Genomic DNA, 72089 nt, shown 5'->3' with positions numbered 1-72089 from the left:
GACCTTGGGTGTGTTGAATAACGTTAAACGTAAGAACAGTCCTAGTTAAAGCGTCGTCTCATTGACGTAATACAGGTGGGTTATGAATAAAGTGCGATCACACTGCACCCACATGATTAAATACGTGAACGGGATTCAAATTCAGCCGCTGTTTTATACATCACATCCACATACAGGAACAGTTTTGACTGTGTATTTACGTCTAACTGCGAGAGGCCAAAGTTCACAGGAACTCTGTAAGACTCTCAGCCTGTTATTTTAGTACTCTTTTTTCCGTAGCTGTAACGGAAAGGGTCACTAAGAGCTATAACTGTTACAAACTTTATCACGATTTCGACAGTGACTTTGAAAGTCGCGTCCAGACTCGTACCGTGCATCCGTTCGCAGACACATTATTTTCGTGTATAGCGGAGCTCTCTCGCAAGGAAGAGCCTGTATGACGAATCCACATTGTGTTGGTATCATTGGCCACTAAATCGGGCTAATGTAACAGAGGTCAGGATGGCGTGAGTAAATATTCTCCTCGCTACCGGCTGTGATATCGTTGTTTTGATTAAACCTTTGAGTTTTGATTAACCCTTTGAGTCCCAACAGTATGAAAAAAAATTAATTTGAAGATTTTTTACAAAACTGAGCTTTATCATCATAGGAGCAGCGAATACAAAAAGAAATACCAAAAAAATATATAATCAAATATTTTAAGGTGGTGATTTCAATCTGGAATATAATTTAAAAATTTTACACAGAATTTAACTTTATTATGATAGTAAGCAGCGAATTGAAGAAGAAATTAGCAAAATGTAAATAATGAATTGTTTCTGGTTTCACTTTGGAACCACTGCGATATGCAGCTTTCAACTACTCATTATTTCATTAGCTACACCGATGAGCCAAAACATTATGACCACCTGTTTAATAACGCGTTCCACTTTACAAACACAGTACAACAGAAATTCTGCTTGACATGGATTCTACATTCTGCTTGACAGGATTACAGAGATATGTAGCACGCACAGGTCAAGCAATCCGCGCAAATTACAGGATGGTGGTTCAGCGGCACACAGATGGCGCCCGATATGTCTTCCAGTGGGTACAGATCACGAATGTATGCTGGCCAAGACATCAATGCGAGTTCACTGTAAAGCCCCTCACATCACGGTTGCACGATTCTGACCTTGCAATACAGATACTTATCCTGCTGAAAGATATCATCTGCATAGGGAGAGACCTGAAGCGGGAAGCGGTACAGGTGGTCCGCAACGACGTTTACGTAGTTCACTGCTGTCATGATTCCTTCGATTATCACAGATCCCATGGAAGCCCAGCTCAGTGTATCCCACATCATAATTCTAACCCACTGGCCTGCATCTGTGGCGCTGTGCATGTTTCGTGCACCCATTGGACTATATGACGGCGTAAAAGGACCGAACCATCGACCTGGTGTATCAAGAAATGCGACTCATTCGACAGGCGACTCTATTGATCCACAGTGAAAACTCAGTGCTGCTGTGCCCACTGCAATTGCAGCTGGCTATGTCATTGGGTCAACATGAGAACACTTGGTGGTCATGTGACGTGGAGCTCCATGTTCAAGAATGGCCTTTGAACGGTGTGTTCCATAACATATGTGCCTGCAACAGCATTGTCCCTGTCGTCAGATCTGCCACAGATCGTTGCCTGTCCTGGATTACAGAGTCCTCTAAGTTTTGTGATGAGACGTAGTCGTCCAGTACTACACGGCCTACTGGTTATTTCACCATCCTTCGACAACTTTCCAAAAGTGCTCACGACAGTAGTAAACCAACTGGCAACCAGCATCGCCATTTCAGAGATTCTTGTTTCCAACCGCAGCGTCACAACAATGTGCCCTTTGTCAAAACCCCTTATATCACTGGATTTCCTCATTTTCGGCCCGTATATTCGCTATAATGACTGCCCATTCGTCTCTCTCCCGCTTACATTCTTTCCTTTCTGCGTCACGTGCTCGCAACACCAACAGGAGGCATTCAAACTCGCTTGGGCAGTGGTCCTAGTATTTTGGCTCATCATTGTAAATTTGTAAGCAATTTCACACTTTTCCTGGACACAGTCCCACATCTCGAAACTTCTACGTGAGCCGTAGCGGCTCGAGTTCATTTTATGTCTTCCCGGTGCCTTCTTTCACTGACGCCCCGATAGACGGCGCAAATTTAACAGTTTTCGTACGTGGCCGCAGGCTCAGAGAGTTTGAAACAGACCGTTAGTGGGTCGTGAGGTGAGAAGGCATAAGAGAGGCGCCGATAAGAGTATCACATGTGAGTTTTCCTGCGCAACGGCTCCTTCGACCAGTAGTTCTGTTTGGGCTGAGACCATCTTGTCACTCCTTTGGGTAGTGACAATCAAACTGCTATGTCGATGATGTCCTTCTAGGGCCTTCAGTGGATTTTCACTATGCCGGCCGCTGTGGCCGAGCGGTTGTAGGCGCTTCAGTCCGGAACCGCGCTGCTGCTATGGTCGCAGGTTTGAATCCTGCCTGGGCATGGATGTGTGTGATGTTCTTAGGTTAGTTCAGTTTAAGTAGTTCTAAGTGTAGGGGACTGATGACCTCAGATATTAAGTCCCATAGTGCTTAGAGCCATTTTTCGACTTGTACTACCCCGTTTATCCATGCTGTGCCGACCTGGACGCTTGCAGTTTTTCCCTCGCTATTTCCACCTATGCAGGGGCCGTTACTGGAAAATTTGAAGGCCAGTGTTGCTCCCACTCTAATATCTGTGCCTCATCGGTTGGTGCCTTATGGGTCAGTGAAACATTTTAATTTATGATGATTAATCTTGGCCGCAACCGTCTTGTACTTTTGCATGTATTTTACTGGCAGGAATTTTGGATGTAAATTAGTGACTGTCCCTGTGTTGGCGTTAAAGTGTACCATTGAGTCATTTACTTGCTGTGGATTATCAAGGCCATAAACCGTGCAACACTTTAATATTCAGTGGCTTACTAGTAAAACTCGTGTGCATGGCAGTTTAGTTGTTTGATGTTTAATGTTTAATGAAGTTCTTTACCCAGTTCTATTAACATCGTCAAAAGCTGTGTGGCATAATTCTTGTTCATTTGTTTATATTTTGTAAGGTTTGTGTTTTTATATTTTAATTATTTTAGGGGAAATTCCCTGTATTAATATGTGTGTTTTGAAACTACGTTCTAGAGTACTGTGTCGTCCGAACAAGACGCAGCCAGGGCAAAAGCACCACAGGCGCAAAGATGCGAGCTGGTGCCAGTTCCATAGAGACTCGCTAATTGCGCAAGTTCCACCAGCGCCACGGGCGGCACTGATGATGAAGATATCGACTTGGCCTCGGTCAACTGCCGGCCGAGTACAGTCCAATGACCGAACGACCAATGGACAGAAGTCTACTAGGAAGACAGCAGAAGAGCAACTCTCGCTCACTTGGTTATAGATCATCGTCCAGGGCTGACTTAGATAGGGGACTTCGTTGTGCTCTTAGAAATGAACAGACAGTTGTTGTAAATTGCATTTTCTATGTACTGTGAAGTTTACCTATGATTATTTGCACTTAGCCATTGAGAATCTTTTTTTGTGTTATATTACAAACAGTGTTGCAGACTTCATTATTCAACTAGTCACCAGGGTAAGTAAACCTTATAACTCATTTTTGTGACTTTGTTACTGATTTGTTGGAGTGTTGTCGAACCTTCGCTCTCCTGTCCTGTTATCTGACCCTCGGAAATAGCTATGTAATAGTGGCAGGGAGAAATTGTTTTAGCGGTGTACTGCACCAGAAGCCGTTTCACGAACTCACAAACTCGGGCTAACGTAACAGCAGTGGCAATTCGGCCTTCACAGCAGTAACGACGAAAGCTTTCCAAAACTGGCGACGAGGGTTTACAAAATAGATGGTTGTCAAATTTGAGGACTGATTCAAGGAAATACTTTTTGTAAGGCCTAATCACTAAGTATTCTCTTGGAGGGGTAAGCTTATTCATTTATTTTCCCTGTCTGTTTTCATTCAAGTAAGCACCTAGCCGTGCAATTTTCTTGTAAAGTGTACCTAAATTGTTTGTGGAGAAGTTTATTTTTATAATCCAGTGGTTTAAGACCTATTTCCTTTAGGCAGTTTTTTCGGACTAATATTTTCTATCTTATTTTATGACGGATTTTTTTGGGCTTGCAGCCCTGATCTGTTAAGAAGGTTCTTATTGTTGTTTACGTAATTTGTATTTCTGTAGCCCATATGTCACCTACATGGTGGTGTTCGTTAGCACCGTCTCGTAGCTTTTTGAAGCACGACCCCGACACTTCGGCGGCTGCCGCCCGAGCGTCCCTGTTGCTGTCGTGCTCCTCCACGTGTCTCCCGGCTGTGTTTGAGGCGTGTCCGCTATTGCTATATTGGAACTGTTCGCCTTGGCGGCTTGCCTTCCCTAAGCTAAGTTTCTCCTTTGCTTTCTTAATGCCCGGATGTATTTTCTTCAAGGCTTATGTGTGAACAATGTTGTAATTAAATTCCGTAGTAGTTTCTTTGCCTGTTCAAATACTTGCTTGTATACTTGGTGTGCTGATGAAAATTTTAATGTAATTTCCGTTCTGATTGTCAACTTCTTATATTTCTATTTTTTATTATAACTCACTGTTCTTTGGTTGAGCTTAATTTGTCACTGTATCCGTTCTATGGGCGTAATAAAATTTGTCAGATCTGCGATGTTTGGGTGTTTATTCTGCATTACCCGTTCTTAACTTAATAACTGTGACTCTTTAAGAACATTGTGCAAGAGTTATTTTTACTCATTGTTTAAGAAAGGTTTTATAATGATTTACACTTTTACTTGTTGCTGGCACTGATTTCTTGGGGTGGCAAGAATTGAAATTTTTGCCGTGTCAGTCTGTGGTTGTAATTTTAAAAGGCTTATTGTCATTTAACAACCTTTTATATTCATAGATATTTGGTGATTATTGTCTTTTGTTTGGTGCTATAATATGCACTGTAAATAAATGGGATAATTCAAGGGACAAATGATGCGAGAACTGTGGACCCACTCTTCCATGTGATTCTTTTACTACCCCAACCTCTGAGGCCCCACCATGAGCTCATAATGTCTGAAACAAATTATTGTCCCAAATAAGAAGCAAAAATGGTATTACATTTTAATACCGTCTACGTTCGGCGTCAGTGAGCAATAACCACTCCCAGACGACAAGTGGCACCACTAGCATCGGAGGGATTATAAATCATGTGGGGAGGAGGAGGGGGGGGGGGGCGGAGGGACACGGAAAATACTGCAATCGTCATCGTAGCGTGGAAACGTAGTGATTTATCTGACGTCCAAAAGGACATGATCATTGGCCTGCGGGCCTAGGGTGGAAGCAATTCGGAAATAGCTAAGTTTGTAAGCTGTTCACGTGCCGCCGTGTTTAAACATATACCGTGCATGGCAAAATGGTGTTATCCAAAACCGGCGTCGAGATATCTGGGGTTGACCAAGGGTCATAGATGACAGGAGTGAACGACAGCTTCAGAGATCTGTAGACGAGAATAGATGTGCAACGGTTGAGCAACTGACCGCCCAGATGAACCAAGGGGCTACCAACAGTGTCTACTTAACGGCCGTTCAGCGAACATTGCTGCGTATGAGTTTCCGCAGCAGGGACCTGGTTCATATACTGATGCTTGCAGCTTTTGATGGACGATGAAGGCTAGAATTTGCACGCAGTACCATAACTGGACAGCAGTGAGCGGCGACAGGTAGTCTTTGCTCAATCGGACAGATTGCCTTTGGCATCTACGACCCTTCGACAGTCGTCGGAAGGACCCAGCCGGAGGAGGAACCATTATGGTGGCATTCCCTGGATGATCCATTTCAGGTAGACGACTAACGTGTAGTACCTCTTAAAGCTGGCTCCAACCAGTGACACAGCATAAAAGAAATGGAGGTATTTATGATGGTTCGTTCACCCCTGTTTTGGCATGACATCATTTTTCGTCATGTAGGCCATGGTAGTGCCACGGTGCCGGTTCAATCATGTGATAATAGAAGCCGCCACGCTTGCAGTCTTGCTCCCGTGTCAATACTATTCCAGCCGCTGGATATGTGCTAATTGTTCTAGGACTCCGTCGTGTGATTTCGGCCCCAGAGCGGTTTCTACATCTACATTTATACTCCGCAATCCACCCAACGGTGTGTGGCGGAGGGCACTTTACGTGCCACTGTTATTACCTCCATTTTCTGTTCCAGTCGCGTATGGTTCGCGGGAAGAACAACTGTCTGAAAGCCTCCGTGCGCGCTCGAATCTCTCTAATTTTACATTCGTGATCTCCTCGGGAGGTATAAGTAGGGGGAAGCAATATATTCGATACCTCATCCAGAAACGCACCCTCTCGAAACCTGGCGAGCAAGCTACACCGCGATGCAGAGCGCCTCTCTTGCAGAGTCTGCCACTTGAGTTTGCTAATCATCTCCGCAACGCTATCACGGTTACCAAATAACCCTGTGACGAAACGCGCCGCTCTTCTTTGCATCTTCTCTATCTGCTCCGTCAACCCGATCTGGTACGGACCCCACACTGATGAGCAATACTCAAGTATAGGTCGAAAGAGTGTTTTGTAAGCCACCTCCTTTGTTGATGGACTACATTTTCTAAGGACTCTCCCAATGAATCTCAACCTGGCACCCGCCTTACCAACAATTGATTTTATATGATCATTCCACTTCAAATCGTTCCGCACGCATACTCCCAGATATTTTACAGAAGTAACTGCTACCAGTGTTTGTTCCACTATCATATAATCATACAATAAATGATCCTTCTTTCTATGTATTCGCAATACATTACATATGTGTATGTTAAGGGTCAGTTGCCACTCCCTGCACCAAGTGCCTATCCGCTGCAGATCTTCCTGCATTTCGTTACAATTTTCTAATGCTGCAACTTCTCTGTATACTACAGCATCATCCGCGAAAAACCGCATGGAACTTCCGACACTATCTACTAGGTCATTTATATACATTGTGAAAAGCAGTGGTCCCATTACACTCCCCTGTGGCACGCCAGAGGTTACTTTAACTTCTGTAGACGTCTCTCCATTGATAACAACATGCTGTTGCATGTGGGCTTAATTAAATATGATTGAAAATTATTTTTAGTTTTTAGTAGCTGTATGTCCGATTACGCTATTCTCGTAAACGGTTGGCCCTGACTAGAATTATTACGCAATCTGACTGCATAGAACAACAACACAGAATAAAATGAAAATTTTCGTTAACACAGTTAATTAATTAAGTCCCCAGCAACTATAAAACCTACTAAACCAAGCACAAGTATCACTGTTCTGTATGTGGAAGTATGACTCAACGCACATCTGGCACGGTTCTTCTCCAACAAGACACGAATTTTTAAATACCAATTATACTGACGTGATAAAAGAAAATTAGAAAAACTATAATTACGCAAGAAAACCAGAATTCACTCTAATACAAGAACACAAGCCAGATGCTTTGTTGACTGAACCTGTCATGACGCATTATTTAAAACATGGAAATAATGAAAAAAACACGCAATATTTTACCTTCATATATATTGGCGAAAAGCACTCTGATCGTCACAGTATTTTCATTAGAATAACATCTGCTGTCTCTCCCATCAAACAACTGCATAAAACATGGAACAAGCACTCCTTACTACAACATCTCGACAAGCCTTGCCCACTAGCACATCTCAACACAGACTACCACGAGACCTCGACAGGCACTGACTACTACGAGCTCTCAACAAGCACTGTCTTCTACGAGCTCTGCCCACGCACTGACTACCACGAGCTCTCGACAAGCACTGACTACTACGAGTTCTGGACAAGCACTGTCTTCTACGAGTTCTTAACAGGCACTGTCTTCAACGAGTTCTCTCCAAGCACTGTGGAGGCGGCTTAATAATACTCTTTGGCGCAATCTCTGGCGCAGTGGCTCAGTGTAGCCACCTTTCATATGCCCCTCCTCCACAGGCCAGAATTTGATGGTATTTTTGCCAGCATTGGTGGTGAAAATACCACCATATTCGTCTACAAAAATACAGACAAAACAAAAGATAATATTAATACCTAAATATCACATAATTAGTTAAAATTTTGGCTTTGCACTGACCTTTCAATAACCCAATATGTGAAATACAGTAAGCAATACAAATTTTTTCATACATGTGGCTTTACATAATAGTTTACACAACACACAAAAAATCAGTTTATACAAATGTTCGCATAAAATGCTTTCAATGATTAGTTTATACAAAAAAAAAGACACCAACATGTGACATCATTTCAGTGGAAGCAGTCCATCAGTGGCACCCAGTAAAGTTTAGCAGGTACACCCAGCAACAAGTCACATTAGTTCAGTAGAAGCAAACCATCAGAGGCACCCAGCAATGTTGAGTAGGTGCAGACAGCAACAAGTGACTTCATTTCAGTAGAAACAGTTCATCGGTAGCACCCACCAATGTTGAGCAGGTGCAGACGCCAACAAGTGACATCATTTCAGTAGAAGCAGTCCATCAGTTGCACCCAGCAATGTTGAGCAGGTGCAGACACCAACAAGCGACATCATTTCCAAAGAAGTAGCTTCATCTGTGCACCCAGTAATGTTGAGCAGGTGCAGACAGCAACAAGTGACTTCATTTCCATACAAGTAGTCCATCAGTTGCACCTAGCAATGATGAGCAGGTCCAGAGAGCAGTCCATGATATTCACTATCACTGATCACACAGTTCATCAGCAGAAATTAAACGTTCCTAAGTGTCACACATTATGTTGAAAAAGTGCAGGTAACAGTTCATAATATTTACCATCACTAATCAGACAGTTCAGGCATGAACAATAGTTTGAATGCACATACAAATGCTTTTACACTAAACATACAAATCATAACAAACACTCAAATGATGTCAGATAATTTTCATATTAACTATTACAAATACTCAAATATCAGTAAACCTATAATATTTATGGGTGTCAGTGCAAGCCACAACAAACAAATAAAATAATATTTACGAGATAGGTGGGTAGGATTAGGAAAGGAAAACACACAAAACACACTCATTCATCTTTCATCCACATTAAGTACTACTCTGTAATTGAATGGTGTTAACTGTGTAAATGTAATTCTGTCAAAATCTGATGTGCATCATGTGTGTCAAGTAGTAATGGCAGCAATGTATCACAGTCAATAATAGTTAAGTCAACGTCATAGTCATCATGTCAAGACCAATGTTTGCGAAGCCAGATCAGATGTACTGTTGTTGAACAACTGTCAGTGAGCCAAGATATGCAAATACTTCCTCTCTTCAAAAAAAAGTATATACTGCTTAGTGATTTAACAAAGTGTGTGTATAGATTATCTTCCTTCTACTTTAGTGTTCTAGTCTGCTATCTTCATCCTCCTTGTTCCATAAGACCAACAAAAAGAAATATGCATCTCACTTACTTTACCTCTTATACACCAAAACTCCAATAAGCATCAGCATCTAATAATCTCAATAATACCTCTTCAATACGTCGATACATATAAACCTCATCATTAATAGCATTTACCTTACCTCTTGTCCACAAAAACTCCAATAATCATCAACTTCATATACTCTCAATACCTATAATAATACGTCGATAAATATAAACCTCAGCACCAATATCATTTCACTTCCATAACAACTCTTTCCTCTAGTCAGTCTCCTCGAACAAGTACAGATAAAATCCTAATGCAACTTCAATTCAGCATCCCATACAATCCGAAGACACATTGTCAACACACAACCTCTGTGTAATCCATCTGACCCAAATTTTCTACTCATTATAAATTATAAACAAAGAAATGCATACATGACCTCTAACAGACTTAGTTCGAATAACTCTCAGTAATTAAGTACGATTACGGAGTGTGAATAATCATAATGTTTCACAGTGTGTACACCACTTCAAGAATCATAGCAGAAGCAAACATGTGGAGTATTTTTTGTGTCAAGTGTCACTTCCTATTTCAATTGCTTACGAAAAATGCAGTCTAATAATTGTTAATGGTCTAAACCTAGTTTTGGTCTGTCATGTCGTTAGCTTCCTTCCTATTAGCATAAATTTATACAGCTTCCATAAAACCTCCAGCTCATGTGACTTCTATGACTTTCTTGTACTAATGTCGTTCGTCGAATTATAGCAGTTAATTTTCTTATCTTAAAAATATAAGGCACTGAGCGTAAGCAAGACATGCAATAGCGAGTAAATATACCAGTAGAGAACAGAATGTCAACAAGTGGATGCAGCACAATTCTTACAACGAGGCTCTGCCAAGCGAACAATCTATAATTAATACCATAGTGTGACCTAAACTCTATGTTTGTACACCTTATATCAGCATTTCTATATACCAAATTAAAGAGCAGTTATGGCAACAAAACAGAAATGTGTAAATATGTAATCCATACAAAAAGCAGCAAACATATATCTTACGTAATAAACAAGTCATTCGTTAGCTTCCTTCCTATTAGCATAAATTTATACAGCTTCCATAAAACCTCAGCTCATGTGACTTCTATGACTTTCTTGTACTAATGTCGTTCGTCGAATGATAGCAGTTAATTTTTTTTATCTTAAAAATATAAGGCACTGAGCGTAAGCAAAACATGCAATAGCGAGTAAATATACCAGTAGAGAACAGAATGTCAACAAGTGGATGCAGCACAATTCCTACAACGAGGCTCTGCCAAGCGAACAATCTATAATTAATCCAATAGTGTGACCTAAACTCTATGTTTATACCCAGTATATCAGCATTTCTATACACCAAATTAAAGAGCAGTTATGGCAACAAAACAGAAATGTGTAAATATGTAATCCATACGCATAGCAGTACACATATATCTTACGTAATAAACAGGTCATTAGCATCATATCAGCATAAGCAAATAAATGTTCATATGTCATCTTAATAAGTAAACATGAAGGCGCAAGCAGATAAATCACAAAGTATAACTTACATACCTAAACACATCAGCACAATAAATCAGGTTACAATTATAATTTAAATAAATAAGCACAGCAGGCACATAATTAAACAAAAATATGACATCAGTGAAAAAGCAGTGCAGCCAAGCGATGCATAATATACACAAGTTACAACCCAGTTCATTAATCAATAATTGTCAAAATCAGTAAATGTATACAAGCACGTCGCTTCACAAGTAAATCCATAGAACATGAAATTAGCACAAAGTATGAATCACGTAATCGCGAGCAGCAAATTACGTCTAAAGTACGTACCTAAGTGGAAATATGTTACCTGAAAAATAAACTCAATTAATAGTTACCTTTTTAGTTTATTAGTTTCTTCTTCGAAATTACATTCTTTCTGAAAATTTCTCGATAGCAAGTCCTCTTAACGTCGGAGACACACAGAATTTACCTGAAGTTCTTACATATTTTATAGAACCGTATCCTGAAAAATACTGAATGTTAATAACATAATTCATCAAGTCACTATAGCTTTATACTGAATTTAGTCGGAAAAATTAAACTGTGTATTTGTTTACGGCTGTCAGTGCATTCGCACTGAGCGCTCGATCAGCTGTAGGCGCGTGACGTAGGAAGCAATTGTTCGCGGTCAACGACTGCCTTGTGCGGCGCGCAGACTTGACTGTTGCTTTGAGTATGTGCCGCCGCCAAAACACAGCGCGGTATCCTTGTACTCTCTGCGTGTTTACATGTAGCTGTTGGTTTCTCAAAAGTATGTCATTCCACAAAAATTTTTACGTTAGATGTATGATGTATTCCCTTAGAGCGTCGAGATTTAAGAGTTTCTACTTCGACAGTGTTATCATGAATAATTTTACGAATTCTATATGGACCGTTATAAAGCAGAAAAAATTTGCGACACAAGCCTTTTCCTTTGTGAGATAAACGATGAGACTTAATTAACACTTTCTGACCAACTGACAAGATTTTTGAACGACCAGGACGTTTAGCTGATCTCTCTCTTCTAGCAGCCGCAGATGCAATATTTCGTAGAGCCAGGTTGACAACTTCAGAATGCCGCAGTTTCCGTGTAGGTGGAAAAGGAACGATTTCAGATATGCGATTTGTCGGTGCTTTGTTTTTTAATATCAATATAGGCGGTAAAGAAGTTGAGTCATTAGGAAGTTCATTCAGAATGTTTTGAAAAATATGAAGATACTGATCCCACGTTCTGTGATTCTGATGACAATAAAGACGACACAATTTATTGATTTCCTTCATCCATCTCTCTGAAGCGTTAGATTGAGGGTGAAAAAGTGAAATGAAAATTGGTTTAATTTTACGACGCCGTAGAGTACGAAGCCAAATTTTAGAACGAAACTGTAATCCATTATCTGATATAACCTTATCAACATGACCAACTTCTTTATGAAAATGTTTGATGAAAGCGTTAGATACTGAACGAGCTGTTGCTTTGCGTAAAGGTGTAAAACACACATATTTTGATGTCAATTCCACTGCTACGAAAATGTACGCAAAACCATTAGTAGAACGAACCACTGGACCAAACAAATCGACTGCAGCCATCTCCTTTAATTTCGCTGGAATGATGGGAAACAACGGTGCTCTGTGAGAAATCGTTGGAGGCTTAGCCATTTGACATAATTTGCATTTGGCAAGAACAGATCGAATACGTTTTTCCATATTACTGAAATAGCAATTTTCTCGTAATTTATGAAAGCATTTTCGGGGACCAAAGTGTGCATAACTGAAATGCGCATACCAAATCAATTTATTGACCCACTCATCAGGAATACAAACTAACCAAACGGAGTTGTCGACCGATTTTCGTTTAAAAAGAATGTCATTGCGGACTAAATAATGCTGTCTAATCGCTACGCTTTCCTTTCTCCTCCACTTCTCCTTAATGTCCTTCCAGATAGGATCCTTATTTTGCTCCTTAGCGATGTCCTGGAGCGAAGACGAAATAAAGTTCTCAAACGCAACACCTTGAATATACATCAAACAATAATTGTTTTCCTTGCAGTCCTCTTCAGCACTTTGTTTCAAACCCATAGGTGCACGTGATAAAGCATCGGCAACAATATTTGAAGAACCCTGTATGTAAACAATACTAAAGTCAAATTCCTGTAGGTACAACGCCCATCGTGACAATCTGCCGTGAGTTAATTTTGTCGACATAAGAAATTCCAGAGCTCGATGATCGGTGTAAACCTTAGTATGTCTGCCAAACAAAAATGTGCGAAATTTTGTGAAAGCCCAAACAACCGCCAAAGCTTCAAGTTCCGTAATCGAATAATTCTTTTCGGATTTAGAGAGAACGCGACTTCCAAATGCAATAGTCTTCTGTACTACAACGCCGTTTTCTTCTATCTCTTGAAATAAATGTGCACCTAGGCCTTTGTATGATGAGTCCGTCGCCAAACAAAATTCTTTAGATAAATCCGGATGTGAAAGAAGTGGAGCAGCAACTAAAGCATCACGAAGCTGTTCAAATTCTGACTGAGCTTCCTCATCCCAACACCAATTAGATTTCTTTCCAGATAGTTCACATAAACGAGGTGTGGCCAAATCGTCTAATCTAACAAAACGTCTAAGAAAATTACAAACACCAAGGAAACTACGAACATCACGTTTTGTGGTAGGAACAGCATAATTACGAATAGCGTCTAGTTTCTCTGGATCAGGGAGAATACCTTCTGTAGAAATAATATGACCGAGAAATTTCACCTGAGAACGACCAAATTCAGATTTTTTCCAAATTCACTGTCATGCCAACTCGTGCAAAAATACGTAATAATGAATCCAAAATTTTGTTGCGCTCACTCCAAGAACGTTTCGCAATAAGAATATCGTCAACATAAGAAGTAATGTTGTCACGAAGATAAACAGGTAAAATTTCATTTAAGCTACGAATGAATGCTGCTGAAGATACAGTAAGTCCAAACGGTAATTTCCGAAATTGGTAACAGTTACCAAAAGCTAAAAAGGCGGTGTATTTTCTACAGTCAGGGTGGAGTTCTATTTGCCAAAAACTTGCGCGCATATCAATCGTGGATAAAACTTTAATTCCATGGAAATGTTGAAGAAGTTCATCTAAATTTTGTGGGCGGTCAGTTTCAGGAATGATGATGTTATTTATCTGTCTGGAATCCAGAACCAGACGAATTGATCCATCCTTTTTAAGAACAACGTGTAATGGGCTAGTATAAGGACTGACTGCAGGCTCAATAATGCCCTGATCTAACATGTACTGAAGTTCATTCTTAACCTTGTCTCTGTAAGCCAAAGGAATAGCGTACGTTTTCCCGCGAAATGGTGTGTGTTCTTTCACTTTAAATAAATATTGTAAGCCTTGTATAGTTCCTGTGTGATGACTAAACACTGTAGCATGTGAAGTCAAAATGTGGTGCAGCTCTTCTCTTGCAACGTCATCTGGCACTTCAGCTTTCTTAACCTTTTCATTAATTAATTCTTCGCTATTAATTATATCATCCATCGCGTCCCTGTATCTATTGTCATTATCATGAATAAACACATTGTCGTCATAATGCTCAACGAAAACATCAGAAGTAAGAAACCTTAAACATTTTGTATCTGACTCAGATCTTGTTAAACACTCGAAAAATTTTAAACATTTCGGCATTCCAGCAACAGTCAAATTTACACTTCCTTCTTTAAAGTTCAAAATTGCCTTATGTGCGTTAAGAAACTCCATACCTAATATAATTTGTGTACTGAGTAATGGAACAATAATAAAATTAGCAGAAAATTCGTATCCTTGACAAATGAAATTTAAATTGGTCTGTTGTTTGACTTCCACACTTTTTCCAGAAATAGCACCTCGAATTGTAGTTTTAGAAATAGGTAACACAGGACAGGCAATAGTTCTTTCACATATACGAAAAACTGATTCACTAATGACATTCAATGGGCTCCCAGAATCTAAAACTGCAGTAAACTTATTCTTACCCACACATATTTCAATAACAGGATGTAAAAATGCGTCTACATTATTTTCCTTTTCATCTAACAAAATGTCTCTCATGTCTTCCAGGCGTACGTAGTGTAAAGTCGTAGTGTCATTACTTTCTGAACCGTCTATATTGCTGCCAGAAGCCGAAGCTGCAAGTCATTGTCGATTGTTTGCGTCACGTCTTTGAGTATTCGCGTCATTTCGCGGATCAATTTCTACGATTTGCACTTGTCTCTCTGAAGTTCTGTCACGTGGAGGATGCCAATTAGGTCCCTCCTGTCTGTTGGATGCAAATTCTTGGCTGTGTCTGTTATTAAAATTTCTGTTTTCCTGTCTGTCTGCATAACTACTCCTTGTGTAATTTCGACTGTCACTTCTGAAATTATTGTTGTATCTACTACTCTGGTTATTTCTGTAGTAAGAATTTCTATTACTGTTTGAATAATTTCTGTCTTGATAATACCGATTACTGTTTCCGTATGATTGATCATTCCGATACGAATTACCGTTGTTATAGTTGTCTGTGTAATTTCTGTTAGAACGTCTGTTATTGTCATAGGGCTGGTATCTATTGTCGTGTCTATTACGTCTGTCATTCTCAAAATTACCCATGTAACGCCCGTTCCGATCACTATCTCTTTTCTCTGAAAGTCTATTGTAAATACTGTTACTGAAAAAGTTACAAGAAGTCCCATCGTCGTTGTCATACTCAAGTTCTTGCAACAAAGTCTTAAAACTCTCGATGTCGTCCTTACATCTTCCAGCTAAAGCAATTTGTCTTATGGATTGTGGCAACTTAGTTAAACAAATGCGAATTAATTCAGTCGGGCTATAAGGGTTGGACAGGAACTGATTCTTTCGAATCATGTCTTCAAAGTACTCTGCCGGCGTGCGGAACTCAGACTGTTTAAAATTACGCTGCATAATCAGACTATGTTTGACTCTGTCTTGTGTGTTTTCGGACCAATATGCCGATAGAAATGCATGATAAAAATCATTTAAATTATTGCAATCTCTAATGAGTGCGCGCATCCGCGTCGCCGGTTCGTTTTCTAAATATCCACACATGAATTCTAGTTTGTGACTTAGTGGCCAATTTGGTGGAAGTGCGTACATAAATTGATCTAGCCATGCACATGGATGTGTGTCATTCTTAGAATTGCGGAAGATCTTAAATTTCCGGACAGTCAAAAAGTGTTTATAATCAAAGTTTTCGCCTCGTGGCGACAAAGACCTACCGCGTCTGTCCCGGTCCGAATGTCGATTATTGTAAAGTTCGCGCGCCTGGCGCTCTCTTGTTGCATCCCGTAAATGAAACAAATTATTTTCTTCAAACCCCTCTGCCACCTGTGATTCTAAATTTCTTCTGCTATCTTTTCCTACAATTTCGCCTTCGATCTGCTTGACTTGCTTCCGTAATGCCTCAAATTCCCTTTTCACGCGTTCATTAAATTTTCCCTGATTCTCAACATGCTTATTTATGTTCTGATACTCTTCGGTTTCTGCAAATGGTAATGGGGCTGTATCATCCGAATCTCTGTCCCCATGTAAACTAAGATTTGTCAATTTATCTGAAATTTCCTCAACTCTTTCCGATAAGTCACCTATTTTTTCTTTCTGTTTGTTTACATCTTCCGTAAGTGTCGCGACTCGGGTTTCAGTATTGACACATTTGGTGGTTAACTGTTCATATTGTCGTGTTAGATTATTTATTCTGTCATTTGGTACGGATTCCTCGATTCTTTCAAATATTTCTTCCTTATCCTTTGCACGTTGTAAATTTAACTCTGAAAAATTCTGTACTATCACGCGATCTCTTTCTTCCTGTTCTCTATCCTGTTCCCTTTGTCTGATTTCTACTGCAATTAATCTATTATTGTGAGAATTCAGAATCGGTTGTACTTCTTCCCTGATTTCTTTCTTTAATTCATCTTTCATATTTTTGAAACATGTCCCTATTCGTGAATCTAACCGTGTTTCCAAAGTTCCCATCTCTGTTTTAATTGTTCCTATCTCTGTTTTAAATTCAGATCGAAACTGCTCCATTGTTCCCCTATCTGTTTTTAATTCAGATCGTAAAGTTCCCATTTGTGAGTCTAACCGCGTTTCCATACGTGCTCCCAAATTTAATATAGCACTCATCAACTGCTCCATATTAAATTGTTCAGAATTCTCTTCGCCCCTAACATTTCCCGCAAAACTAACTTCCTTCTGCATAGCCATAAGGCTATCTGTGTTCGATACTATTCCAGACTCTTCTGTCGTTAATCTCGTATTCTGTGAATTTTCTGATTGAGAAAAATTTTGAAATGGTTCCGGACTATTTTCCCGACTTATTACATTGTTTTCAACTCCATTATTCATCATACTGTTGTCCTGTGTTGGCGAGTTCGCCATGTCAACAATTTCGTTATTCTCACTATTCATCATTTTTGCCTTTTTCATTGATCGCGTAATCATTTACAAAATATACAAAAGATTCGTCACTGTACGAAAATTACACACAATGATTCTTTATCTCCAACAATACCATTCAAATGCAATGACTCCCTCAAACACGATCAATCGAACAATTGAAATAATTGCACTAATTTGTCAAACGCGTATACAAGGCAATAAAAATTAAATTTTGAAAAATACCATTAGAAGAATGCCAATTACCAAATCTACACATGCAAAATAGACTACAATTAATAAACTACAAATTACTACAACAATACTACGGTCTACTATTTTCACAATCAGAAGATTCCAGGTTCGAATCCTGGCAGGGTCGCCACGTGCATGTGGGCTTAATTAAATATGATTGAAAATTATTTTTAGTTTTTAGTAGCTGTATGTCCGATTACGCTATTCTCGTAAACGGTTGGCCCTGACTAGAATTATTACGCAATCTGACTGCATAGAACAACAACACAGAATAAAATGAAAATTTTCGTTAACACAGTTAATTAATTAAGTCCCCAGCAACTATAAAACCTACTAAACCAAGCACAAGTATCACTGTTCTGTATGTGGAAGTATGACTCAACGCACATCTGGCACGGTTCTTCTCCAACAAGACAAGAATTTTTAAATACCAATTATACTGACGTGATAAAAGAAAATTAGAAAAACTATAATTACGCAAGAAAACCAGAATTCACTCTAATACAAGAACACAAGCCAGATGCTTTGTTGACTGAACCTGTCATGACGCATTATTTAAAACATGGAAATAATGAAAAAAACACGCAATATTTTACCTTCATATATATTGGCGAAAAGCACTCTGATCGTCACAGTATTTTCATTAGAATAACATCTGCTGTCTCTCCCATCAAACAACTGCATAAAACATGGAACAAGCACTCCTTACTACAACATCTCGACAAGCCTTGCCCACTAGCACATCTCAACACAGACTACCACGAGACCTCGACAGGCACTGACTACTACGAGCTCTCAACAAGCACTGTCTTCTACGAGCTCTGCCCACGCACTGACTACCACGAGCTCTCGACAAGCACTGACTACTACGAGTTCTGGACAAGCACTGTCTTCTACGAGTTCTTAACAGGCACTGTCTTCAACGAGTTCTCTCCAAGCACTGTGGAGGCGGCTTAATAATACTCTTTGGCGCAATCTCTGGCGCAGTGGCTCAGTGTAGCCACCTTTCACTGTGTTCTGTTTGCTAAAAACTCTTCAATCCAGCCACACAGCTGGTCTGATATTCCGTAGGCTCTTACTTTGTTTATCAGGCGACAGTGCGGAACTGTGTCGAACGCCTTCCGGAAGTCAAGGAAAATAGCATCTGCCTGGGAGCCTCTATCTAATATTTTCTGCGTCTCATGAACAAATAAAAAATGGTTCAAATGGCTCTGAGCACTATGGGACTTAACCGATGGTTCAGATGGCTCTGGGCACTATGCGACTTAACTTTGAGGTCATCAGTCGCCTAGAACTTAGAACTAATTAAACCTAACTAACCTAATCACATCACACACATCCATGCCCGAGGCAGGATTCGAACCTGCGACCGTAGCGGTCGCTCGGCTCCAGACTGCAGCGCCTAGAACCGCACGGCCACTCCGGCCGGTGGGACTTAACTTCTGAGGTCATCAGTCCCTAGCACTTAGAACTACTTAAACCTAACTAACCTAAGGACATCACACACATCCATGTCCGAGGCAGGATTCGAACCTGCGACCGTAGCGGTCGCGCGGTTCCAGACTGTAGCGCCTAGAACCGCTCGGCCACCCCGGCCGGCGAACAAATAAAGCGAGTTGGGTCTCACACGATCGCTGATTCCGGAATCCATGTTGATTCCTACAGAGTAGATTCTGGGTTTCCAAAAACGACATGATACTCGAGCAAAAAACATGTTCTAAAATTCTACAACAGATCGACGTCAGAGATATAGGTCTATAGTTTTGCGCATCTGCTCGACGACCCTTCTTAAAGACTGGGACTACCTGTGCTCTTTTCCAATCATTTGGAACCTTCCGTTCCCCTAGAGACTTGCAGTACACGGCTATTAGAAGGGGGCAAGTTCTTTCGCGTACTCCGTGTAGAATCGAATTGGTATCCCGTCAGGTCCAGTGGACTTTCCTCTGTTGAGTGATTCCAGTTGCTTTTCTATTCGTTGGACATTTAATTCGATGTCAGCCATTTTTTCGTTTGTGCGAGGATTTGGAGAAGAAACTGCAGTGCGGTCTTCCTCTGTGAAACAGCTTTGGAAAAAGGTGTTTAGTATTTCAGCTTTACGCGTGTCATCCTCTGTTTCAATGCCATCATCATCCCGGAGTGTCCGGATATGCTGTTTCGAGCCACTTACTGATTTAACGTAAGACCAGAACTTCCTAAGATTTTCTGTCAAGTCGGTACATAGAATTTTACTTTCGAATTCACTGAACGCTTCACCCATAGCCCTCCTTACGCTAACTTTGACATCGTTTAGGTTCTGTTTGTCTGAGAGGTTTTGGCTGCGTTTGAACTTGGAGTGAAGCTCTCTTTGCTTTCGCTGTAGTTTCTTAACTTTGTTGTTGAACCACGGTGGGTTTTTCCCGTCCCTCACAGTTTTACTTGGCACGTACCTGTCTAAAACGCATTTTACGATTGCCTTGAACTTTTTCCATAAACACTCAACATTGTGTCGGAACAGAAATATTCATTTTGATCTGTTAGGTAGTCTGAAATCTGCCTTCTATTACTCTTGCTAAACAGATAAACCTTCCTCCCTTTTTTATATTCCTATTAACTTCTATATTCAGGGATGCTGCAACGGCCTTATGATCACTGATTCCCTGTTCTGCACTTACAGAGTCGAAAAGTTCGGGTCTGTTTGTTATCAGTAGGTCCAAGATGTTATCTCCACGAGTCGGTTCTCTGTTTAATTGCTCGAGGTAATTTTCGGATAGTGCACTCAGTATAATGTCTCTCGATGCTCTGTCCCTACTACCCGTCCTAAACATCTGAGTGTCCCAGTCTATATCTGGTAAATTGAAATCTCCACCTAAGACTATAACATGCTGAGAAAATTTGTGTGAAATGTATTCCAAATTTTCTCTCAGTTGTTCTGCCACTAATGCTGTTGAGTCGGGAGGTCGGTAAAAGGAGCCAATTATTAACTTAGCTCGGTTGTTGAGTGTAACCTCCACCCATAATAATTCACAGGAACTATCCACTTCTACTTCACTACAGGATAAACTACCACTAACAGCGACAAACACTCCACCACCGGTTGCATGCAATCTATCCTTTCTAAACACCGTCTGTGCCTTTGTAAAAATTTCGGCAGAATTTATCTCTGGCTTCAGCCAGCTTTCTGTACCTATAACGATTTCAGCTTCGGTGCTTTCTATCAGCGCTTGAAGTTCCGGTACTTTACCAATGCAGCTTCGACAGTTTACAATTACAATACCGATTGCTGCTTGGTCCCCGCATGTCCTGACTTTGCCCCGCACCCTTTGAGGCTGTTGCCCTTTCTGTACTTGCCCGAGGCCATCTAACATAAAAAACCGCCCAGTCCACGCCACACAGCCCCTGCTACCCGTGTAGCTGCTTGCTGCGTGTAGTGGACTCCAGTGGAATCTGCAGCCCACATGGTCGCAGAACCGTCTCAGCCTCTGATTCAGACCCTCCACTCGGCTCTGTACCAAAGGTCCGCAGTCAGTCCTGTCGACGATGCTGCAGATGGTGAGCTCTGCTTTCATCCCGCTAGCGAGACTGGCAGTCTTCACCAAATCAGATAGCCGCCGGAAGCCAGAGAGGATTTCCTCCGATCCATAGCGACACACATCATTGGTGCCGACATGAGCGACCACCTGCAGATGGGTGCACCCTGTACCCTTCATGGCATCCGGAAGGACCCTTTCCACATCTGGAATGGCTCCCCCCGGTATGCACACGGAGTGCACATTGGTTTTCTTCCCCTCTCTTGCTGCCATATCCCTAAGGGGCCCCATTACGCGCCTGAAGTTGGAGCTCCCAACTACCAGTAAGCCCACCCTCTGCGACCTCCTGGATCTTGCAGACTGATGGACAACCTCTGGAACAGGACAAGCAGCCATGTCCGGCCAAAGATCAGCATCAGCCTGATACAGAGCCTGAAACCGGTTCATCAGACAAACTGGAGAGGCCTTCCGTTCAGCCCTCCAGAATGTCTTTCGCCCCCTGCCACACCTCGAGACGACCTCCCACTCTACCACAGGTGAGGGATCAGCCTCAATGTGGGCAGTATCCCGGGCAGCCACAGTCGGAGTCCGATGGGGGATGCGTGGGACGAGCTGGCCGTCCCCGACAAACCCCCATCCGGACCCCCACAGTGATGCCCATTGGCAACAGCCTCAATCTGTGTGACCGAAGCCAACACTGCCTGAAGCTGGGAGCGAAGGGATGCCAACTCAGCCTGCATCCGAACACAGCAGTTGCAGTCCCTATCCATGCTGAAAACTGTTGTGCAAAGAACGTCTGAACTAATCTACAGAGAGCACAAACAAATCGTCACAAAAATTAAACGGTTATTAAAATACAAGATTGCCTAGTAAATGCAGTAATGCTGCTACTTGCGCACTGCTCACACACTCGTCGGCGGCGGAAGGAGACTACGCGATTTTACACTATTCAGGTACTAAAATGGGATGCTACAACCCTCAAAATTTATGAAATAAACAATGCAAGTACCAAAAACACGCAAAGAAATTAAGAATTAAACTATGGAACAAATAAGTGAGCTAGGAGTATACGACTTTCTGCTGGCAGCTGCTTATCTAACGGCGGCGTGAGGCAGTGGCGTTAGCTTCCTGTTAGCTCTATACGGTAAAAAAGCAGTGGTGCAACATAAGTGTGATTTGGTCACATGATTTGTTCGCTAAAACGTATGGTTCCAATTACACAGCGGCGACGTAAGTCATGGGATAGTGATATGCGGGTGTACCGATGGCGTTAGTATCACAAACGCAAGGAAAAAAATTTGGAAATTTGTAGTAAGCTTCTATGGGACCAAACCGCTGAGGTCGTCGGTCCCTAGACTTACACACTACTTAACCTAACTTAAACTAACTTACGCTAAGGACAACACACACACATACACCATGCCCGACGGAGGACTCGAACCTACGACGGGGATAGTCGCGCGAACCGTTACAAGAAGCCTTAGTCCGCTCGTCTACCCAACGTGACCGTACACAAGGTATAAAAGGGCAGTGCGTATGCGGAGCTGTAATTTCTCTTAGGCGATTCACGTGAAAAGGTTTCCGACGCGATTATGGTCACATGACGGGAATTAATATAGTCTCAACGCGAAATGTAGTGGAAGCTAGACGCATTGGATATTCCATTTCGGAAATCGTTAGGGAATTCAATATTCCGAGATCCACAGTGTCAAGAGTGTGCCGGGAATGCCAAATTACCTCTCACGGGCTCCACTCACCACGGACAACACAATTGACGCCGGCTTTCTCTTAACAAAGGAGGGCAGCGATATTCGCATAGCGCTGTCAGAGCTAAATGTGTGTGTGAAATCCTAAGGGACTCAAATGCTAAGGCTATCAGTCCCTAGCTCTACACACTACTTAATCTAAATTATCCTAAGGACAAACACACACACCCATGCCCGAGGGAGGATTCGAACCTCCGCCGGGACCAGCCGCATAGTGTCAGAGCTAAAAGACATGCTACACTGCTTGAAATACACGCGAAAGTCAACGTAGGACGAACGACGAACGTATCCTTTAGGACAGTGCGGATAGTGTTATAGTTAATGGGCTATGACAGCACTCGACTATCGCTAGCGCCTTTGATAACAGCATGACATCGCCTGCAGTGCCTCTCTTGGGCTCGTGACCATATCGGTTGGACCCTAGACGACTGGAAAATCGTGGCCTGGTCAGATGAGTCCCAATTTCAGTTGGTAACAACGGTTGGTACAGGTCGAGAGTGACGGAGACCCCACGAAGCGACGGACCCACGTTGTCAACAAGGCACTGTACAACCTGGTGGTGGCTACATAATGGTGGGCTGTGTTTACATGGAATGGACTGGGTCCTCTGGATGTTCGGTTACTTGGAAACCATTTCCAGCCATTCATGGACTTAATGTTCCCAAACAGTGATGAAATGTTTGTGGATGACAATGTGCTATGTCACCGGGCTACGATTTTTCGCGTTTGGTCTGAAGAAAATTCTGGACAATTCGAGCGAATGATTTGGCCACATATCGCCCGACATGAACCTCGTCGAACATTTATGGAACATGGAGAGGTCAGTTCGTACGCAAAATCCTGCACCAGTAACATTTTCGCAGTTACGGACGGCCATAGATTCAGCGTGGCTCGGTTTTCTCCAGGGGACTTTAACGACTTGTTGAATCCATGGTACGTCGAGTTGCTGCAGGGTACGCCAGGCGAAACAAGGTCCGACACGGTATTATTAGGTATCCCACGACATTTGTTACCTCAGTGTATTGCGGAAGGCAATATAATTAGGGGCACTGGAGGCCAGCCAGCGAGTGAATTAAATGTCCATCTGCCACGCGTGTTTCGCTGCTGCGGTGTCGGAAGCCGGCAGCTGCAGCCGTCAGAGCAGTCGCGCCCCGTCCGCAGCCAGCGGCCATAACGCGATTTCCGAGCCCGGCGCGCGGCCGTGGCGCAGTGCAGGCCACACGCGCAAAGCCTCTTACCGCGGCGACCCTCACAAAAGGGGATAACTCCGGCCGCTCTCAGGAGTTTGGACAGAGGGGGTGACGGCGTGCTGCACTGCGGAGAAGCAAGACAAGAAAAGAAAAAAGGTGGCCCGGGGCAGGGGGGAGGAGGGCAGACACCGCCGGGCGTAAATTTTGAGTCCCCTCTCGCCGCCGGCGCCTTTTAGGCCGCCCCCGCTGGAAGGCCACGCCAGCTCTGCGGGGGCGGGTGGCTGGCGACCAATTTTTGCCTCGAGCCATCCCGCGGCAACAACGCGATGCGCTTTCCGCTCCTCGCAGGACCAGCGACGCAGCACCTTACGAGATTTCGAAATAAGAAGTCTTGGTTGCAGAGGGAATAATATTTTTATTGACACGTTTCGTCATTCTGGGGCACATCAGAAAACTGCAAACCACTGAATGCTGATTTGTGAGTTATTATATTCGTGTAGAGATTGTGCTACTTGGCTTCAAAACCTGTAAGCGTTTCTCTATGGCAGCACTGTTTTTTCAACTGACCCGAAGTGTTTAAGGTACACATTACGGTCCCCACAGACGTGAAGAATGTAAATTTTGCAGTATACTATAACTTTATGATAACGTCCCATTAGGGCGAAACGCTTCAATAGAGTCCTGCAACCAAGACTGTTTTGCTTTCGAAATACAAGCCGCCTCCCCCCCCCCCCCCCCCCCCCGCCGCCCTCTCCACTCCTCTTGAGTTTGCCATAGCAGATACGCCATGGAATGAGAAGAATTGTTTGAGATTTGTTTGAAAGTACACGCTTACATATTTGCATTAGATTACAGATATATTGAACTAAGGTATTGAGATGGTGCATAAACTCGTAGCTTTTTTTCATAAGCTTGATAAGCACAACGGAGACACATAACAGAGACTTAAGTCATCAATAATATATTCTCCTTCATTATGTACAACAGTCTGCCAACGCTCGGGTAACTTTTGGATTCCGCGACTGTACAATAACATTGTTTTGTTGCGAAGAACTTGTCGAGCCATGTTCGGAGCACATTTTCATCCGGAAAGGAAGTTCCTTGAAGGTTGTTCAGCAGAGAGCGCATTATCAGGTGAATAAGATGGGTGCGGAATGACTTCCTAATTCAAATCCTGTACAGTGTTTTTCGCCAGTCTAGCGGAATTCGGGCGGGCGTTATCGTGGAGTAGCATCACTCCACTCAGTCTTCCTGGTCGTTGTTCTTGGATTGCGTCTGCAAGACTTCTAAGTTGTTGACAACAAATGTCAGCAGTGATGGTTACGCCTTGAGGAAGCAGTTCGCAGCACACCACACCGTCACTGTTCCACCAGATGCATAATATCTTCTCTTGTGGATGCGCGCAGGTCTTTGTACGTAGAGTTGCTGTTTCGTTTGCGCACCTGCTCAACTTTTTCATTTTGGCTTAGAGAATGCAGTACCCATACATCCTATTTTTGAGCCATTCTCACTGCCTGCAGTCCGCCCTTGGTAGCTGAGTGGTCAGCGCAACGGAATGTCATGCCTAACGGCCTGGGTTCGATTCCCGGCTGGGTCGGAGATTTTCTCCTCTCAGGGACTGGGTGTTGTGTTGTCCTTAACATCATCATTTCATCCCCATCGACACGCGAGTCGCCGCGGTGACGTCAACTCGAAAGACTTGCACCAGGCGAACGGTCTACGCGACGGGAGACCCTAGCCACCTGACATTTACATTTTTATTTTCCAATACCCTGACGCGGATCATTATGGATTAATGCGTTTAAAAGAAAAGACCGTCATCAAATCCCGAAGGTCTTCCTGAACGTGGAGAGTCACTAATGAAAAATGATCCTCCTGTAAACGAGAAAACCATTCTCTTGCCATGCTATGTCCAATGGTATTATCCTCATAAAAGGTGGAAGTGTTTCTGGGTACCTCCGCTGCTTTACTGAACTTAAAGAAATGAATATGTCGGAAATGCTTCCACTTGGCACTCCATTTTCTAGCGTTCATAGCTTCACTCACTAATTCCAAATGACAAAATGACAATACGTAAGCTCAAATAGCAACAATGAACTTTTTTTTGTCATCAGTCTTCTGACTGGTTTGATGCGGCCCACCACGAATTCCTCTTCTGTGGTAACCTCTTCAACTCAGAGTAGCACTTGCAACCTACGTCCTCAATTATTTGCTGGATGTATTCCAGTCTCTGTCTTCCTCTACAGTTTTTGCCCTCTACAGCTCCCTATAGTACCATGGAAGTCATTCCCTCATGCCTTACAAGAGGCCCTATCATCCTGTCCCTTCTCCTTATCAGTGTTATCCACACATTCCTCTCCTCTACGATTCTGCACAGAACCTCTTTATTCCTTACCTTATCAGTCCACCTAATTTTCAACATTCGTCTGTACCACAACATCTCAAATGCTTCGATTCTCTTCTGTTCAGGTTTTCCCACAGTCCATGTTTCACTACCATACAATGCTGTACTCCAGACGTACATTCTCAGAAATTTCTTCTTCAAATTAAGGCAGGTATTTGATATTGGTAGACTTCTCTTGGCCAGAAATGCCGTTTTTGCCATTGCTAGTCTGCCTTGGATGTCCTCCTTGCTGCGCCCATCATTGGTTCTTCTACTGCCTAGGTAGCAGAATTCCTTAACTTCATCTACTTCGTCACCGTCAATCCTGATGTTAAGTTTCTCGCTGTTCTCATTTCTACTACCCCTCATTACCTTCGTCTTTTTTTTTTTTTTTTTTTTTTTTTTACTTACTGTTAATCCATACTCTCTACTCATTAGACTGTTCGTTCTGTTCAGCAGATCATGTAATTTTTCTTTTCTTTCACTCAGGATAGCAATGTCATTAGGTACCATTGATATCCTTTCACCTTAAATTTTAATTCCACTCCTGAACCTTCCTTATATTTCCATCATTGCTTCCTCGATGTACAGATTGAACAGTAGGGGTGAAAGGCTACATCCTTATCTTGCACCCTTTTTAATACGAACACGTCGTTCTTGTTCGTCCACTACTATTATTCCCTCTTGGCTGTTGTACATACTGTACATGAACCGTCTCTCCCCATAGTTTACCCCTACGTTTCTCAGAATTTCGAACATCTTACACCATTTTACATTGTCTAACGCTAACCAGGTCGACAAATCCTATGAACGTGTCTTTATTTTCCTTTAATCTTTAGTCTTTGCTTCCATTACTAACCGCAACATCAGAATTGTCTCTCTCGTGCCTTTACCTTTCCTAGAGCGAAACTGATCGGCATCTAGGGCATTCTCAATTTTCTTTTCCATTCTTCTGTATATTATTCTTGTAAGCAACTTTGATGCATGAGCTGCTAAGCTGACTGTGCGGTAATTCTCGCACTTGTCAGCGCTTGCCGTCTTCGGAATTGTGTGGATGATATTTTTCTGAAAGTCAGATGGTATGTCGCCAGACTAATACATTCTGCACCCCAACGTTAACAGTCGTTTCGTTACCACTTCCCCCAATGGTTTTAGAAATTCTGAAGGAATGTTATCAATCTCTTCTGCCTTATTTGATCTTAAGTCCTCCAAAGCTCTTTTAAATTCTGAGTCTAATTCTGGATCCCCTATCTCTTCTAAATCGACTCCTATCACATCAGACAAATTTTCCCCCTCATAGAGGCTTTCAATGTATTGTTTCCACCTATCTGCTCTCTCCCCTGCATTTAACAGTGGAATTCCCGTTGCACTTTATGATATTACCCTTGCTTTTAATGTCACCGAACGTTATTTTGACTGTCCTGTATGCTGAGTCTGTTCTTCCGACAATCATTTCCTTCTCGATGTCTTCACATTTTTCCTGCAGCCATTTCTTCTTTGCTTCCCTGCACTTCCTGTTTATTTCATTCCCCAGCGACTTGTATTTCTGTATTCCTGAGTCTCCCGGAACATTTTTGTACTTCCTCTTTTCGTCAATCAATTGAAGCATTTCTTCTGTTAACCATGGATTCTTCGCAGCTGCGTTCTTTGTACCTATGTTTTCCTTCCCAACTTCTGTGATGGTCCTTTTTAGAGATGTCCATTCCTCTTCAACTGCATTGCCTACTGAGCTGTTCCTTATTGCTGTATCTATAGCGTTAGAGAACTTCAAACGTATCTCGTCATTCCTTAGTACTTCCGTATCCCACTTCCTTGCGTATTGATATTTCCTGACCAATGTCTTGAACTTCAGCCTACTCTTCATCACTAATACACTCCTGGAAATGGAAAAAAGAACACATTGACACCGGTGTGTCAGACCCACCATACTTGCTCCGGACACTGCGAGAGGGCTGTACAAGCAATGATCACACGCACGGCACAGCGGACACACCAGTAACCGCGGTGTTGGCCGTCGAATGGCGCTAGCTGCGCAGCATTTGTGCACCGCCGCCGTCAGTGTCTGCCAGTTTGCCGTGGCATACGGAGCTCCATCGCAGTCTTTAACACTGGTAGCATGCCGCGACAGCGTGGACGTGAACCGTATGTGCAGTTGACGGACTTTGAGCGAGGGCGTATAGTGGGCATGCAGGAGGCCGGGTGGACGTACCGCCGAATTGCTCAACACGTGGGGCGTGAGGTCTCCACAGTACATCGATGTTGTCGCCAGTGGTCGGCGGAAGGTGCACGTGCCCGTCGACCTGGGACCGGACCGCAGCGACGCACGGATGCACGCCAAGACCGTAGGATCCTACGCAGTGCCGTAGGGGACCGCACCGCCACTTCCCAGCAAATTAGGGACACTGTTGCTCCTGGGGTATCGGCGAGGACCATTCGCAACCGTCTCCATGAAGCTGGGCTACGGTCCCGCACACCGTTAGGCCGTCTTCCGCTCACGCCCCAACATCGTGCAGCCCGCCTCCAGTGGTGTCGCGACAGGCGTGAATGGAGGGACGAATGGAGACGTGTCGTCTTCAGCGATGAGAGTCGCTTCTGCCTTGGTGCCAATGATGGTCGTATGCGTGTTTGGCGCCGTGCAGGTGAGCGCCACAATCAGGACTGCATACGACCGAGGCACACAGGACCAACACCCGGCATCATGGTGTGGGGAGCGATCTCCTACACTGGCCGTACACCACTGGTGATCGTCGAGGGGACACAATAGTGCACGGTACATCCAAACCGTCATCGAACCCATCGTTCTACCATTCCTAGACCGGCAAGGGAACTTGCTGTTCCAACAGGACAATGCACGTCCGCATGTATCCCGTGCCACCCAACGTGCTCTAGAAGGTGTAAGTCAACTACCCTGGCCAGTAAGATCTCCGGATCTGTCCCTCATTTAGTATGTTTGGGACTGGATGAAGCGTCGTCTCACGCGGTCTGCACGTCCAGCACGAACGCTGGTCCAACTGAGGCGCCAGGTGGAAATGGCATGGCAAGCCGTTCCACAGGACTACATCCAGCATCTCTACGATCGTCTCCATGGGAGAATAGCAGCCTGCATTGCTGCGAAAGGTGGATATACACTGTACTAGTGCCGACATTGTGCATGCTCTGTTGCCTGTGTCTATGTGCCTGTGGTTCTGTCAGTGTGATCATGTGATGTATCTGTGCGACTGCTACGGTAGCAGGTTCGAATCCTGCCTCGGGCGTGGATGTGTGTGATGTCCTTAGGTTAGTTGGGTTTAAGTAGTTCTAAGTTCTAGGGGACTGATAACCACAGCAGTTGAGTCCCATAGTGCTCAGAGCCATTTTTTTGTGATGTATCTGACCCCAGGAATGTGTCAATAAAGTTTCCCCTTCCTGGGACAATGAATTCAAGGTGTTCTTATTTCAATTTCCAGGAGTGTATATTGTGATATGAGTCTATATCTGCTCCGGGGTACAGCTTACAATCCAGTCTCTGATTTCGGAATCTCTGCCTGATCACCATGTAATCTAACTGAAATCTTTCCCTATCACCCACCGTTTTCCAAGTATACCTCCTCCTCTCGTGATTCTTGAACAGAGTATTCGCTATTACTAGCTGAAACTTGTTACAGAACTCAATTAGTCTTTCTCCTCTCTCATCCCTTGTCCCAAGCCCATATTCTCCTGTAACCTTTTCTTCTACTCCTTGCCCTACAACTGCATTCCAGTCTCCCATGACTATTAGATTTTCATATCCCTTTCAAACTGTATTACCCTTTCAATATCCTCATATACTTTCTCTATCTCTTCATCTTCAGTTTGCGACATCGGCAAGTATACCTGAACTATCGTTTTCGGTGTTGGTTTGCTGTCTATTCTTATAATAAAAATCCTATCACTGAACTGTTCACAGTAACACAATCGCTGCCCTATCTTCGTATTCATAACGAATCCTACTCCTGTTATACCATTTCCTGCTGCTGTTGTTATTACCCTATACTCATCTGACCAGAAATGCTTGTCTTCTTTCCACTTCACTTCCCTGACCCCCACTATATCTAGATTGAGCCTTTGGATTTCCCTTTTCAGATTTTCTAGTTTCCCTAGCATGTTCAGTGAACTACTAATAAAAAATAAGAATCAGTACAGAAATCCATAGCAACCGGAACATCGACATGCAAAACAAAACTGCTACGAACTTATGCACCAATCTAATAATATCAAATGCCATCGGAACAAAGAAGAACTGAGACTAAGACATACCGAAGAAAAAGTTTCCTTGGTCAGTGTAACTGAACATATCTCGGGATCTGTATGAGAGAAATTTTAACAATATTTGGTACTAAGTTGTTATTGTATTATTCAGTCCGAAGATTGCCTCAAGATTTGTTCTATCAACTGAGCCCTCCTTTTAGTGAAGCTGTGATATACATTTCTTTGCTCCTCAATTCTATTCAAAGTATCTTCGTCACGTATGCAATCTGCCCTTCTAATCGACGGCGTCCTGCCGTAGCACCACATTTCATATTGAAAGGGTACAGTATCGCCCGACATTGAAAATAGGTACAACATTCTTCGTTATTCTTGTCAGAACAACATATTTTTTGTAATAATAACTCAATTTCACTTAATACACCGAAGCCGGATACCAGTATAGGAAAGAATGATAATTTATTTATTTAATTGATCACATGTGCACTCCCACAAAATAAATCCCTACATCCAGTTTGGTGAGATCTGCGAAATGAATGAATGTATGGTCGTCTGCTAACAGCAGATAGTGAATGTGCAATATGTGATCATCTTTGAGACAGTCCTTTGGTCACCTTTGGTGGAACCAAAGAGATGAAATTTACTTGAGCTTTGAGCGCCTGAGATGTGGCTGACCAATACGGTAGCATGGTGCTCCCCCACCGCGGCGGAGGTGCGAGATGACCTGAAGAACGGCCATGTTTCAGCACTCTGGCGCTGGATCTTGTGTTGGTAAGACCTGTCTTAAGTGTGCTCTGTAAAGACCAAACAGTGGAGAAAATGGTATGCATGTGAAATACTTAAGAGTTACACTTGTACTCCGTCTTCAGGCCACAAGTGGCCCATCGGGACCATCCGACCGCCGTTTCATCCTCAGTTGAGGATGCGGATAGGAAGGGCGTGTGGTCAGCACACCGCTCTCCCGGTCGTTATGATGGTTTTCTATGACCGGAGCCGCTACTATGCGGTCAAGTAGCTCCTCAATTGGCATCACGAGGCTGAGTGCACCCCAAAAAATGGCAACAGCTCATGGCGGCTGGATGGTCACCCATCCAAGTGCCGGCCACACCCGACGCTGGATTCAAACTCTAATACTCTGAGAGTGAAGCAAGGTGAGTCAGCCGTCTGTCCAGCAACGCCACTTGGCTTGCATTGCACAGGAAGACGTGCATATATCCTCCAGAGTTCGTAGTAGGAAAGAAAAATTACGAAGTGGGGCAGTGTCGTGTGAAACTGGGATGAATACTGATTGAAGTGGGAAAGCTGAAAGTGATGTGATTCTAACGTTGTGACTACTCTTTGTGTTGTTTTGTATGTTGCCAGTGTGATGTATTTCATGTAATATAAGTAAGTGTGGTTTGCATGGGAGAGTAGCAAGATAGGTTCAGAGGCAGTGGGTTATGCATGTTCCTTTTTGTACCGCTCGGTCTGGAGTAAATTTTCGTGATGATGGGTGTGAGAGTCGAAGTGTGAGATATAGGAAAAGATTCACCATCCTATCCAGAAAGTGCACTGTAGCGCTAGATAATTACGAGACCATAAGCTAGAGAATTACCAATGTACAGCCATGCCCACTGGGTGGAGTTCCTCATGTGTAATCATTGTATGAAAACGTAATAATAGAATAATACAATTTATCGGAATTAAAAAAATATAGTGAAAAGAAAAAGAGTGGTGGCCTTCTTCTTCGAATAGTGTGTAGTCATGATATTCAGAATTTATAATGTGTGCGCCATTCACATTCACTGCGATGGCCACGTGTTGATCAAAGCCGTTGAGTAAGAAAGAAAATGTGGTAATGCCAGTGCGTAGTGAACAATCAGAGTTGTGTAAATTACTAATAGTCAGAAGTGCGTTATCCGTTTCCGTTGCGTAATATTCCAACAGGAGAATAATTTGTAGCTTAATTGTGGGTACTTGAGCTTACAAACAGTCATTGATGTTTTGCGATAAATAAGAATAAATCCAATTAACTAACTCCACCCGAACAGACCATGAAGATCTGGCGGTACCGACCGTCCACCGTGTCATCCCCATCCCAAATGCGTCACTGCACTCGGATAAGGAGGGGCGTGCGGTCAGCACACCGCTCTCCCGGCCGTCTGTCAGTTTACGAGACCGGAGCCGCTACTTCTCAGTCAAGTAGCTCCTCAGTTTGTCTCACAAGGGCTGAGTGCACCTCGCTTGCCAACAGCGCTGGTCACCCATCCAAGTGCTAGCCCAGCCCGACAACGCTTAACTTCGGTGATCTGACGGAAACCTGAGTTACCACTACGGCAAGGCCGTACTGTTAACCTAACGGCATCGTCAGTCACGATTTGCAGTGGGCGCGGGATAATCGAGACCAATTGGAAACGCGTCACTGGTCGGATGAATCACGATTCTCGTAACTCCAGGTCGATGGTCGTCCCCAAAGACGCCGTCATCCAGGCGGACGTCTAATCTAAACATGCACCGAATCGCGTACGCATGTCGGTGGGGCAGTATTATGATAAGGAGAACATTTAGCTGGGTTGTCGAGAGATCAAAGGTATCACAGCATCACAGCTGTCGACTACCTGAATGTTACTGTGGACCGCTTGCATCCCTTCATGCCTGGTGTCCTCCTACGACGATGGCGTCTTCAAAGGGGATAACTATTCGTGTCACAAATAGTCCAAGCTTTACAGTAAAGTGATTGCAAAATTATTATCTGAAAACAAAAAAATATGGGTGGATAGGAAATTATATTTTAGATAGAGTTTCTTTTTCGTAAAACTCGATCCAAGATGGCAAATGTTGCCAAAACATACGCAAAGTTGCAGGAGAAAATTTACCTTAAATAAATGAAAAACACACCTCCCATCGAAAAATGTTAAGGGAGAAAGTTGCAGGCTTAGAAAGATCTATCGATGTCTACCTCCCTACAGAAATCAACTGGCTACCCCCATGGAGAATACTTACTCCTGTATATGAATTTATGAATGCAGTGCGGCATTTATTCGAGCAATAAAACAAAACCGAGTTTGTGAGTGGATTACAACGCGAGCTCTGGAGTACAAAGCTTTCCTTTTTTATTTATTTGGAATACTCAACGAGTCTTACATGGTAAGGCTGCAAGTCTCTTTATCGTCACAGACAAAACTGCAACCTTAAGAGATAAAGCCGAGGCATCGTTGGGAAAAACAAAATAAAGCAAGTCTGAATTGTTTCCATTGACATGTAAACGCGCAGTTAATAACAAAATACAAACATCGATTCACGATAATTTAGTGCAACTGAAACATAGGTTGGATGCATGTTTTCCAACACCATATATAAACCAGTACGAGTGGTTAACAAATCCCTTCGCGCTTTCCAGTACCTGTGAACCTCAACTTGTTAAGAGGTAGGCAGTGGCAGATCTGAAGAATAATCGCAATTTAAAACTTAAGTACCAAGATTAAATTTATGCAACTTCTGGCTTTATATTCAAGAAGATTACACTCATCTAAATAAAAGAGAACTCATCGTTTTGCTGCAGTTATTTACAATATATCCGTTCATTTTCTATGATGACCAGTAAAAAGCAGTTAAAAGTGGAAGTTTGAGAAAGTTAGATAAGGAAATGGGTGTGAATTTGTCACAAATCCGAGTTAATATAAGACACTGGTAATGCTCATCAGGCCCACGTGACTCTCTGAATTTATAATGATATTGAAACGTATTGTACCTGTAAAAAGGTGTTTTATGCATAATTATACTGCCCTTTGGAACGAAATATAAGAAGTAACATATTTATCAAAATATCATTTGTTACAATAGGCTCTCCGTTATTAATGTTAGTGAAAGGGTGTCTCGTAAAACTGTATATACGTGGGACCTTAAATAAATAATGCAACATATTTGTCTTTCCAAAAACAGATTGGTTTTATTCATGACTCCAATACACCATACTGTACCCCACTCTTCTGGCTACAAAACGCTATTTTTCAACATAATATCAGTTCAGACCTTTTGCCATCTTAGTGTGAAGACTTTAATGCCTGCATCGTACCACCCTGCTGGTCGACGTCGGAACCACCGTCATACTACGTCGGTAACACAGCTTTCCGCGGAGTGCATCCTCCGTTGGGCTAAACAGATGGGAGTCGGAAGGTGCGCTGTGCTGTACGGTGGATGAGGAGCAACAGTCAAGCGAAGTTTTGTCAGCTTCTCCCGAGTGCACAGACTTGTGTGAGGCCTTGCGTTGCCTTGCAGAAGCTGAAGTTCGTTTACATTTTTATGGTGACGAACACGCTGAAGTCATTTCTTCAATTTCCTGAAGATAGCACAACACACTTCAGAGTTTATCGCTGCACCATGGGGGAAGACATGGAACAGAATAACCCCTCCAGAGTCCCAGAAGACTCGTCATGACTTTACCGGCTGAGGTGGCGGTTTTAAATTTTTTCTTCGGAGGAGAGGTGGTGTTGCGCCACTCTATGGACTGCCGTTTTGTTTCCGGTTCGAAGCGATGAACCCACGTTTCATCGCATGTGACGAGGTTCGACAAAAAACTGTGACGATCAGCCTCGTAACGCGCAAGCAATTCCACAAAGACGGTCCTTCGTTACTCTTTATGGTATTTCGTTAGGCGGCAAGGAACCAAGCGGCACAAACCTTTGAGTGTATCAGCAGTACCAACAGAAACGTCCAGTTGTGCTGCGACGTGTTCGATTTTGATCGGTCGATCGCCTAGAAAGAGAGTATCCGCACGTTCCAACAATGCGGAAGTCACAGCTGTGAGCGGCCGGCCGGGGTGCAGGAGATCGGAGAGGTTTTCGCGACATTATTATCATGATGCCCAACGGCTCGCAGTGTTTTTTATCACTGCCAGGTCTCCGAAGATATTCTGCAAGCGCCTTTGAATATCTGAAATACTATGGTTTTCCTCCGCAAGAAACTCATTGACAGCTCTCTGCTTGGAAAGCGCCTCCGTTACAGACATCGTTTTGAGTCTACGTATAACGCCACCACCTATCAGAACTTCATGAAGCTGTAGGGGCTGAAGCGAGAACAGTCCACGACGTCCCACAACAAATCCAGCATTTTTCGATTGAAATTGTCCGAGGGAAAAAAATATGTTGCATTACTTATTGAATGCCTCTCGTATTTGAAAATGATGAGTATGCCGATGTATTTGTATGTGGGTTTTGAATGGAAACGCTGCTGCAGATTGTAGGGTACACGGTAGATGATTTCCTAAGCACGGAGTACCAGATTCAAGAGAGTTTGCTCGTGTTTTTAGGAAACTGCTTGAGGCTCTTGCAGTGCCCAGCAATCGTATTTCAACAAACGTGCAAATAAATAGACTGTGGATGAATTAGAAGATATTATTCACTCGGTAGAAAGTAGTCCTTCAACAAGTATATCGAGAGTTTCTACAGGTATCTGTGTTCCGTACACAAGAATATGTCGTATATTACATTGCACGGCCCCCGTTCTCATCATTTGTAGCAGACTCAGCACCTTCGTAAGGAAGTGAAAGTGAGTGATTTGAAATTTGTCTTTGGTTAACTGCAAATCTCCGACTAATCCCATTAATACTCTTTACTTATGAAACCGCTGTTATTCGTGACGGTATCAGCAATACATCGCTGCCCGAATCACACTACTTTATAACACTACCGGCTACTACAGTATTATAATAGCAATTCTAGGATAATATTACTTCTATGAAAGGAATTTAAAATGACCGTGGCTGTGTATTAATGGAGGAGGTATCGGACTAGGTTACCTTACTCGAAAAATTACTTTTGAGAGGGAGCAGAAGTTGAATAAACGGGAATTGAATCAGAGTTATTGTAGTTGTAAAGTAAACTGTGATTACGTAAAAGGAAAACGGTCGTCAGTCTAATTAGGCAAAGTGGTACCAAGCGATAACACTGTTCATCAAGAAAATTAGCTAATGCACATGACCTTACTTAGTACTAAATTAGTTTTGCAAATAGAACGCCAGACAGCAGCTCACTCTAGCAAGCGTTAGAAAAGCAGTTGGTCATGAGCAGTACAGAGTAAGCTTCAAATGTTTCGGCAACAGATTGCCTCTCACTAAAATATACTATCTCTATTGAACGTAAGAAACCTAAAGTTCATTATACAAAATCAATTACTGATGGAGGAGAACAAGTAATTTGGACAGTAGGAGCGGTCACCAAGTAACTACTGAAAAACGCTGACATAGAAATGATCTCAAAATTACTGTGCCGACTGGTACTATTACTACACGTTTTTAAAGGGAGCGCACACTTCTTTCCATTCAGTAGACCTAAGTGAAATACACGGGCTCTGCATCTGTTGTAACGTGAACAGCTGTAGCCAGTTAATTTTTAAAGAACACAAAAACTATTCAAATGAATGCCACACTTCATAAGTATTTTTCCTGTAATAATTATTGTAATACTGGCTCATCATTTAGTAAGGGGACTCGGAAACCGTTCTAGTTATTGGCTGAGATCAGAAATTATGAGCTTAACATTTCTGGCAAAACTCAATATGAAAACTCTTTTAAACACAAAGACATGAATAATAACGGTTTTATTAACCTGTGAAGCTGGTGTTCATTGATCTGGCCTTTAAACTGTGATGGTCCATAACCATACTTTATGAGAACTGTTTTAATCAGTTACTTGTAGTACCGAAGAGAAATTTTAGTAATAATGACTTTTAAGTAGTTATTTCTTTTCTTTACATTCACACTTCCGCAAAATTTTAACTATTCACTTATGAAAATTTACGTAGAGTCTTCCGAATGAACACTTGGAGAATTTACTAATGGACAAAAGTAAATGAGCACTACTAAAGCAAAAAATACTTTAAAGTTCAATGAATTTATAATACTCGAATGAATTGCGTTGCTAGAAAAAGGATCTCGTCTAGGTAAATGATTAAGGATTAATTTAAGGTTCTCGACATCCATTTGAACTAAAAATCATTATTATTTGCATATAGAGCAAATAACTGGCCCATACAAACAATTACAGTACTAAACTTGTACTAGAGATGCAGGCGGCCGCGGTGGCGATTTTCTGTAGATAAGGTAAAGGTAGCAAACGTATTCATGAGTCTTCAGATATAAATGTTCTGAAAATTATCTTCTTGACGTCAGATTTTTGTGATTCAGAGCCAACCAACAAATGCCGTCAATAATTAGTCATTACTCCTTCACATCCGAGGCACTACTGCTCAATTTACCGCTTTCCTTCCCTCTTTCAACACACGACATGTGAACAGTTTGCATGTTACACACCGAATGTCTGTGCTGCAAAGACTCCTTGCTGTTCTATCGCCAAATCCACCTTTTCTATTCCCATCATACAGGTTTCGCAGCGGAGGGACTTCCCTCCAGGTTTTACATAAGTACAAATCTACGTTCCCTATGCATGAACTATTCATATAAATACTACTTCAACATATAAGTATTTTTACAGGGTATAGTTTTTAAAATTACATACATGCATTAATTATAGTGATATAAATTATAGTAAATATGATCAAACATTTACATAGAGGTTGAATTAAAGAGCCCAGTGACACAGATGTCATATTAAGCGTAAGCTGGCAAAGAATTTGCGTGAGACATGTAGAGTCGACATTGAATGTAAGCGTTACAGCTCTTCGTAAATATAAGGTGTGGTATGAAAGACAATTAGTTGAGTGCACCTATTGCGTTACTGTATCGCCTTATAGGATCCATTTTATGTGGAGTTCTTGAAAACGAATTTCCATTTTTATTGGAACACTTTCTTTGGCTATGAAGTCTGGGTATGTTCTAGCATGATGCGCCCGCTACACGTTTTAGGCGTCAGGTAACACATCTAAACCTAATATTCCACCGAAAATGAATCTTGGCCACCGAGATCCCCTGACCTCGCCTTATTAGATTTTTGTCTGTGGGAGTAGTTGAAAGTCGAAGTCTACAAACGGAAAGAAAACACAAGAGACGATATGACTGATCAGATTAAGAATAATGCTTCCCTCACAAACGAACGTCAAGACGGCATTAGAATAACTACACCTGGTGTTATCAAAAGATTTAGAAATTCCACTGCAATCGGAGGTGGAATTTTTGAAAATCAACTTTGAACTTATTCGTTTGCCTCTGCTTATTTTTTTGGGTTATATTCCAATAGCTATGTATATGTAACCAATAACAATTGGACACAAAATGTTATATACAACATTTTATTCGAATTAAACTACTACTTCGTAAAATATTTACTAAATCTCCTGAAACAAACTGTATCAACCGCCTGCTATTCTTTCCTTACACTATCTCTTGAAACCATGATTTTAACAAACGATTCAAATCGTAATACGTGACCAGCCATTTTGTATCTTCGATTCAGTATGTTCTTCATTGTGCATTTTTTATCGTTGAGTCGTGACAGGACTTTATTTCTTACTGTATGAAACCATTTCATCTTCTACAACTTCCTGTAAAATCACAAGGCTTTTGGTCGTTTTGTTTCTGTCTTTTCCACTGACCACGTCCAGCACTCGTACAGAACTGCTCCCCAAACATAGCTTTTCATTAATCCTTTTTTCCGTCTCAAGATTTATATTTGCGAATGTTTTATAGAAAATCTTTTGCCATGCTACAATGTCTTTCACGCACCTTCCTTCTTTACCGACTTTACTTCCGAGATAGCAAAATTTTCCCACATTCTCGAAAATCTCTTGTCCAAGATTAGCATTTAGCCGGCCATCGTGACCACCTGGTGCGCACATCATCCTTTAGTTTTCCTCTTACTTATGGACACATTATAGCCATCAGGCAGCACGCTTTCTATGTCGTTAAGCATTCAGCTCAATTCCGTTCACTTTCGGCAGCTATTGATATGTCATCAGTGAACTGTATCACGTTGATTTTCAGTCCATGGCAATAAAACTTTCATGTTCAGGTGGTCCTTTACTTCCCTTAACACCTCTTCGATATTCAGATTAAATACCAACGGTGATCTTTATTGGCTATCCCAGTCCTCTTACAGTAAAGACAATGGCTATGGATTACACTTCAATCCCTATAATTGATAAGGGTCTATGAACAAGTGTTATTCCATTTTAGACATAAACTGCCAGTTCCTAATCGACGAATGCGATTCATGTTTTTTCTCCAAGTTTCCAATCATTGGCAGCTCAGTGTTAAAATTAGTTCCCACCTGACCCGTGTTTCCCAATCTTCTGTTAGCTTTCATTTCCATCTTCGATAAACTACTTCTGTATTTGTAGGATATGATACTACACTGATGGTCTGTTAATTTTTACACATATCTTCTCCTTTTTTTGTCAAACGCGTAATAATTACATATTTAGCGATATCTACTGGAACCTCTCCAGTTTAATAAATTTCGCTCATAGTTCTTTGGCCTCATAAGAGGTGCGATAGTATTCGATCGATACAGGGACATGTGTTCGTTCCGCATTTGGAATTCAGAGATGAGGACTGAACTGCACTGTAGCCGATTTCTCAATTGATCTAGTTTCTCCTAAGGAAAGATTCTCAGTATATTGTTTCCTTCTTCTCCCCTTGCTTTCTGTTACCATTACGCCAGCTCTGTTTTTTCCATATTATATTCATTGTGGTATTTGTTCTGTGTTACCTAAAGAAATTGTTTATTACCCACTCTGTTCCATGACATCATTCCTCGCCCAGTCCCTTCTGGATTTTCTATATTTTCGGTCGATTTCATTTCTGAGTGACCTATATTATTGCTGTTTGTTTTCAACGTTTTTACATTTTCATTCTCTTTTTTATTAGTTTCAGTAAATCATGTGTTATCCAGACAGACCTCTATTAAGGCCTTACCAATATTAGTGCAACTCGATTGAACATTAGCTAGAAAGGTTTGATGCTCTTTAAGCACATCGTAAGTTATAAAATACCGTCTTCAAATCATAATGGAATCTGATAGGCGCACTGTGAATACTTCAAGTTTGAACTGGCATATAATTTAGTTTATCAGTGTGGGTGTCGTACCGAAATCGTTTTATTTTTGTTTATCTCTAGTTTCAAATGTGTTGCTACTATTTTGAAAATGGCTGTTACATAATACGAACTGTTTGACTTGCCTTTCGGAAGGGAAATGGCTTTGAACAGATGGTGTAACTTCGACGAAAATCATTCCGGCTTTTACGATGCGCAGTTACAGCTACAAAAGAAAGGAATTTACGGGAAAAAGAGCTTACGGAACGTTACCACCAAACTGCTGATTACTGATAGGCATTCGCGAGAAAACTTTCCGTCAGGGGCGGATAGAACCGATACGGTTTTCATTTCGCATTCCAATAGCCAGCCGCTCGGCCGGCAATCCTGCTTTAACTCCCCCGAAACTGCGTGGCCGAAACTCGAGTCAAATTGAACTACCCAATTCCGCTGTATTTTAATGAACGAAAGAAAGAAGTCTTTCGGGAGTTTCTTTTTAAACGGCACACGCCGCCGCTCCCCGGAATGGAGCATTGTGCGCGACGGGATTTGCCGGTTACGACTCCTGGCGAATAACTCCGCCAGGCGGCACTTGAGCCAACTGTATCGCGTCGTCTTCTCGCTCGCTAACAGGGGAGCCCTGATACCGAAATTGAGGAGGAAATTACCGTAGTGCCGAACGGAAGATTACCTCTGCAGCTGCGTCAGTCCAGCATAAAATAATTCTTATGGGGGACAAGGTAGTTTCTTCTTTACAGTGCTTTACCGGAGACGGAGTGCTTAGAAGCAATTTTTGTATTGTGATTCCTGAAGCTTTCCTGACGGTTGATGATGCATTGCCGTGGAGCAGAATGATCCCACGGGTGAGACTGTCTGGTCGTTTTGATTTGATCGCTTGGTGAAGGGTGGTCAAGGTTTTCGAGTAACGCTGGGCATTCACTGTTGCCCCGTGCTGCAGGAAGTGAATCAGATGGGGGCAATCTTGGTCAAAGAAGAACGTCAACATAACCTTTCCTGCACTCGTGTGGATGGCCTTGTTTTTTTCTTTTTTTTTCGTGGTGGTGACCCTGGATACGTTCACTGGAGACTTTGTCATTTTGATTCTGGTTCGAAGTGATGACACAATGACTCATCTCCAGCCACCACTCGTGCCAGGAACGCATTCTCTTCCCCAGCATAGCGCTGCTGATGAGCAAGACAGTGGGCCATTTGACATGCTTTCCGGTGTGGTTGGAGACTGTGGGGCACCCATTGGGCACACACTTTGCGCACGTGCAGTCGTTCCTTCATGGTGGTGTGAACACTTCCAACCCTCTACCAGTCACTTAAATGTGATTTGCAGAGTATCCATTTATATGTAGACCATGGTTTGTATTTTTGCAAAATTTTGACTGGTAACAGTCATCGTCTAGCTAGCCAGTGAACTGAGTAAGTGCAGTTCGCACTTACTTATTTCTTGTCGTGATTGCAAAAAGCTTGCTTCTCCTATGATACAGCGGGCTGCGCCACAGAAAAAAAGGAGCTCATCATATAGCTGCTAAATATGATTTCAGGTTTTTCTGGATTTTCATTATTTTGAAACGTTCTCAGGTATTCAGCCGGATGACGTCTTCCAAATGGTGCGATATTTCGACAGACTGACTTCAGGAGAGTTTGATGATTGCTTGTCTCCCGCTGGGAGCTACCACATACACTACGTTATCAAAATGCTCCAGACACTTGTCAGTGGACGTTAATATGTGGTGTGTCCACTCTTCACCTTTATGACGGGCTGTACGGAACTCTTTCAGTGACGTGTCTGAATTTCTGTGGAGGAATGGCAAACCATACTTCCTCAAGAGCTGAAAGCAGAAGATATAATGAGTGGATGCTGGACACTGGGGTTTGGAGCGAAGCCAACGCTCTAACTCATCCCAAACGTGTTCCTTTGGATTAAGGTCAGTTCTCTTAGCAGTACAATGCACAGGCTATTTTCTCAAAAATGCTGCTTTACGACAGGGTGCATTGTCATGCTGACACAAACAGTCACAGTCTCCGAATTGTTCCTCTACTGTACACACTACAGTACAGTATTGTACATTGTACTTAGCGTTTTCTTAAGCCCAATAAAGATCCTTTATTGTATGATTATATGATAGCGGAACAAACACTGGTAGCAGTTACTACTGTAAAATATCTGAGAGTATGCGTGCGGAACGATTTGAAGTGGAATGATCATATAAAATTAATTGTTGGTAAGGCGGGTGCCAGGTTGAGATTCATTGGGAGAGTCCTTAGAAAATGTAGTCCATCAACAAGGGAGGTGGCTTACAAAACACTCGTTCGACCTATACTTGAGTATTGCTCATCAGTGTGGGATCCGTACCAGGTCGGGTTGACAGAGGAGATAGAGAAGATCCAAAGAAGAGCGGCGCGTTTCGGCACATGGTTATTTGGTAATCGTGATAGCGTTACGGAGATGTTTAGCAAACTCAAGTGGCAGACTCTCCAAGAGAGGCGCTCTGCATCGCGGTGTAGCTTGCTGTCCAGGTTTCGAGAGGGTGCGTTTCTGAGTGAGGTATCGAATATATTGCTTCCCCCAACTTATACCTCCCGAGGAGATCACGAATGTAAAATCAGAGAGATTGAGCGCGCACGGGGGCTTTCCGGAAGTCGTTCTTCCCGCGAACCATACGCGGCTGGAACAGGAAAGGGAGGTAATGACAGAGGCACGTAACGTGCCCTCCGCCACACACCGTTGGGTGGCTTGCGGAGTATAAATGTAGATGTAGATGAAGGAGACCATGTCCTAACCGCAAAAACACGCCCATTCTCCAACCATTCACCAAACCCAATCACTTCCATTGGATTTCCACAGGGTAGAGCATCATTCATTATTCCAAATAAATCGTTTCGTCACTCACTGTCCAGCAGCGTCGCTCTTTTCGCCATCTCAAACGTTGCCTTACGAAGAACTGCTCGATCGTTGTAATCCATTGTTTTTAACTCAATACGCATATTTGATGTGCAAGCTTGACTGTTGGTAGCACTTTGAAACTTACGAATGATACGTTCCGCTGATTTCGTGCGATTTTTTACATCACCCTTTGCAATGCTCGACCTGTCCCTGTTCGTCATAACATGAGGTCTGCTGGTCTTAAGTTGGGACATAAAGTCGCGCAGGAGGGCAGCAATCATTATGTAAAAACTGAGAGAAATTCTTATATCTGCGCTAAACGAGTCGCTTGATATAAACTGGTTGCTTGTTCATAAATTTTATACTGATGCGTTTCGGGCTCAGCCCATCTTTGGAATATCAGACATAATTGCCTTCATAAAAAGTATAGACACCCATCCGTCCTTATCATCAGTGCTCAATTGTGCATACACGATACGTGCAATTTCAAGATGGGGAAAGCATATAACGTCAAAAAAAGTATACTTTGTGAAGTCTACACAGACATACAATAGGCAAAGTGCGTAAGTATTCCAAGGGTTGGATAGAGGGAGAGAGAGGAACAGAGCAGATGGGATAGGAGAGGGCTAGAAGTTGCAGTTACCATCAACAGTGACAGAGTGTCTGTGAAGTGGACAAAGTGGGGTGTTCTGGTGGTTAAGATAAAGGGTTTTGGCGGGCAGCAGGATTAAAATGCCGGTCCCACCATCCACATTCACTAAACTCTAAACTCCGTCCGAACAGACCCTGGAAGGCCCAATGGTACTGACCGGCATCCTCACCCCACTGTTGTCACTGGATGCACATATGCAGGGGCATGTGGTCAGCACACCGCTCTCCCGGCCGTTTACGACATCGGAGTCGCTACTTCTCAATCAAGTAGCTCCTCAGTTTGCCTCACACGGGCTGAGTGCACCCCGCTTGCCAACAGCGCTCGGCAGACCGGATGGTCACCCATCCAAGTGTTAGCCCAGCCCGACAGCGCTTAACTTCGGTAATCTGACGGGAACCGGTGATAACACTGCGGCAGGGCCGTTGGCATCCACACTCACGTTTCAAGTGGTATTCCAAAATCGATTAAGGCGAATACCTAGATGTGTTTTGAAAAGGTTCAAAATGGTTCAAATGTCTCTAAGCACTATGGGACTTAACATCTGAGGTCATCAGTCCCCTAGACTTAGAACTACTTAAACCTAACTAACATAAGGACATCACACACACATCTATGCCCAAGGCAGGATTCGAACCTGCGATCGCAGCTTTTGAAAAGGACATCGCCGGTTTCTGTTCATCTCCTTGTCCATTCCTAGCCTGTTCTCCATATCTAACGACACCGTTGTCTACTGGACCTCTTTGCTTTTTGAGGAAACTTCATATCTAATACTACAGAAACTGTACCCTGACGTTCCCATAAGCAAAAGCGACAGAAGTTTCATGAGACTTTCATGGTCGTTATTAATCATGTAACACGACATCATCTACGTAAGAACAGTGATGTAGATTTCAGACAATATAGCTGCGTAGTATTAGTCGTTTTTGCAAAACTTCTTCCGCTCCATTAGGCCGTCTGGTTCAGCAACCGTATGTAGAATTTTTGAACGGAAAACTGTCTTAGTTGCAGCTTATTCTTATATTAACCCCACGTTCCGGTTACTACGGGCATTAATGCATTGTTAATAAAATAATAAGTTGCAACCAAGCCAGTTTTTAATTTTTTTAAAGTTTTTATTTCAATACAGTTTTGTCTATCTGTAATTTAGCTGCAAATTGTTTTTATTTTTGCTTACTCATTGTTATGTGGGTTAGAGTCCTGTTCCATATCATCCCAAATGGATGTGGGAATATTATTACGAACAAAAAGTGAAATAAAAAGTGTCTTATCACATTCCGATAATGACTTCTGTCTTGAATTTAGTAAAAGATATAAATTTTTGTCTGGCAGATTCCGTCCAGATAACAGACATTTTTTGCTATATAGAGTGGCTAATTACCTGAGCGCTTATTAATTCATAACTGAGTTACATTAAAAATAAAAAATAGACACAATTTTTTTTAAAAAAGGCGTTATTTATCTGTGGTTTGGTAGTACAGTGTGCCTTACGTGATGCTTGGTGTGAGATTTGCAGCTTTGTTTTCTCTTTTGTTGTTGAAATAACGTAAAAAATAATTGACTGAGTGATCTCAAACAGTTTTGATCAGATTAGTTCAGCACACTTTGTAACGACAAGCGCTCGTGTGTAGTAATGTCTGGTGAATTGTTACATCTCGTTAGTCATTTTCTGTAGCAAGTGCACAGATTTGCCAATACGTAGTCAGTCTTCTGAACGGCTTGATGCGGCCCCCCATGAATTCCTTACCTGCACCAACCTCTCCGTCTACAGAAGAACTTGCATCCTACGTCCTCAATTACTTGTTGGATGTATTTCAATCTCTGTCTTCCTCTACAGATTTACATTCTGTAGCTCCCTCTAGTAGTAAGGAAGTCATTCCCTGGTGTCTTAAAAGACATCCTCTCATCCTGTCCCTTCTTATTGCTAGTGTCTTCATAGACAATCCTATTCTCGTCGATTCCGTGAAGAACCTCCCCATTCCTCAGCTTATCAGCCCACTAATTTTCAACATTCTTCTGTAGAAGCACATCTCAGATGCCTCGATTCTCTTCTGTTCCGGTTTTCCCATAGTCGATGTTTCACTACCATACAGTTCTGTGCTCGAAACGTACATTCCCAGAAATTTTTCCTCAAATTAACGCCTATGTTTGGATCCAGTAGACCTCTATAGTTCAAGAATGCGCTCTCTGCCTGTGTTAGTCTGTTTTTTATGTCCTACTTTGGTTATTTTGCATGCAAAGTATCAGAATTCCTTAACTTCACCCGCTTCGTGATCATCAATTATGATGTTACGTTTCTGCTTCTCGCTACCTTTGTCCTTTTCCGTTTTATCCCAATCCATATTCCGCACTCAGTACACTGTGCGTTCCATTCAACACATCCAAGAATTTTTCTTCACTTTCAGTGACAGCAATGTCATCAGCGAATCTTCGCTATATAAATTGAACAGTACGGGCGAACACTTCGTTCTTAGTCATCCAGTCTTATTGTTCCCTCTTGGTTCTTGTACATTTGTGTATTACCCATCTTTCCCTAGAGCTTACTCCTATTTTCCCCATGATTTTGAACATCTTGCTCTTTTTTACATTGTCTAATTTCTAAGACGGAAAATCCTATGAAATTGTCTTGATTCTATTTCGGCCTTGCTTCCATTATCAACCTAAACGTCAGGACTACCTCTCTGGTGCCTTTACCTTTCCTAAAGAGAGATCGATCGTCATCTAACAAATCTTCAATCCTCCTTTCCGTTCCTTTGTATATTATTCTTTTAAGTTGCTTGGACGCATGATCTTTTAGGGCGGGTAGGACGTCAACTTGTTTGATATGAGGTCTTCCAATGCTCTTTTAAAGTCTGATTCTGATACTGGATTCCGCTTGTCTTTCACATTGACTCCTATTTCTTTTGTCATGTCAGCAGATCAGTCCTCACCCTCATAGAGGCCTTCAATGTACTCTTTCCATGTATCTGCTCTGTCCTCTGTGACAGCGAAATTTCCATTGCACTCCTGACGATAACATTCTTGCTTTTGATTTCATCGAAGGTTGTTTTGACTGTTCTGTACGCCGAGTCACTCCATCCGACTATCATTTCTTTTTCGATTTCTTCATATTTTTCCTGCAGCCATTTCGGCTTGGCTACCCTACACACCCTATTTATTTCATTCTGGAGTGACTGATATTCCTGTATTCGTGTCATTCGCTGAACATTTTTGTACTTCATTCTTTCGTCGATTAGTTTACGTTTTCTTCCGTTACTCAACGTTTCTTCGCAGTTACCTTCTTTAATTCTACGTTTGCCCGTCCACCATCTGTGATTGCCCTTTATAGAGGCTTCGACTCCTCCTCAGCTGAACTTTCTGCGTTCAAATGCTACAAAATTAAAATATCTTTGAGAGCAACATTGACATTTTCATATTAGTGTGGGATTTTTGTTTCCAAATCCACGAGTGCCGCAAAGTAAGAAATTCTTAATACTTGAGGGCATTTTGGTTCTGACGTTACAATCACAAAAAACCACGAGTGCCGCGAAGTAAGAAATTCGTAATACTTGAGGGCATTTTGTTTCTGACGTTACAGCTACAAAAATACTTATTTTTCACCAAACGCGTTTCGCTTTATTGAAATAAAGCATCATCAGCGATCTGTAATTAAGTTATTTACGCTTTGATTTGCTCCAAGACTGGAAAACAGAAAAGCAAATCAAAGTGTAAATAACTTAATTATAGACCACTGATGATGCTTTACCTCTATAAAGCGAAATACGTCTGATGAATTAAGCACGCATTTTTTATACTTGCAACGACAAAAACCAAAATACTTTCAAGAATTGTAAACTACGGACAATATGACCACATAACGGAGAATTTAAGCAATTCGTCGTTCAAGTACGAGTTCAACTATCACATCTTAAACAGAATTTTGAAGATCTGACCGAAGGTAACTGCGAAGAAACGTTGAGTAACGGCTGATAATATACTAGTTGAGACAGTGCAATTGACACTTAATGGACTGATAATCGTTCTATGCAACAAAATAAGGCGCGGAGCACCGGAATTTATTCGATCCTAACGTGATACTTATAACTAATATTAATTAATGGAGATTTTTAACTCAAGAAAGCGAATTTAGGTGATTACTGCCATTAACGATGGTAAGTGGAACATGTTCTCCACATCGATTCGACTTGTTTCGGAACAAATGCTTTATCTCCTATCCATCTAAAAAGGGGTACGTAAGCATTATGAAGTTATTTATGTGTAAAAGTTAGGAGGAACCGTGAAACACAGTGCTGTCATTGATATCGGATGTGGCAAAAAATGAGTATGTTGCGTTTCTCTGTCGTCTGTAAACGACATTGCATTGGAACGTGTTTGTTCGGCGTGAGAAGCTACATAGGTGGAAGGGGAAATATTGTAGCATTGGTTACCACCACTCGGTAGAGTAGAAGATACATGGTTTGTTTCTCAACAAGACAGTGCACCATCACTTCTGGAAAATAACTTAGCGGGTTGGTGTCGATTACGATGCTTTTGCGTCTACCCGTCAGATGAATATCAATAGTTCACAAGAACATTAATCCACTCACACATGATGACCTCACGGTCCAAAATTCGTGTAAAATTCACATTTTTAACGTTCTTTGACATCTTCAACAGAATTTTGGAGATCTGACCGAGTGGTATAAGCTCTGAGTGGATTAGAAATATTAATGAGCAAATGTGTATGATTGTTCTCCGAACAAGATATACACTACTGGCCATTAAATTTGCTACACCACGAAGATGACGTGCTACAGACGCGAAATTTAACCGACAGGAGGAAGATGCTGTGATATGCAAATGATTAGATTTTCAGAACATTCACACAAGGTTGGCGCCGGTGGCGACACCTACAACGTGCTGACATGAGGAAAGATTCCAACCGATTTCTCATACACAAACAGCAGTTGACCGGCGTTGCCTGATGAAACGTTGTTGTGATGCCTCGCGTAAGGAGGAGAAATGTGTACCATCACGTTTCCGACTTTGATAAAGTATGGCGACATTATTGCTCGCGTTGGTCGCGATCCAATGACTGTTAGCAGAATATGGAATCGGTGGGTTCAGGAGGGTAAAACGAAACGCCGTGCTGGATCCCAACGGCCTCGTGTCACTAGCAGTCGAGATGACAGGCATCTTATCCGCATGGCTGTAACGGATCGTGCAGCCACGTCTCGATCCCTGAGTCAACAGATGGGGACGTTTGCAAGACAACAACCATCTGCACGAACAGTTAGACGACGTTTGCAGCAGCATGCACTATCAGCTCGGAGACCATGGCTGCGGTTACCCTCGACGCTGCATCGCAGACAGGAGCACCTGCGATGGTGTATTGAACGACGAACCTGGGTGCACGAATGGCAAAACGTCTTTTTTTCGGATGAATCCAGTTTCTGTTTATAGCATCATGATGGTAACATCCGTGTTTGGCGACATCGCGGTGAACGCACATTGGAAGCGTGTATTCGTCATCGCCATACTGGCGTATCACCCGGCGTGATGGTATGGGGTGCCATTGGTTACACGTCTCGGTCACCTCTTGTTCGCATTAGCGGCACTTCGAACAGTGGACGGTACTTTTCAGATGTGTTACGACCCGTGGCTGTACCCTTCATTCAGTCCCTGCGAAACCCTCCATTTCAGCAGGATAATGCACGACCGCATGTTGCAGGTCCTGTACGGGACTTTCTGGATACAGAAAATGTTCGACTGCTGCCCTGGCCAGCACATTCTCCAGATCTCTCACCAATTGAAAACGTCTGGTCAATGGTGGCCGAGCAACTGGCCCGTCGCAATACGCCGGACACTACTGTTGATTAACTGTGGTATCATGTCGAAGCTGCATGGGCAGCTGTACCTGTACACGATATCCAAGCTCTGTTCGACTCAATGCCCAAGCGCGTCAAGGCCGTTGTTACGGCCAGAGGTGGTTCTGGGTACTGCTTTCTCAGGATGTATGCACCCAAATTGCGTGAAAATGCAATCACATGTCAGTTGTAGTATAATACATTTGTCCAATGAATACCCGTTTATCATCTGCATTTCTTCTTGGTGTAGCAATTTTAATGGCCAGTAGTGTAGTAAGTATACCTGGTAACACCGACAAAAGAATGTTGAAATATTTGTGATTTACTCACAAGAAACAGGACTTTTCTTGAAAGTCTACAGAGATAAGTGCTTGAGAAAACTGAACTGCACTAGAAGTTTATTCGCAGGCAGCCGTGCTGCGATAACAGCAGGAGTTCCGAGCAGCAGCGCTCAGAAAAAGGTCGCACCGTCTTCCTTTTAAAATATAAAGATCGCGGAGCTCGCCGAGCTTACAAGTTCTGGCCCGTGGGAGCAATAAATGAGGAGGCGTTGAGCCGCTGCCGCAGTGAAGTTGCCACCTTGGGGGCTGCTGACAACAGCAGTGGAGACAGAACAAGACGTTTAAAGCCGCGGCAGGCGCTGTGCTACGCGGAACAGCCGCCCTGCCAGGGGCAGACGGCAGCGGCAGGCTGAGCAAAGACCGATTCGCACAGAACCAGTGGTGTATTTACAATTTTGTTTCTCCACGGGGAGGGGATCATTCCTTCCATTCTATAACAGCTCAAATTGCAAATTAATTTTATTAATCCATGCTAATTTAATGTTCAAAATTACAAAAATAAAGTGTGTCATTGGTTTACATTTGTTTAGTTAGAAAATTAATGACATTACGAAAATGATTTATAAGAGGTTATAAATTACATCAAGAAATGAATTCTATAAGGTTATAATCCAGTTGCTAATAGAATTTTCTGCACCGATTATATTAATTGCCTATTTATGTAGTCAAGGCACGTGTTAATTTACAGGGTGACATTTACTGAAATAGAAATAATTCAAAAGCAAAGATCGCTTAAATACTGTTTACTGGATAACCGGTTTCAACACACTAAAGGTGTTATCATCGGATCTTGGCTTTTGAACTATTTCTACAACAGAGTGATCGCCCAATACGCTCTATGTTTTCGCTAGAAAATTACTGAACTGTATGGAAAGAAACGTAAATTAGTTACAAACTAAGGCGTGCAAACGCTTTATTCAACATGTAAACGTCACTACAGATATTCTGATTTAGTTTATGACATGTTCGATATGCCTGTCGTCATTGGCGATGATGTGGCGCAGACGAATAGCGAAATTCTGGATCACCTGCTGAAGTGTCGGACTATCGATGATGTCGATGACCTCCTGGAGGGCTGTTTTCGGCTCAGCAATGGTTTTGGAGCTATTGTTCTACATCTTGTCATTAAAATACTCCCACAAAAGGATTAGCATGTGTTCAGATCCAAAGAATACGGCGGCATATGCCAGTGGCCTCTGGGTACCCCAGAGCCAGATTGCGGTCCCCAAAGTGCTCCTGCAGGACATCAAACACTCTCCTGCTTCGATGGGGTCGAACTCTGTCTTTCATGGACCACATCTTGTCGGAGTCAGGGTCACTTTGAATAATGGGAATCAAATCGTCTTCCAAAACCTTCACCTACCGTTTGGTAGTCACCGTGCCGTCAAGGAATATCGCACCGATTATTGCGTGACTGGACATTACACACGACACAGTAACCTGTGAAGGGTGAAGAGACTTCTCGATGGCGAAATGCGGATTCTCAGTTCCCCAAAGGCACCAATTTTGCTCACTGACGAACCCATCCAAATGAAAGTGGACTTCTTTGCTAAACCAAACCATATTCACATCAGTCCTCTTCGTCAGTTCTGTGGACAATAGTGTTGACGAAACACAAGCACTTGTTCCATGGTCATGGGGCTTAAGGGCGGGTGGATTTGAATTTTGCATGAGAAGAGATGCAGGTCTTCAACAACAATTTGTCACAGTGCCTCCCGGCTGATTCCTACCTACTGTGTGGCTCGTCGAATCCATTTTCTGGAGCCGGTTTGAAACCCAGTGCGTGTCTTCTCGATGTTTTCAGATGTTTTCATCTTTTTCGAACGACCGACACTGCCAACACTGTCATCACGAACACTACACGTTCTCTCAAGCTTGCGAATCAAATTCTTTATTGTTAGCACACTTGGACCGATTGTCTTCAGCTTGAACTCGGTCGAAAACTTCCTTTGAGCCGCATATGGGCTGTTATTGCTCGCATAGTAGCATAGTAGGCCTTCTCAAGCGCTATCACTCAGGCACGCTGTACCGTGACATTTTCATGTGCAAATGGCCGACAACAACAACGCACGTGCACAAGCGCATACAAAAGAAATGTGTGTGAAATCTTATGGGACTTAACTACTAAGGTCGTCAGTCCCTAAGCTTACACACTATTTAACCAAAATTATCCTAAGGACAAACACACACACCCATGCCCGAGGGAGGACTCGAACCTCCGCCGGGACCAGCCGCACAGTCCATGACTGCAGCACCTCAGACCGCGCGGCCCAGCGCATACAAATTCCCATCAAGCCCCTCGGCAGTTTGAACGTCGTAACACAAACCGTTCAGAAGTTGTAATGATTTTATTTCATATAGTTCAATAATTCAGGTTGCCCTCCATGGAGTGGGTGCACACAACAACTGTGGTTATATTGGGTTGGATAGAGCAGCAATCAGTCGTAGAGTTAAGTTGCTTTAATATGACATTTATAGTCACAACGCAGATCAGATTTCGACCTGTATCAGGTCATTATCAATGCAGTGCGGAAATGTAGCAGTTGTTCAACCATTCAACTATGTAAGCATTCACTTGAGCACGAACAACTGCTACAATTCCGCACTGCATTGATAATGACCTGACACAGGTCGACATCTGATCTGCGTTGTAACTATACATGTCATATTAATGCAACTTAACTCTACGACTGATTGCTACTCTATCTAACCCAGTTCAATAATTGTCATCCTCTAATACTTTAACACACATAAACAGATCAAATGATTAAACAATTTACTAGAAATTTATGGTAAAAAGGAAGACGCCGGTCACTCTGCTTTGCCACATCATTTATCACAGTTTGTCCATCAGTCCTTTCTGTTAGATGAATTGTCATCATGGGAGCCAATCCAGACGTGCCTTGCTAGCTGTATTCCTTAGGTACAACTTGATTCTCTTAAGGACGAAGAAACTGCGCTCATTCGTGCCCCTTGTCAATGCTGCAGTTGCCACGAGCTGGAGAAACTGAAACACATTACGGTAGATCCGACGGCCCCAGACAGACATAGCTTCCACCGCGTTCTGAGGCAACAGCTCCAGTCGACTCAGATGTTGGTGGAAGTTCCAACTCAGCCGCTGTCGTTGTTAAATCGGTGATTAATGGGTCTGATGTAAAAAATGAATGGAGGTTCGTACTTCCATCAATGGTACCTCCATCTTCAGTGTTTCGTGGTAGAAGACAATTAAAGCTGTTAATAGGTTCACAATTTGTCAATAACCGATCCTGCAGTAAACTAATGAACGCTTCTAGAAAGGGTATGAACACAGACTCCTTGTAGTAACCCTGAACATCATTACCGGCATCCTGATTTGCACGATGTGATTGCTCGGTAGAAATGCGTGGTTGCTTGATTTCATCACCATTGGCGCGAAGCTAATTCCTTGGCTTCTAAGAAAAGCCGGATGATAGTATCATCAGCATCTTTTCTCATTGCCAGCAGTTCCCTTTTGAGATTCCCGGCTATGTTGATTAAGTCTACAAAATCTATATCTTGGAGCTGAAGTAGACGACAGATGGTCTTGCCCACCCCTCCCTCCTCCCGCCTCCCTAACCCCAGCGCAAAGAATTATCACGGTATATGTGTATATGTGTGTGTATGGCCAAATACTTTATCACAGGATAATTATAAATTTTTATTTTTATAATTATATATTTTGTGATTTTGGTTGGGGTGGCTTGAAATATTGTGGCCTAGCATGAGACTTCTAATTAACTTATACCGCGATAACACTCGTACGGACATCGGCTGCCCCGAAATACGTACGATATAATATTTTTTAAACACAACGCGCGACTCATCGCCTTCTAATAAATAGTCTGGAGGAGCACTGCTATTTAGAAAAGAAAATATGCGTATTCTTACGCAAACTGTAATTATTAATATGGGTCTCAGGGGCTACCGGCTACTTATGTACCAAACTACACAAAGATAAACTGGGATATTGCGGAATACAATGATTTTCAATATTTCTTGTTCATTATTTGCAAGGCAACACTGGAGAGAATCTCATCTGCCGTTAGGCGGCCAAAATGAAACATACTGAACTAATTCAGTGCTGTGAGTTTTAGTAAATTAAATTCATCACTACGCAGTTTATCTTTAAAATTAATGAAAGATGAAACTTGAGAAGTCTCTCGCATTTATGTTTAATATTATGACATGAAATTTTAATTAAATCATACAGTTAGCGTAATGGCCGACTAAATCCTGCTAGGGGAGATGAGCTCCCTGCACTACAAAGTTCTGTAAAAACTTTGTTAATTATAATTACGTGTTGCGATCATGAGAGGTGACAACTAAGTCAATAATACACACTTTTCAATAACAGTTTCTATTATATTTTTCAAAAATACAGATAAAACTTACGTTAATTATTAGATAGCAGTATAATGGCGGCCTACCACTAGACGAAACAAAACAGGAGAGTCCGTTCAATCAAAGTATTGTCTCTGATCTTCCTGGCCTATATATAGAGATTATACCAAAAAACGTTTTTTTGTTAATTACATCCAAATTTGTGTTTTGATAATAATAACTTACGTTATTTACTATTTTTGTACACCACGCAAATAATTTATGTTTCACACGGCTCATAGCAAAAACTTCTTTTCCCTTTCTCCAAATGTCCATTTATGTGACATACCGTCACAGAATTCAGTAAGTGTTAACGAGCAGACGACAAAATCTACCTCGTTGATAGCTGCTAACAGAATCATGGCATCGTGATACGTGATCTTGTCAAATTCTCGAATCTTCCCCAGAGCCGAAACAATACATCCATATATTTCCTTGAAGTCTCGTGTGCTACAAAGATATTCAATCCGTCTAGTGAGTATGGGTACGTTTCAAACTCCTGACTCCAACATCGGTTAATGATTCAAGGACATCATTTAATATTTGCGTACATTTTGGTGTCCCAAAGAAATTGCACCATTTTCGGTGTTCATAGTGAGTTCCTGATTATTGGAATGTTGCATGTGTTGGTGACTACCAAACTGAAATTATGAGCTGCACAATGAGAACACACAGTCCGAAGACTGATTTGATGTATCTCTCCATCTAGTCTGCCCCGTTTGGCTGCTTCATCTCTGAATAACTGCTGTGACCCACATCCATTTGAAGCTGCCTATTGTGTTCGTATCTAGGTCTCTCTATATAATTTTTACCCACATATTTTCCTTTCTTACCAGACAATTCCTTGATTTCTCAGGATGTGGCCTATCAAGGGTCCCTTCTTTTAGCCAAACTTTGCCATAAATATGTTTTCTCCATCTGTTGTAGTTCAATGTCTGAAGTCTTAGTCTGTCAACTTACTGTCTTGTAATGGAACACGTTGAAGATAATTTTTTAAATAGCAACTAGTTTGGTAGTTTATAATTATTATTCTACAGTATTACACAAGAAGTTCGCTGTTTTCTGGGGCACTGGGCCTTGGAATACGAAACTTTTCGTATTTAGGAAACTCTCAAGTACCGTACAGGAAACGATTACCATTAGAAATCGCATTTTTTTTCTCTTATTTTCTCTTCTGTAATACCTAAAATTGGGGAACAAGTACTGTCATAAGAAAATGAAACACCTATAGACTTCCTTGAGATGTCATTTATTGTGTAGCTACGAGTTTCGACGCTTCAGTGCACCATCTTCAGGCCTTAGTTGATGCTACAGGGGTTATCACAATCCATATATACGATGCATCAATAGCCAACTGCCTGTAACTATGATGTATGTCCAACCATCAAGTGATGCATCGCATATATGGATCGTCATAACACGTTCAGATCAAATAAGGCTTGAAGATGGTGCACTGAAGCGCCGAAACTGGTGGCTACACGATAAATGACATGATAAGGACGGCTGTAGGTGTTTAATTTTCTTACAATAGTGAACGGCCGTAGTCCCCCAGTTCTCCAGCCACAAGGATGGACATACAAAAAGTTGAAGTTCTACTGTGTCGGCTGTGTGAGAGTCAGCACCGACACAAACAGGAAAGGAGCGAAGTTATGATGGCCGGTGGCAGGAATCCAAAATGATATTTACGATCTATTACTCGCAGAAGTCAAGTTAAGTGTCGTCTCCCTATTACTCAGTAATGATGCTCTCGAAATCTCCAACCGAACTGAGCCCAACTAGGATGAACGGCTTATTAAATCAATCTTGACAATGGGCACTGAACCGATGGCTCTTGACCTTCCATCATACATCAACGTGAGGTGGCAAATATGAGGTAGCCAAGGAGATGGAAACGTGGTTTCTACTATGCCAAGACTGCTTGGTAGCTACAACAGGAAAACACAATTAATTAACAGGAGTACAAATTAAGAAAGTATTTATTACTTAACTTTGCTGTAGTCCATGGTAAGTCGGTTGAAAACTATAGAAGACGCGACTAGACTAAGCGTCTGTAGAATGACATAATTTACAAGTCACAAATCTTGCAGTGACGAATTAATATCTCGTAATCTTGAATGTCGAATCCGGTGAATTTGAAGACTAACTTGGAACAGAGCTACAAAGGTTTGATGTCAGCAGTAACTGAGCTGCAGACGACCACTGACATCGGCGCTGGCTGACCACTGAGCTCGGCTACAAACTGTAGACTGCCACAACTGCACTACTCTCCGGCTGCACATGAAGTGGCCTAGCGGCGCCTCTCGGCGAGCATACGTACTGCAACTGGCCGTGTATGGCTACCACAGCCGTTCTTCTGTTCCGTTTATCGAGAGAATCGCATCCGGCGGATCGATCTCTCAGGCGGCGGTGTGGTCGTAAGACTGACATCACATGAACTCTTGTCTTCATGGAGGTGTGGCGCTGCCCGCTCTTTCCACTGGTGCACAGGTCAGCGCCTTCTTGATGCTGTTTCGTGATGTGCAGTCGATGCTTCAGGATTGCACATTCCTCCTCCCCTCCTACCCCCTCCCAAAAAGGCCGCATTGTTATCATGTAGGAAGCCATCTCGTGATACGGGGGGGGGGGGGGGGGGGCTGAAGGCAGGAAACTTGGAGTCGTGAGGAACCGGATCTAGGAAACGACGCCGAGCCACCGGCCGCGTCCCAACATCCGTCCTGCGGTCCGAGGGGAACGTTGACCGGGTAACCCCCGAAAAGGCGCACCGATGGTGGCAGCGGCGACGGTGGCGGCGGCGGCGGCGGCGACGACGACGAAGATGGCACCGGGTCCATGGCGGGCGCCGGGACGAGCGCTGGGAAGCTGAGCCGCTGTGGCGGCGAAGGCGATGGCTCCGGCTCCATCCGTTCCGCAGACGGAGCCGAAGAGGCAGCCGGGGAAGGCCGCGCCGGCCGCAAGATCCCGGTAGGACGAGAATCTGGGGTCAGAAAACTTTGGAAAGAGTCTCGCAATCGACAAGCACGAATCTGCTTCCGATAGCGAAGCAGCAACCCAGCAGGACCTTGAATATATACAAGCGCCCAAATTCCGAAGAATCGCTCCTCTCTGCCACAGGCTGGTGCGAGCGAAAGCACTGGAAAGAATATACGCATTAGGCGCAAATCGATATTTGTGGAGCGTGGCAGGCGGCGTGCGTTGCGGTGGGTGCAGCAGTGGAGCAGCGTGCGGTGGGGCTGGGAGCGGTACCTTGCGTGGAAGAGCACCAGTGCTTGCTCCCGTGTGTGGGAGGCACGTATTTTGTTCACCTGTTGCTTGAACGTATGCACAAACCGTTAAGCTTCTCCATTCGATTTAGGCTGAAACGGAGCACTGGTTGTTGTTGTTGTGGTCTTCAGTCCAGAGACTGGTTTGATGCAGCTCTCCATGCTACTCTATCCTGTGCAAGCTTCTTCATCTCCCAGTACCTACTGCAGCCTACATCCTTCTGAATCTACTTGGTGTATTCATCTCTTGGTCTCCCTCTACGATTTTTACCCTCCACGCTGCCCTCCAATACTAAATTGGTGATCACTTGGAGCACTGGTAAGGTGAGTGATACAATTGGGTGCACAAAATGTTCATTCGACTGAGGATGAAACGGAGCACTGATAAGGTGAGTGATACCATTGGCTGCACAAAATGTTCAAAGTCATGAGCCGTGAACAGTGATTCGTTGTCTGTAACCAGCACATCAGGCAAACCTTCCTAGCAGAAAATAGATACGAAGCTACGGTGCTACGCGACGTAGTCGAGTTCATGGGCACTGCGAATGGATATTTGTTAAAAGAGTGCACAACAAGAAGCCAACGAGTGTTCCAAAAGAACAAGAAAAGTCAATATGCACTCGTTGCCACGGCGATTGAGACTGTGGCCGAGCTGAAAACGGTATGGGCGGGGCCGATAAAGTTTCAGCACAAGCACGACACTGTGACGTCATCTGTTCAATAAGGGCGTCCATGCCCGCCCAAGTACAGTTCCGGCGCACTAAAGGTATTCCCCAATGTCCTTGGTGGGGCAATCGCAACACATATTTTTGCAACACTTTAGGAATAAGCACACGCGATTGTCCAGAATCATTTCGCAATAAAATTACACCGTGTTGGACGGAGAGGCTATGCTAACGAGCAAACTATCGGCGCACAAAACAGTTCTTTGAATGTTTTTCAGTAAAAGAGGCCAAGCAGTACGGATGTAGTGTAACAAAAAGTCAGGTTCTGCTTCTGTGGCCTGTGCAATTTTCCTATTGCGCAGTGGAAAAGTATGTGAAAGTTCAGTATTCTGCGCATAGGTTCGACAACAAGATGCGGCCGGCCGCGGTGCCCGAGTGGTTCTAGGCGCTTAAGTCTGGAAACGCGCGACTGCTACGGTCGCAGGTTCGAATCCTGCCTCGGGAATGGATGTTTGTGTTGTCCTTAGTTACGTTTAAGTAGTTCTAAGTTCTAGGGGACTGATGACCTCAGATGTTAAGTCCCATAGTGTTCAGAGCCATTTGAACCATTTTTTTTAACAAGATGCGGCAGTAGCATGGAATTCAAAATCAGGACCTACAGGAAGACGAGGAAGGACGTCAGCAGTTGCACACTTCGACGTGGGTCGGTACAATATTTCGTACTAATACTGACATTAACAAAGCACAATGCTGCAGCTTCTGAGTCGTGAGCGGCAAAACAGGTTTGGAAGGATGAAACAAAGACTGGCGTGGCTTATGATCTGTCACTACGTAAATCTTCCGATCAAACAGATAGTAGTGAAACTTCGTCACACCATAAATAATAGCGAGCACCTCCTCGATCTGTGCGTAGTTACACTGAGTTATGATCAATAACTTGGAAGCGAAAGTAATCGGCCTGTCCTGTGAACCAAATCTGTACGAGATCACAGCTCCGATCCCACATGAAGAAGCGTCCGCTGTCAAAACCACAGGCTTAGCGGGATCGACATGAAGAAGGTCTCTGTCATTCCACAAGGCATTTTCAAGTTTCTGGAACGCATCCTGACACTCTTTCATCAAAATAAAGGCACATCTACCGGTGCGAATGATGTAACGGAGCCGCAATCTGGGCTGCGTTCGTTATAAACAGGATATAATACGACAAATTCCCAGTAACTGATGGCAGTTCCGTCATTTTCCGCGGGGCAAGGAGGTCCCGGATAACCAGCAAATGTGATTGAAGGGGATGAACTCCCTGGCTGTTAAGAACATGGCCCAAATACTGAATTTCAGTCTGAAAAAGGCAAATTTGTCCAGGCGACCAAAACTGCAGCTGAAAGTACTCGAAAAAGGGTTCGAAGATTACTGATATGTTTCTCCGGTGTACGTCCAGACACCAGAATATCGTCCAAGTAATTTGAACAGAATGGAAGTTTTGCAGTAAGCGATTCTAAGAGATTCTAAGCGCTGCCAGAGGGGAAGAGTTAAAATTTCAACAATCATAAATGTGTGTTGACAACATATACTTTCTTAGACACCTCATCTTGCGGAGTTTGCAAATACGCATCGCATAAGTCAGTTGTTAAAAATTAGTGGCCTGCATCAAGTGCGTCCATTAATTCCTCAGGGCGAGGCAACGGATAAGAACCAATTATTATTTGTGGATTCAAAATGGATTTAAGATCAACACAACGGCGAAGTCTTCCACAGGTCTTTGTTAAGATTACTGAGGGAGAAGCCCATTGACTAGCCTGGATGGGAGCAACAACACCATTGTCTTGCCATTCTTTATGTTCACTTGCAACGTTGTCTCTAATGCGGGACGCGCCCGAAAAAACGTAGGTTGCGGATTGTCCTTTATTGTAACGTATGCCACAAAATTATTTGCTCTGCCTAGTCCTTCATAAAATAAATCAGCCAACTCCTCAAGCAATTGAGTAACACTGACGTTTTGGTTGAAAACAGGAAAAGAAAGTATGTTGTTCAGAATACGAAGATCAAAAATATCAAAGCAATCTAACCCAAAATTATTTTCACATTCTCGCGAACGCAAAATTGTAAATGTCACTGTTCTGGTGTGAGATGAGAATGTGCCAGGCAAACTACATCTACTAAGCACCGGAATTTCCTGACCGTTATATACAGTAAGTTGCGTGCAAGATTGTATCAACTGTGGCGAACCCAAATGTTCACAGGTGGCACGATTAAGCAATGGAACGGAAGCGCCGGGTCGCACAGTGTCCGGCAGTGAAAAAATTGACAAACAGTTTTTTTGCCTGTCGTTGCACAGCAGTTGAGCGGGTGATGATGATGATGTTTGGTTTGTGGGGCGCTCAACTGCGCGGTCATCAGTGCCCGTACAAAGTCCCAATTTTTACACAGTCGAATCCAGCCGCTGTCAAGAATGATGATGATGATGAAATGATGAGGACAAAACAAACAACCAGTCCCTGGGGAGGGAAAATCCGCAACCCGGCTGGGAATCGAACCCGGGACTCAGCGATCCCGAGGCAGCAACGCAAGCCACTTTTTCTTTTTTTTTGTTGATCTTGTTCGTTTTAGTTCGTTATATTTGTTCTGGGCGAACGTCCCACGACGCTTGTTCAAGTGCATCGTTGATCGATTAACTCAGCATTTTTATTACAGAGGGCATCTAACCCTTTGACCGAACTCGCCGACCTAGACACTAGCTGCCGACTGTTCAGCGGGCCGAAGGCACAACCTGAATTTGGTAGTACCGATAGCTGGTTTAGAAAAAAAAAAAAATACATTCAGTGAATGAGAAAGTGCCCCGCGCTTACGAGAGCGAACGTGGGTGGGAGTTATTTTGCTTTTGAAAACACACAGACCGTACATGACCTGGCTATCCACGAGCAAAGCAAGTAGCGTTCCGCGAAGGACAATTTTGTCTTTTATGTGTGGAAAAGTAGCGGGGACATGATTTCACAGCAGACACACGCGGTGACACTTGTTTACTCCGTCCACGTTGCAGTGACCTGTTTGCGCGTGGTGGTCGGTCACAAGGCCTTACCTGTTTGTCACTTTCCGTTACACTGCAGACAGGAGCAACCCCAAAGTTTTCAAAAAATGGTTGAAATGGCTCTGAGCACTATGGGACTTAACTTCTGAGGTCATCAGTCCCCTAGAACTTAGAATTACTTAAACCTAAGGACATCACACACATCTATGCCCTAAGCAGGATTCGAACCTGCAACCGTTGCGGTAGCGCGGTTCCGGACTGTAGCGCCTAGAACCGCTCGTCCACCCCGGCCGGCGTCAAAGTTTTCCAGGACACTGTCACACGAGTACTGACGTTCAATAATTTGCAACACTTGTTTCAAAGTAGGATCAGAATGTTTGAGAATTTCTTCACGAATCCTACTGTCTGGCACATTGTACGTAATTGCATAACGAATCATTACCTCACTATAGTACTGGCCACAGTTACTTTGGAAACGATACTCGTGTCAAACCCTGAAGTTCTGTGACCCAACGACGGAATGTCTGTTCTGGCTTTTTTCACGATCGAAAGAACTTTTAATGAGCTGCATCAGCCTGTACCTGATTCTCGTAATACTTAACGCGGGAGGAAACTAAATCGTCCAAACCTAGCAACTCCGACCTTCTAGTTGGGAATAACTTCTGAGCGAGGCGGTAAACTCCTGTGCCAGCCGTTGACAAGAAATAAAGTTTCACAGTCTTGATGTGTAGCACAAAGAGCACCGAACTGAGTGTACCATTCTATCTAGTCCTCATGGTGATCACTGATAGCTCCGAATGGTTGATTGCACGGTGGTGGAGCCGTAGATGCGGCTGGCTGTTGTGGCGGAGGTGATGCAGCAGCGGCTTGGGCATTAATGAGCTGCTGCACAGCCGTGATCAACTGCGACATCTGGTGGTTCTGAAACTGAATGAACTGCATTGGATCAAAGCCAGAAGCATAGGCGCAGGTGGTGTAGGAGGCGGGTTAGAGGCCATATTACTGGGAGGAAGGCCACAACAAATTTTAAGCTATGCAAATACGAGTACACAACTAGTGGAAGCGTTGCGGCTAGTCTGCAAGAAAGAACACATTTAGTAGTGATGTTCCTCTGAAATAAAAGAAAAATATTAGTGACGTGATGTGACGTAGTGGCGAAGAGAGAAGGTAGCGCTGGCTCTCTTATCTGCGGAGCCAGATGTTGTGTGTACTACTGTGGGATTCGGACCCTACACAAACAAGGAAGGAGCGAAATTGGGATGGCCAGTGGCAGGAATTCTACTATTACTCTTCTATTACTCAGCACTGATGTTTTCGAAGTCTGCGACCTAAGTGAGCCCGACCAGCGATGGGAGGCTGGTTAAGTCGGCGTTGACAGGGGACGCTGAACTCTGCCTTCCTGGAGGTGTGGCGCTGTCAGCTCATTCCATTGGCGTGCGGGTCAGTGCCTTTTGATGGCGTTTCGCGACGCTGTGCTGGTCGGTCTGCAGGCGTTGCTTTAGGACCGCACAAGTACCATAGCTGTTCAAATTAAGTTTACTTATCTGGATTTCGTAGCACTTCCTGCAGAAACATCCAGTCTTAGTACAAAAATCTGCCCTAATAGTGTAACCATAAACCGAATTTTCAGCTATATTCTATAGATAATATTCGTCTTCTTTTAGTTAAGATTTTCTACTGTGTTGCTTTGTTGGCAGCAGTTCGATATTTTAGGTATAGCAAGGGCAGAAAAGTGTGAGTAGGATCGCACAATCATTTTAACAGCCCATGCATCCAAATTACTGACAAGGTTAATATGCAGAAGAATGGAAAGGAAAGTTCAGGATCTGTTAGATAATGATCAGTTGGACTTTCGAAAAGCAAAAGGAAGCAGAGGGGTAGTTCTGATGCGCTTGATAATGGAAGCATGAATGAAGAAAAGTCAAGACATGTTCATACGATTTGTAGACCTGGAAAAGAGTCCGACAACGTAAAATGATGCAAGATGTTCGAAATTCTGAGAAAAGTAGGGGCAAGCCACAGGTAAAAATTGGTAATGTACAATATGTACAAGAACCAAGAGGGACAATAAGAACGGAAGACCAAAAACGAAGTAGTCGAATCAAAAAGTACGAACAACTGCTGTTCAATCAATGCAAGGAAAAGCAATGACAGAAAAAGGTTGAAGAGTGAAACTAAAATTCTCCCGTAAAGACATCAACGATAAGATTCGCTAACGCCACTGCTATCCTCAGTCAAAGGAAAGAAGAATTACGTGTCCTGTTGATCAAATGAATAATTTAATGAGTAAAGAATATGGATTGAAAGCAAACCGAAAAATGCAAAGGTAATAAGGAATAATATAAATAAGAATAATTATACACTTAACATCAAAATTAGAAGACCTCCAAGTACACAGAATTAAGGAAACCACATACTTTGGAAGCAAAATAGCAAGAAGGACATAAAAAGCAGACTAGCACAGGTAATGAGGGAATTTCTAATCAAAAGGGGTCAAATAATATTAAACATAGGTGTTAATTTAAGGAAGAAGTTTCTGAGGTGGTGGGTTTAAAGCACAGAATTGAATGGCAGTGATGAATGCACTGTGAGGAAACCGGAACACAAGAGAATCGAAGCTTTTGAGATGCGGTTCTACAGGAGAATGTTGAAAATTAAATGTACTGATAAGGAATGTATTGGTATTCCGCAGAATCGACAGAGAACGGAAGATATGGACGACAATGGCGAGAAGAATGTAAAGGATGGTAGGACATGTCTTAACTCATCAAGAAATTACATGAGTCACAGTAGAGGGAGTTTTGGAAAATTAAAACTGTAGAAGAAGACAGAAGTTATTATCCGAAGATGAAGATGTTGGCACAAAAGAGGAATTCGTGGTGGGACACCTCAAATCAGTCATATGTAGCATCTCAAACTAGAATTTATGTAGCAACATATACCAATATTTTTAATTGTTTAGATTCCTGCACAATGGCCTAAAATTTCTGCAAGAAATCTACCAGTTTCTTATGCCACTGACCATTTACAAGATAGGTAATAATGAAAACACGTTCAAGTGAAGCTACAAAAATTGCGTCAGAATTGGAACGTTGAAAATACGGTGCGTCATACGATAAGATGCAACTGTGATTTTTGCACATTATTTAATTTTTATCTAATCTGTATGGCTTCAGCGTCAAGTTTTGAACGCATTGTCATTTTTGTCTATGTTGTAGATCTAAAGATGGCTGAAGACGGCAGAAACCGTTCGTTTTTTGTAGAATATGATTGTCCCGAACTATAAACGATTTTAAAAGTATTTCACCTATCACCGACGTCTCCATTAAAGCCGAAATGTCATTATTTCCAAAACAAATCTTTGAACGACTGTCAGATTCACTTGGTAGTGACCCTCACAGAGTAGCTATGCTTAACAGTTCGTAAGAGTTTTCTGTAAGCGATGGCCTGCGTAGTATCCTTTCATTTAATATGTCTCACTCTTGACTTATGTGGCACATGTTTCTCAAATCGTGGACCGAAAGCTGTTGTTGGCAGCAATAAGGCAGAACATGCTTTTCTTCACTCACTGGCTTAAAACGAAAAGGTAAACTTATGTGAACCGTGATGAATTCTTCGGTTAATTTTATTTTTATACTGATGATTTACACTGCCAAAACGTACCTGGGGAATCATGAATTTCTTTTACTTCACCTAAGAGTCTTATTAATTATTTCCACGTGTACATTTAAAACAATCTCCCAGAGGTACTCAGTTGTTATCATCCATAGAGCAAGACAATTCCAAGGTGATGTTTTCGTGTGTGCTTGGCAAAATACTCTAAGAAAAATCCCCAAAATAACAGTGTTCCCTGGAGATACAGTAATGGAAAAAGCCACAGCAGATAATTAGCTCTTGAAAATATTTTCACGCCAGATGCAGTGTCCTGCTTACTGGGGCGAACTAAGACAAATTAAAATTCCTGTAGGAAGTTCAGAAGACAAATTAGTTCGGATGGTTAACGTTGTTTCCAATTTAAAAATAAGGAAACGTAGCCGAGGGCAAATTCTTTTGTTAAATGTGGGAGTCTTTGTAAGGAAAGCATTTAATTTCATTAGTCGAGTCATAACTAATATTACAACCAAGTAGGTATAACATTAATCTGAAGATGGCAAACTTCTTCCCCTTTCCTTATTACATCTTTCTTGACAGATGTTGATGCCAAAAAGAACTTTCGAACTTTATTTTATCTTAGTTTATCCAGTTTTCTTGTTGCTTCCTTCATGAGGCAATCATCCGTTTTCTTTACAAATTCCTCGTGAACGCAGAAGTGAATTCTGTTTATAGCAGTTTACATATGTCAGTTACTAAAGTGAATGTTTACTGCTTCTCCATTTATTCACACAATGATATCTAACACTTAAGATTCATTAATTTTTAATAAGACGTCTCTTGCTTGAAGTAGTTCCGATTTCGCGTTCTAAACAACTCATTTGCTTCTTTTTGTTATTACCGTTTAGTTTTTCGTCTATTTCAGATCCTATACTTGAATTATGATGTGTGTTAACTGAATCTTCCTACATATTCCCATTTTCCTGCTTTCATTAAGTTCTTTTATTTTATTAAAGTTGCCTATGAATTCCATATAGACTGTAGTTTCAATTGTTAAGGCTTTCTTTTAACTGGTATTTGTATTATTGTCCATCTTTAATACCTCTTGTAGTTGTCTCACCAAATATTGTTTATATTTTACTTGGTTCATTTATTTAACGCAAACTGTTACATAGCCACAGTCTTGAATATAATGTTAATGTTTTTCCTGTTTGCTTCTTTTGTGTTTGTCTATTGTTCAGCCTTTTTACCTTTTAAAAGTACAGTGTTAACACACTCTCAAAGATTGCATTTACTGTATGGTCCCTCAGACTCCTCCATTATCCTGCATTTATTTATTTATTTCTATTTATCTTATTGATATTGCTTAAGTTCCTTATGTATTTTGTAGTTACATTGATAATTGTTTCTTCTTTTAATTGGTTTGTGTATCACTCAAATGTTTTATACCTCCTGAAGTAGTCTTGTCAAGCACTAACTTTAATTTATTTTATTATTTTTGTTTATTAATAGAAACTGTTATGTAAGCAGGCTGTTCGTATTTTTTCCTGTTCAATTTTTTTACTTTTTCAATGCATTGCCACCACACTGTCAAAGATTTTACTTATTGTGTGTCTCTGCTTCGATGTAGACGTGTAACTTCTCCTTCAACGTTGTTTACAAAAATTGTAACTTCTTTGGTGACAATACTCAGTAAATCCCTGAAGATAACTTTGTAAGCCGAAAACCGGTTAACTCAATAAAAGTAATACTGTAGAACAAAAGCAAACTGGTGCTTTTCATTTATTACACCTGAAGTATGCTAAACACGTGACATGCTTCGTTGTCAATGTCGCTTTTCGCCTCCGCAGCTAATTAGTTAAAATAAGGAGTTTAGGTATAAAGTAACTGGTTTGACAAGCCATGTTTTAAATAGTTTTTTCTTTTGCTGACTAACTTTCAGTTTCGTAGAATGCGTTTTTTAAAACGTTATACGATGTTAATATCAGAAGTGCAGATCTTGCAACTGTCCATCGCATTTAGTGAAAAAAATAATATCGCCAACAAGTGTGTAACATTCAAATACTGATACAAATAGTTTGTTGCGACAGAATTTTGCATGTTAAATTTCTCATACTGCAGATCAGTTACAGCTTGTTATTGGTAATTTCTGCATTATTGGCGTGCAGTTCTTGTTTCTCTTAAGGAATTAAGCGTATTCAAATTTTAATAACTCATCACCATATCGCCTACTGCGAATTGATTACAAAGGGATCTCAACGAAAACGGTAGCATGTGACTGTCATATCGCAGACGCTGCATTCAGTAATTACAGTGTTCTAACATCGCAGAAGACACATTACCTATATCTCTCGGAGGACGTAATATGTAGTTTTCTTATCATTATTAAAGTCACCAAAATAGCTATCACTTACTTAATGGAAAAAAACTAGAGCCACAGTACAGAACACAGCAGAAGGCACGATGCTTGCTACAAATTAAAAACAAGTAATTAGTCTTTGATATAGTAATTATTTAGCAGTAGCAAATGCTGTGGATACAAACTGAGGAGACATAAGTCATAAGATACCTCCTAATATCGTGTTGGATCTCCTTTTGCCGTACGTAATGCAGCAACTCGAAGTGGCGTGAACTCGTCAAATCATTGGAAGTCTCCTGCAGAAATACTGAGCTATCCTGCCTTTATAGCCTTTCATAAATGCCAAAGGGTTTCCAGTACAGGATGTTGTGCCAGGACTCGATTATGACGCATAAATGTTCGATGGGATTCGTGTCGGGGGATTTGGGAGGTCAAATCATTCGCTCGAACTGTCTAGGATTTTCTTCTAAGCAACAGCGAGCAATTGTTGCCCGTTGATATGGCCCCTTATTAACTTGTGGTAAGGTCTTATGGGACCAAACTGCAGAGGTCATCGCTCCCTAAGCCTACACAATACTGAATCTAACTTAAACTAACTTACCCTATGGACAACACACACACCCATTCCCCAGGGAAGCCGCACGTATGGCGCATTGTCATCCACAAAAATGCTATCGCTGTCTAGGCATATGAAGTCCACAAATAGCTGCAGATGGTCTCTGAGTAGCCAAACAGGAGAATTTCCAGTCAATGGCCGGTTCAGTTGGACCAGAGGATCCAGTCCATTAACATGTAAACACTGCCCACAGCGCTGTGGAGCGACCATCAGCTTGCACCGTGTCTTGTTGACAACTTGGGTGCATGACTTCGTGCGGTATGCGTCAACTCGGGCACTATACCAGCACTTACCAACTGAAATCGGCACTCATCTGACCAGGACACGGTTTTCCAGTTGTCTAGGCTCCAACCGATATGGTCACGAGCCCAGTGAATATGGGCTCTAAAATGCGTACCTTACGTAGTATAAGGTTTTGTTTATCCTCGTTATTGTGAAACACATCTCATCTACAGCACGACAGGACGACATGTCTAGCGTAGGGCTCATAAATTTTATACACTATCCTTCCACGTGATTTAGTCTATCTATTAATGAAAGCCGTACCAAAGTTACTGACATTAGCCTTCACATACAGACAGGAAAAACAGGAAGTCGAACTTTAATTTAACATACAAAGTATCATGCCAGGTATTGTATATATAGCGAGGGTCTCACCTACGACTTGTCAGGCGCATTTTTCTGGTGTTTCTGCGATATTTGCAATTTCGTGTTTGCGTTGTGTAGCTGGAATCAGCGCAAACAACCTTAAGGATCGTTTTGCAACTCCCAGTGTCGACAGAAAGTGTCGGTTTGTTTCCCATTAGAGGTGAGACTGTTTGTAACTCGTAATTTTACGTACCCACCCGACAGAGCGGTTCCAGTCTCGTTTGATATTCGTTTTATCCACATGTATTAACAGGGACAATAAACATAAAGAACAAGCAGTACTCCAGCAGCGACTCAGTAGCTCTGCATGCTTGGTGGTGGCAGTCAGCACAGGCCAGGGCCGCTCTGTTGCTGCTGGGGTACCGGATATTCTTCGAATTTTACCACCCCTGTTAATGCATGTCTATAACACGAGTATCATATTGCATTAATCTGGGACCGCTATGTCGAATGGGAACGTAAAATTCCACTTTAAAAACAATGTTATTTATAATGGGAAACAAACCGACGCTTTCCGTCGACTTTCAGAATCATATGAAAGACGTATGACCTCTAATCTGTTTGGGTTGACTCCAGCTACACAGCTGAAAAACGAAATTGCAAATATCTGCCAAAACACCAGAGAAAACGCGTCTGATGACTCATAGGAGAGACGTATCCTGAGGTGACTAAAGTTGTGGGATAGAGATATTCATATCTACAGATGGCAGTAGTATCGCGTACACAACGTACCGGATATTCTTCGAATTTTACTATCCCTGTTAATGCATGTCTATTTTTTTGGGGGGGGGGGGGTTATGAGGCCTTCAGCCGAGTTTCCACGAAATGTTTTAAGCTAAGGCTGCATTGGCGCAGCTGTCATTTGTACGCAGGTGATTCATGTAAAAGGTTTCTGATGGAAATTAACAGACTTTGAACGCGGAATTGTTGTTGGATCTCGACGCATGCGACATTCCATTTCGAGAATCGTTAGGGAATTCTGTATTACGAGATCCACGGTGTCAAATTTCAGGCATCACCTCTCACCACGGACAACGCAGTGGCCGACGCCCTTCATTTATCGACCGAGAGCAGCGTCGGTTACGAAGAGTTAGTTGTCAGTGCTGACAGACATGTAACAAAGTGTGAAATACCCACATAAATCAATGTGATGTGGGACGTAAGACGAACATATCCGTTGGAAAAGGGAGGCGAAAGTAGACCTTAATTGGCTTTGGCAGCAAACAACCGACGTGAGAGCATTTGGCTGAAAATGAGATTTTCGTAGGTGACAATGCGCCATGTCACCGGGCCACAATCGGTCGCGACTAGTTTGGACAACTTTCTGTTCAATTCGAGTGAATGATATGGACACCCATATCGACCTGCATGAATCCCATCGGACATTTATGTGACTTGTTTGATGCCTCCCGCCACGAATTCCTCTCCGTTGCCAACCCATTCATCTCAGAGTAGCACTTGCAACCTACGTCGTCATTATTAGTTGGTTGTATTCCAGTCTTCCTCTACAGTTATACCCTGATGTCTTAAAAGATGTCCTATCATCCTGCCTCTTCTTCTCGTCAGTGTTTTCCACATATTCCTTTCCTCTCCAATTCTGCGCAGAACCTTCTCATTCCTTAGCTTATCAGTCCACCTAATTTTCAACATTCGTCTGTAGCACCACATCTGAAATACTTCGATTCCGTTTTGTCGAAGTTTTCCCACAGTCCATGTTACACTACCGCACAATGTTGTGCTCCAAGCGTGCATTCTCAGAAATTTCTTCCCCATATTTAGGTCAATCTCTTCATCTCAGAGTATCAATTGTAACCTAGGTCCTCAATTATTTGCTGGATGTATCCCAATCTGTGTCCCCCCTCTGCAATTTGTACCCTCCACAGCTCCCATTAGTATCATGGAAGTTATTCCGTGATGTCTTAACAGATTTACTACTGTCCTGTTCCTTCTTCTTATCAGTGTTCTCCACATATTCCTTTCCTTTCAGATTCTGCACAGAACCTCCTCATTCATTACCTTATCAGTTCACCCAGTTTTTAACAGTAGTCTGTAGCACCACATATTATATGCTTCGATTCTCTTCTGTTCTGATTTTCCTACTGTCCATGTCCCACTACCATACAATGCAGTGTTCCAAACGAGCGTCCTCAGAAATTTCTCCCTCAAATCAGGGCCTATGTTTGATACTAGGAGACTTCTCTTGGCCAGGAATGCCCTTTTTGACAGTGCTAGTCTGCTTTTGATGTTCTCATTGCTCCATCCGTCATTGGTTGTTTACCTACTTAGGTAGTAAAATTCCCTAACTTTATCTACTTCGTGACCATCAATCCCGATGTTAAATCTAGCCTCATTTCTGCTACTTCTCTTTAATTTCGTCTCTCTTCAGTTTAATATCAGTCCATATTCTGTATTCATCAGATAATTCATCCCATTCAGCAGATCACGTAATTCAATTTCACTTAGACTGAGAATAGCAATGTCGTCAGCGAATCGTATCATTCACATTCTTTCATCTTGAATATTAATTCCACTCCCGAACCTTTCTTTTATTTCCAGAATGCTTCTTCTTTTTGCAACTGAACAGTAGGGGCGGAAGACTACATCCCTGTCTTACAGCCTTTTTCATGTACATCTACATCATACTCCGCAAGCCACCTAATAGTGTGTGGCGGAGGCTACTTTCGGTACCACCGTGTGATCCCTCCAACCCTTTTCCACTTGCGAATAGTGCGTGGGAAGAATTATTGTCGGTAATCCTCTGTATTAGCCTAATTTCTCGAATTTTCTCCTTGTGGTCAATATGGGAGATGTATGTGGGGGAAGTAATATGTTGTCCGACTCCTGCAAAAGTGCTGCCCCGAAATTTCAATAGTAAATCTCTCCGTGATGCACAACGCCTCTCTTGTAACGTCCGCCAGTGGAGTTTGTTCAGCATCTCCGTAACGCCCTCTCGCGAGCTAAACGATCCTGTGACGAAACGCGCCGCTCTCCGTTGGATCTTCTCTATATCCTCTATGAGTCCCACCTCATAGGGATCCCAGATAGATGAACAATACTCAAGAATTGGGCGAACAAGCGCCTTATACGCCACTTCTTTCGTGAATGAGTTGCATTTCGTTAAGATTCTTCCGATGAAT

At 42.5% G+C, this 72089-nt stretch overlaps 1 pseudogene; it reads right to left on the bottom strand.

Annotated features, from left to right (window-relative positions):
- Positions 1 to 44518: 44518 nt before the first annotated feature.
- Positions 44519 to 44636, bottom strand: LOC126482966 (5S ribosomal RNA; annotated as a pseudogene).
- Positions 44637 to 72089: the final 27453 nt, after the last annotated feature.

This window comes from Schistocerca serialis, chromosome 5 (assembly GCF_023864345.2).
Source record: "Schistocerca serialis cubense isolate TAMUIC-IGC-003099 chromosome 5, iqSchSeri2.2, whole genome shotgun sequence".
Classification (NCBI taxonomy): domain Eukaryota; kingdom Metazoa; phylum Arthropoda; class Insecta; order Orthoptera; family Acrididae; genus Schistocerca; species Schistocerca serialis.
This window is presented reverse-complemented; position numbering and strand designations above follow the sequence as displayed.